This window comes from Zingiber officinale, chromosome 7A (assembly GCF_018446385.1).
Source record: "Zingiber officinale cultivar Zhangliang chromosome 7A, Zo_v1.1, whole genome shotgun sequence".
Taxonomy (NCBI): Eukaryota; Viridiplantae; Streptophyta; class Magnoliopsida; order Zingiberales; family Zingiberaceae; genus Zingiber; species Zingiber officinale.
In genome coordinates, this window is record NC_055998.1 from 71,004,026 (window position 1) to 71,076,114 (window position 72,089).

Genomic DNA, 72,089 nt, shown 5'->3' on the forward strand with positions numbered 1-72,089 from the left:
CGAAATTAGAGTTGGTTAAAGCCTACTTAGAGTCTCCAAGCCTACTAATAATCCGAGTGTTCTTGGTCGAGTTGTGACGAGGTTTCTCCACTGACAAGGAGGATTGTGCTAGCCGGAGTTTTTAAAGACTAATCCACCACGGATCAGGATAGTCCACCTTATGGACAGCCATGGAGTAGGAGGTTTATCTCTGAACCACGTTAAATAATGTGTTAGCAGTGTGCTTGTTTTCCTTATTGTCTTTACCTTTGTATTTGCATTAGTTTGTATTTCCGCTGCGCAAACTAACATTCTAGGAAGAATCAATCAGTTTGGAGGCACCGTGTATCCAACCTCTCTTCTAGCTGGGCATACGATCCCCAACAATGCACTGCACTGCACACTCAAACACAAATCAGAATGCACAATGGAAGATCATTGTAACGAATGAGTGATATAAAATCAGCAAACACCACAAAAATGGTTCCCGACAACGGTGTCAAAATTGACAATGCCCAATTTTGTCGTGAATGAGTGTCAATTAAAAAGTATAAACTGAACCCCCTTAACTTATGAAGTATAGGATAACTCGGATCGTCTCCCTAAGACCATAGTGATGTTCTAGTGATCATAAAATCAGATTGTTTTGGGGGTTTACTTTCCAAAGCTACTGCTAACAATTGGGAACATAGAGCTTTAATTCTATGCTAGGGACAAATCTAAATCAATGATGCTGTAAAGATCACTCAACTGCATTTAATTACAATGCAGAAAGCAATTGGAAACAACAAGCTAACTCTAGTAACGTCCATCAAAATCCTAGCACGAGCTACAGTTGCAATAGCACATATAGAAGTTGTATGAAGAGAATTAGACCCCAGTTTAAACACAGACCTCAGTAGATCAGCTCACACCAAAATCAGTGCATAAAGAGGTTCAATGAGGAAGAAATGCTCACTAAATAGTATAGACTCTTCTAGTGTGATGGATCTGATGAACAGGAAGTGATCTGTGTTGATGAAAGAAGTGATCAACCGGATCTGGAAGGCACCTGATATGTAGCTAAGAGATCACTAAGAACTCCCTTGATTTCTCCTAGCTACGAGACGGAAGCAGATTGGAACAGAAATTCAAAATAGGCAGAAATGTGTGGCGCCGACATAAATCAGCGGCAACGATGGATGGAATGATTGATGGGAGAATCTGTGGACTGGAAAGGTAGAAGGAACCCTTACCCCTCCAACAAATTCCACCATGGATGACAACAATAGCCGGCAAAATCCACCGCTTTGAATGCATGGTCTGAATTATAATCAAATTATTTAGATCAAGCCTCTTTTGAATTGAACGGCTAGGATTCGACAAATCTGACCCCTTTTGATTAGATTGTTCTTAATCAAGATTAAAGGCTCAGAACACACCAGAACTACGCTCTCCTTCATCCTAGCTTAGCTCAGACCGAACACCTACAAAATCAGATTCGTACCTGATCCCGTCCGAAGGCTGAGTCGGACGGAGGCTGATCGCGGTGGCCTGGTTGTTGATGGAAAGTCGTGGGTGATTCGACTCCCACGGGCGGCTGACGCTGCTGCAGGACCCTGCGCACACTCAGACAATCCCCCCTTCTCATGTTAGAGACCAGAACCCAGGGAAAAAGTCCCCGGATCAGGCCCTCCGACGCTCAAGTCAGGTCCCTTTTTCCCCAGAAGAAACAGAGAGAGTCGAAAAATGAAAAGTTGTGAAAGGAAAAAATGACGAGAGTGCGCGTACCCGCGTACGAGGAATCTCCTCCTTTTTATGCACCCGCCTTGCTTCCAGAACCTGCCAACCTGTCAGAAAACGTTAGACGCTGGGCTTTGTCGTATATCCCCGACACCTGTCGTGCTGCTATTGGTCCTGAAGGCATCTTCTTGTTTAGGAATCTTCGCCTTTACACAGGGATTTTGTCTCGTAGTGAAGGACATCTGTCAGGCTGCCATTGGTTATGAGAGCATCCTCTCGCTTAGGAACCTCCGCCTCCGCATATCTCCCTGGTATGCAATGATTACTCTTGACGAACAGTTGTGATCCTCCGACTCCTGCACCACTTAGCTCGTCCTATTTATCGCGGTCTGCATCTACCTCACACCCCTCGACCAGCTCTCGCCTCTATGCGTTACTTGTTAGTCGACCCTCGACTGTAAGCCCATAGATCGGGATGTCTTCACACAGCCCTGTCGCTTCCGACCTGTGACTGGTGACTTGCACTTCCGGATCTTCGAGTCGCAGACCTGCATACCGAGCCGTCTCTACACAGCCCTGCCGCTTCCGACCTTTGATTTGTGGCTTGCACTTCCGGGCCTTCGAGTCGCAGACCTGCAGACCGAGCCGTCTCTGCGCAGCCCTGCCGCTTCCGACCTTTGATTTGTTTCCTGTCCCTCGACCATAGGCCTGCAGCTTACGCTGCCTCTGCCCGGCTTTGGCGATCCCGACCTGTATCCCAGGTTCCGCTCGCCGACTTCGTTTGTTTTCCCACGGCCTCGCCTGCTTGAACAACCAGTCTTCCTAACCCCTGCCTGTTCCATAGGCTAGCCTTTTGACTGCCTAGTCAGTTTGACTATTGACCGCCACTTCCTCTTGACTGTTGACCGCTATATGGCCGTGACCTTTCTCACCCTTTCCTCTTGGGCCCCTCCAATGCTAACCATATCACCAGCCTCCCTCACAAGTCTAGTCGAAGGAGGACGAAAGTCTGACTAACTAGACCTCAGCACATCTTTAAGATCTCAGCATATCTTCGTGACCTCAGCCTATCTCTGTGTCCCTGCCTCAGCATATCTCTACGTGTTTTGCTTCCTGCCTCACGCATCAACCTTTGTGTCACGTCGTCTGGGATACCATAGCTCCTTAATTGCTTTGCCAGTCGCTTGGGGTACCGTGCCCACACAGTTACTTTGACTTGGCCACTCGCCTTCTTTATAAAGAGCCTCACGATCACTTCTTTATCCCATCCTTCCTCTTTCATGCCTTCCTACTTCCTTTTGCTAACCCGCGTTACACCACCTTCTTCCCCGCGATGCATTCTCCTTTTTCTGAGGAAGTTGATCAACCACCTTCCCAAACACGAATAGATCAGCTCACCTTACAACTTGCCGAGAAAGAACGTGAACTGGAACGCGTGTCCCAAGATCGAGCTCATCAGCTAGCTGCCCTGCACTCCATGGAAGCCCAGTATCGTGTCGCGAAGTCTTGCGTGCATTCTGAGAAGGCGAGGAAAGAGGAATGCCAGGCTAGCCTGCAGCGCCAACTCAGCCTTCAGGAACGCTTGAAACAAGAGCATGAAGCGGAGCTGTCTCTCCTCCGTCCACGCGCAGGTGACTCGAGCCTTGAACGCCCCAGAAGCTCCTGAGTCCCCAGACATTTCTTCACACGGCAATGCTCATTCTCCATGTCCAATCCTTTCCCCGAGTTAAGACTAGCTCAGGCCATAGTTGTCTCAGTGGCTCCTTTGCCGCCAAGCGTTCCCTCCTGTGGCCTTAGCTGTATCGCCTGCTAATTGAACTGTGCTGCTGTACTTGTATATCTGTCCTTTACCGGCATAGTCTTTCCTGCTCAATTTTCATCTAGCAAGTATTTTTAGAAACTGGCTCGTATGTAAGAGCTAAGAGTTGTATCATGACTCCTCTTTATGTATGAATTTTGGATAATAAAACCAACATAGTGCTTGAAAATTAAAACTGCAATAAACGTGCAAAACCTGATGCCGCAGTTAACATCGATGCTTTAGGGGTAGGGTGGATGGCCTCCCGTACTTCGTGCCTTGCTTGTTTGCTGCATATTTGCAATTTGTATAAAGGAGCTAAAATGAAGCCAAATGTAGCTGACCTGATTATTTAGAAACGCTCCGCACAATGTGAGGCATATCCCTCGAGAGTTAGTTAGGCGTGGGCGCCGAGTTCACTTATGATTCTCGCAGGGGGTTGATTTTTGATTCCCGCATGGGAGCCGACCTGAAAGGTCGTTGGGCGTGAGGACAGAGCTCACTTCTAACTTGCACTGGGAGACGACCTGAAAGGTCGTTGGGCGTGAACACAAGGCTCACTTTTAATTCTCGCATGGGAGCCGACCTGAAAGGTCGTTGGGCGTGAGAACAGAGCTCACTTATAACTCGCACTGGGGCGAGAGTCTGAAAAGGTCGTTGGGCGTGAGCACAAGGCTCACTTATAACTCGCCGAGGCGAGTCTGGGACTACCGACCTAAAGGTCGTTGGGCATGAGCACAGGGCTCACTTATAACGCTCGCATGGGAGCCGACCTGAAAGGTCGTTGGGCGTGAGCAGGCTCACTTATAATCTCGCAGTGGGAGTCTGACCTGAAAGGTCGTTGGGCGTGAGCACAGGGCTCACTTATAATTCTCGCATGGGAGCCGACCTGAAAGGTCGTTGGGCGTGAGAACAGGGCTCACTTATAACTCGCACTGGGGCGAGAGTCTGAGACTACCGACCTAAAAGGTCGTTGGGCGTGAGCACAAGGCTCACTTTTAATTCTCGCATGGGAGCCGACCTGAAAGGTCGTTGGGCGTGAGAATAGAGCTCACTTATAACTCGCACTGGGGCGAGTGTGGGACTGACCTAAATTGGGCGTGGCTCACTTATAACGTGACCGGGCAAGAGTTCTGAGATACCGACCTAAAGGTCGTTGGGCGTGAGCACAGGGCTCACTTATAACTCTCATGGGAGCCGACACGAAGGTCGTTGGGCGTGAGCAGAGCTCACTTATAACTCAGACCGAGGCGAGAGTCTGGGACTACCGACCTAAAGGTCGTTGGGCGTGAGCAGTGGCTCACTTATAACTCGTGACCGGGCGAGAGTGCGAGATACCGACCTAAAGGTCATTGTGCGTGAGCATAAGGCTCACTTTTAATTCTCGCATGGGAGCCGAAGGACTGGGGCGTGAGAGCTCACTTATAACTCGAGGCGAGAGTCTCGGACTACCGACCTAAAGGTCGTTGGGCCTGAGCACAGGGCTCACTTATAATTATCGGGAGCCGACCGAAGGTCGTTGGGCGTGAGAACAGAGCTCACTTATAACTCGCACTGAGGCGAGAGTCTGGGACTACCGACCTAAAAGGTCGTTGGGCGTGAGCACAGGGCTCACTTATAATTCTCGCATGGGAGCCGACCTGAAAGGTCGTTGGGCGTGAGAACAGAGCTCACTTATAACTCGCACTGAGGCAAGAGTCTGGGACCACCGACCTAAAAGGTTGTTGGGCGTGAGCACAGGGCTCACTTATAACTTGCACTGGGGCGAGAGTCTGGAGATACCGACCTAAAAGGTTGTTGGGCGTGAGCATAAGGCTCACTTTTAATTCTCGCATGGGAGCCGACCTGAAAGGTCGTTGGACGTGAGAACAGAGCTCACTTATAACTCGCACTGAGGCGAGAGTCTGGGACTACCGACCTAAAAGGTCGTTGGGCGTGAGAACAGAGCTCACTTATAACTTGCACTGAGGCGAGAGTCTGGGACTGCCGACCTAAAAGGTCGTTGGGCGTGAGCACAGGGCTCACTTATAACTCGCACTGGGGCGAGAGTCTGGAGATACCGACCTAAAAGGTCGTTGGGCGTGAGCATAAGGCTCGCTTTTAATTCTCGCATGGGAGCCGACCTGAAAGGTCGTTGGGCGTGAGAACAGAGCTCACTTATAACTCGCACTGAGGCGAGAGTCTGGGACTACCGACCTAAAAGGTCGTTGGGCGTGAGCATAGGGCTCACTTATAATTCTCGCATGGGAGCCGACCTGAAAGGTCGTTGGGCGTGAGAACAGAGCTCACTTATAACTCGCACTGAGGCGAGAGTCTGGGACTACCGACCTAAAAGGTCGTTGGGCGTGAGCACAGGGCTCACTTATAACTCGCACTGGGGCGAGAGTCTGGAGATACCGACCTAAAAGGTCGTTGGGCGTGAGCATAAGGCTCACTTTTAATTCTCGCATGGGAGCCGACCTGAAAGGTCGTTGGGCGTGAGAACAGAGCTCACTTATAACTCGCACTGAGGCGAGAGTCTGGGACTACCGACCTAAAAGGTCGTTGGGCGTGAGCACAGGGCTCACTTATAATTCTCGCATGGGAGCCGACCTGAAAGGTCGTTGGGCGTGAGAACAGAGCTCACTTATAACTCGCACTGAGGCGAGAGTCTGGGATACTCCGGTCCGAGACCGGTGGCGATGGCGCTGGTCCGAGACCAGTAATGATACTCCGGTCCGAGACCGGTGGCGATGGCGCTGGTCCGAGACCAGTAATGATACTCCGGTCCGAGACCGGTGGCGATGGTGCTGGTCCGAGACCAGTAAGAACTCCAAACGGCAAAGGCATAGATGCATTGCTCTTCTTCGCCTTCATTCGTCTCGCCCATGCCGACCTGATCGCTTTGGTTGATCTGGTCGTTATTGTTGGCTTTGCGCGTCGCATTTCTTCCTGCAATTGTGCTATGTACAATATAGAATTAAGAATAGCGGAGGGAGTGTAAAAACCTTACTCAACCCTTGGGCCACAGTGCCCTTGCAGCTTATGATCAGGGGCTGTCTAGGCAGGGCTACTTGCCCGGATGGTCCGAGCAAGCAACACCCCACAGGCCCGCCTGATACTCCTCTGATCTGACATTCACTTCTGCTGACTTGCTTTGTGTCATTCACGACCCTTTTGAATTGCATGGCGTCTGTAGCTTTATGAAACTTCCCGCCTAGCCTTGAGCCTTTCACGAAGAATGCTTATTTTTTGAGGCCACGCCCTTTCATGATTACCTTGCCTTGTCGATCTTTAATACGTTTCTGCTCGCGATGACACCTGTCCGACGCCTTTACTGCGCACGCTTCCTGACGCCAGCCTCTGACCAATTTTTTACACCCCTCGGTGCTTATTTCCCATCAGACGGCGCTGGGGCGTGTTACCCCAAAAGATACTCGGCTCGACTCTCGATGTTTCCTAGGAATGAATGGGCTTTATAAACCCTAAAGGCAGTCTGCTTTCCTTACTTCGACGCTTCGCTATCTTCCTCCCTTCGTTCGCAGCCGTTTCTGGCAGTGCAACTCCTCGTTCTCCTGCTTGCGCCCGACCTGTGACCTCTCTTGTCTTCATCCCCCTTGCCTGCTTGCTCCTCATAGTCATGGATGGTAAGGAACTCTTCTGGTATTCGTGTTACATCTCTGATTTAGACCATCACGACCTGTCTGCACTGCAATCCAACTTGGGGCTAGGCGCCGCATATGAGTTTCGTCTTCCCTCACCAGATGAACAACCTTCTTCTCCTCCCGAAGGGTTTATCACTGTTTTTAGGGATCAAATCTTAGGCGGTCTTCGCTTTCCTTTGCATCCTTTTTTCTCTGAGTTGAGCCAGTATTGCGGTATTGGTATCTCTCAGTTTGCCCCCAATGTATTCCGAGCGGTCTGCGGAACCATCATCTTGTGCCGCATTTATCAAATTCCCTTGACTGCTAGACTATTCCATCACTTCTATTCCTTCCGGCGAGCCGAGGCGGGGATATTCAATGTTCAGGCCAAGCCGGGCCATAAGTTTTTTGATGACCTTCCTTCTTCCAATAAAGGCTGGAGATCTCGCTTTTTCTTCCTCAAACCCCCCGTCCCCTTAGCCATGCCTTCCCAATGGCATCCCATCCTTGCTTCAGACTTCCCTTTGCATGTCCATGAACCTGCCTACTCCGCAGCTGCAGACAAGCTGAAAGGTGTTGTTGTTCGCCTGTCTGTGCTGATGCTAGAAGGCATTCTGCACGCTTTTGGTCTTAGCCCTGTTTCCACAGAAATCAGAGCTCCTTTTGGTAAGTTGTTATTTATTGTATACTGCTCTTCGCTAACTGAGGTGCTTTTTCCTCTTATATTTGTAGTGGCTGCCCTCCTTCGCTCGTTTGCCAGTCAGGAGACACCCTCAGTGGCTGTTCTACAAGCTCTGAATGAGGAGCTAACACAAGGCCTATCCTCTGACCCCGCTATTTCCGCCGGTCCACAGCCCTCGGGACACCAAACCTCCGAGACGGTAGCTGCCTCGGTGCTTATTGAGCCACCAGCCTCCAGCCCTGCAGACTCAGCCATACCCCGCCGCTCTGATCAACCCGCACCCGAGCCATCGCCAGCAGGGCAAGTGCCTCCGCTCCCTCCTACTATGAAGCTGCGCCTTACGCGTAAGGGCAAGAGAACGGCTCCAGTCACCGCAACTTCTCCTCCACCTCCTCGCCGTCAACGCGTAGTGAGCATCTCTTCCCCTACCAGGTCCTCGGACACGAGCTTGACCCAGGAGACAAGCTTGGCCCGGGAGAAGGCCTCTGATCTGGAGGTGGCAGACCCGCCATTGGACCTGACCGCTCCGATGCCCATCCAGAGTGTATTACCTGCCCCGCCTTCGTCCTCTGGTGATCAGCCCCCAGACTCGCTAGCTCCCTCCGCCTCTCCTGTTCTTGGGCCTCCGAGCTCGGCCCTGCCGTCTCTGAACCTGGCTTCTGCAGACCTGGCCTTTAAAGCTTCCTGGAGGCTCCCTTCAGAGACCGACCCGGCCTATCGCCTATCTTTGGTAGGGTCGACTTCTGTGGGGACTTGGCCATCTCCTGGCAATCAGCCAATCGGCAGTTCTGGGAGCACAATTCCCCTTTGGAGGAGTTTGATCAGATTGCTCGCTCCTTGGTAGCGGTAAGCTCCTTCTCTTCTTCTTCCTGGTATCCGTGTGTTTCTGTAACCCCCTTTCTCTTCTTCCGGCCACTTGCAGACCTGCTCCACGAGTCTGAGCGTCGTGCAATGAGCGGCTGAGCTTCAGCGAGAGAACGCGGCGCTCAAGGCACGTCTTCAGGAACTAGAGCACCCTGCGGCTCCCTCAGCTCCTCCTGAGCCTTCTCTTGGAAGCTTGGATGCTTATCTGCGTGCCGCCGGGGAGTCGGCGGCCTCTGCTCGGGCCATTTCCCATGCTGCCTTTGCTAAACTTCAACAGTTGGAGGCGGCTTTGAAGACGAGTGAGTCTTCCTTGGCTTCTGAAGCGGATCGTCATCAGGCGACAGTTTCTGAGCTGAAAGTCAGAGAGGCAGAGCTGCTCTCCCAATCAGAGGAGTTGACGCTGCTACGGCAAGGTCAGGAGCTCTTGCAAATAGGGTTGGCCGATGCCCAGGCCCTGGCTAGTGCTGCCGCTAGCCGGGAAGTAGCCATGCGGACTCAGTGGGAAGCGTGTCAAGCCACTCTCCAATCCTTGCAAGCGGAGTTATCGAAGGCCCAGGAAGCGGTGTCTCAAGGCCAGAGCGATTTGTCCGTGTAACGGGCTGACGAATCAGAGCGGCTAAAGGCGTACAGACTAGCCTACGTCCGCTCTTCCTTCTTCCTCCATAAGCTGGGACGCTGGATGGTCTTGTTGCTCTGTCACGGGGCCGCTGGTGGGGTCAGACAGGCCTTTGAGCAAGGTTTCCTACGCTCGGCACCTCCTGCCACCTTCTTGGACACAGCTCGCCTAACCAGGGAATTGCCGCAGGAAACCTTCCCTTCCTTCGAAGCGGATGAGGGACTTTTCCTCTTGGAGGCTCCTCCCCCTGCGGCCGATCCAGCTCCCGGGGATATTTCTGCCCAAGCCCCTCCTGTTGCTGCACCTGACGCGTCCGCTGATCCTGCGTCTCTCCCCATAGTGCTGACCGACCCCGTACTCCTTCCGTTGGCCTCTGTTGATTCTGCGCCTTCTTCCTCGGATGTCGTATGATTGGCGATATGTTGTATTGTTCACCTTTTATGTGTTGATATTGAACCTTCCGTGATTGTACTTATTCGCGTGGTCTTACTAAACTTTGGATGGTTGTACTTAGCTTGCCCTTGCTTATTTTGCCTTTGCTACGTTGCTCTCCCCCCAATAGTCGCTTTTATACCGAGCCTGGTGAGGGTCAGCTTTTACTTTTTGTCTTTGACGCATGTCCATGAAGCTTACTGATCTGCTCCACCTTTCTCTCTGACGGCCGCTTCCGCCCACCTTTGTCCTTACGAGGCAATCACCTGTTTGGCGAAAAGTTGGCTGAACTGAGTGTGCCCCTTTTCCCCCTTTTTTCTCTTTCCTCTTTTTTCGTACCTCATGAGGCACCTCGTACTTCAAGCCTTTGCCTTTCCTATAATGCCCTCTAGTTATATTCTCGAGGCTCATCGTAGAGCGCTCCTTGTCTATTTCCGCCCCTATATCCACCATCCGTTGTTAACGTACGAGAATATCCTTCCTCCACCATACCTATAAGTATCTTCTTCCTCTCTCCCTTCTGTTATGCTTCGTCATCACCACGAAGCACTCAAACGCCTCCGCCGACTAACCTTCTCCGAGATCACGCCGTGCTCCTTCCTTTTTTCCTAGCCCCCTCTCTTCGTTTGTTCCTTCTACCTCCTGAGGTAATCTCCCTTGCAATGGCCTCTCCTTCTTGGGTTTCCTTGTTGGCGGAGCACTTCCCCGGCGCTTCAACTTTCGCTGAGTTGGATTGGGATGACCTACGGTACACTTACGAAATCCCTACTAGCTTTCGCCCCATCATCCCTACTGGTGTGAACTTGTACTTCGATCCCCCGCCTGGTTTTTGTACTTTCTTTATTGAGCAATTTGTATCTGGTCTTCGTCTACCCCCGCATCCTTTTCTGTCTAGAGTGTGCCGCTACTTTAAGATCCCCTTAGGTCAGCTAACTCCCAATTCCATAAAGATTTTGTGTGGCCTTGTAATACTCTGCGAAGTTTGCGAGGTTTCCTGGTCCGCTCCCCTCTTTCACTGCTTCTTTGCTCTTGCTCGACACGCTGATGGTCTTTTTGACTTCCAAGCTTGCAGTCATACCGCTTTCTTCTCTCCTCTTCCTCCTCCCAGTGCTAACTGCAGGAAAAAATTCTTTTTTCTCCGATTTCCCAAAGAAGTAGACTGGCCTCTGCGATGGCAATCTGCGCTGCCTATGACTCCGGCGTTGCAAGACTTCCATATGGACCTCCCGTATACTGTGGCTGCGACCCGCATGGAGGATTGGCGCTTGAATCTGACGAGACTGTTGTCTGAAGACCTACTTTCCTTTTTCTGGCTGAGCTTCGTTTCCTCTGAAACATCGCACTCCTTGGGTAAGTTCACGCTGAGCTCCACCTCCCTTGCGATCATATTTTCCGCTAGAATAACCTTTCGTGTTGGTGCCTATAGCTGAGGTTCTGCATCGCGCCTCAGAGGTTATGCCTTTGCCCCTCGATGATCTGAAAATACTGCGACGTGGTCGGGCAATCTTGGAGAGGAGGCTACTCCCTCATCTTGGATCCGCCTCATTTAGGGCAGCGACCGAGCCTACTTCCAACCCCGCCTCACACAACGCTTCTCCTTCATCTGCCGCCCTGAGCCGAGATCGGGGTTGTGATCCAGCCAGCCGTCTGGCCAGACGCGTCTTCCGGGGAGCCCCCCGGGCCTCCAGGCGTGGTCGCGCAGCCCTTCATCGCGCAGGTCGAAGCTCATCCGGTCGGGGCGCCATAGACAGGGGTGCTGCAGCCTCTTCACAGGGTCAGCCTCGCTCTGATGACTCTGACTCTGATAACCAGCCTCTGCTTCACAGGCGTCGCCGAAGACCAGGTCTGACTTCACAAACGCTTGATTCTATTTCTTCTACTACCCAATTGTCCCCCGCTGCCACCGTGGCTAGCTCCGACACCATTCCCCTTGTCATTCTTGCTTTGTTTATCTGGCAGCCTCCCCCAACCCTTATAGGGGAAGACCAGCTGCATTCCGCTCTGCCCCCACTCTTGCTAAGGAAGATAGCCCAGGGAATCGTCATGACCCCGTGCCAACTGAACCCGTTCCCGAGCCACCTCCCGCTCCTCCTGGTGCTGATGCCGGCCCTTCTCAACCTTCCTCCTCCACCCGCCATCGTTACAGGACCACCATCCCCTCTGAAGCTGCTCTAGCTCGGCGGTCTGACTCCCCTACGAGCCTTCTGATGATGAAAGGCTGCCTCGGCAATTTATGGGCAGAGAGCATGGATCAAATGGGTAACGCGCCGCCATTAGTCCAGATGGATAGGTTCTCGAAGTCCTGGGCCAAAGTACGTACTCCTCACCTTACCCTTGCTATTGTATTACCTTAACTGAAGGTTATATCTTCCGCCCAGACTCACGCCGAATCTTTGGTGCTGAACCAATCCTTCCACACCCTTCATCATGAAAGCAAAGAACTCCGGGAGAGAGTCTCCGAATTAGAGCTGCAGCTGAACGACCCTGCCCAAGCCGGCTATGCTTTGCGGGCGGAGATTCAAGCCCTAACCAATCAGACCGACCGTCAGAAACGATCCCTGATACAGGTGAAAGATGAGCTCCAAGCTATGAGGGAGGAGAGAGCTGCATCTGAGGCAGGGTATCAGCAACAGCTAGCCCATCAGGCTCAGGAAATACAGTCCAAGGATACTCTTCTGCAGGAAAAGAACAATAAACTGGAGGTTCAGGCGGCATAGTTGGAGACTCAATGGGCTAAGCTGGAGGCCCTGAGGGCGGAACTATCCCAGTCTCGGGCGGCTTTAATAGGAGTATCCGCGGCCCTGGCGGTCTGCAGGAAAAGAACAATAAACTGGAGGTTCAGGCGGCATAGTTGGAGACTCAAGGGGCTGAGCTGGAGGCCCTGAGGGTGGAACTATCCCAGTCTCGGGCGGCTTTAACAGGAGTATCCACGACCCTGGCGGTCTATCAAGAAGGAGAGGATGATCGTTGCCTGCGAAGTCGAAGGTCCTATTTGAGCTCTCCTGAATTTTTATCCCAGGCCGGGGCACGCTTTGCTGCGACCGTACCATACACGGTGGCTGGAGTTATCAGACAATTGCATGCACAGGACTTCTTGAACTCCATCCCTCCCGCAAACTTCTTAGATCAGGGCCAGATCATTCAAGGCTTTCCGGATGAGATCTTTGCTCCTTTCAAATGATTTGTTCCAACTGCTTAAAACTGATGAAATTTTTACATGTACATACGTATCTTTGAGTTTTTGCTTGACTATCCTACCGTCTCCGGAACCCTCGACCGACCTGGCTTACAGCAACAGGGTTGGCATCCCTCACACCCGATAGGGCTGAAGGTAGTTAGCACTCCAAGGTCGGTCTAGCTTCCTTCCTTGAGCGTCTTGCAAATAATAGGCCCCCGATGCCAATTTCTTGATAACTTTGTATGGTCCGTCCCATTGAGGAGTCAACTTCGTCACTTCCCCTAAGGGCTTCATATGCTTCCAGATGAGATCTCCTTCTCCGAAGAATCGGGGGATTACCCTTCTATTATAGTTTTGCCTCATTCTCTGTCTATAGGCCTCCAACCTGGCAGCTGTTTGTTCACGGATTTCACTGACGAAATCTAGCTCAGCCAGCCGTCGCTCTGTGTTCCCTTCATCATACATCATTCTTCTCATGGACGGTATCCCGACCTCCAGAGGTACCACTGCTTCATTGCCATATACTAAATGGAAAGGTGTCAGACCTGTACTTTCTCGGGGTGTCGTGCGATAAGCCCACAAAATGCTCGGCAGTTCGTCCACCCAACTGCCCCCCGTATGATCCAGCTTGACCTTGAGCCCTCGCACTATTTCCCGATTGACCACCTTTGTCTAACCGTTGCTCTGAGGATGCGCCACCGAAGTAAAGGCCTGCGTTATGCCGAACCCCTTACACCAATTTTATATTTTGCGTCCTTGAAATTGTCTGCCATTGTCCGACACCAATTTGTGAGGCAAGCCGAATCTGCAAAAGATATTTTTCCATAAGAACTGGATCACTGCATCTTCAATGATTTTGGCCAGGGCTTCCGCTTCCACCCACTTGGAGAAGTAATCCACTGCTACCAGCAAGAAACGTCTCTGCCCCGTAGCCATCAGGAAAGGTCCTACGATATCCATACCCCACAGGTCAAACAGGCAAGACACTATAGAAGTTCTCAGCATCTCTGTAGGTCGGTGCGTCAAGTTCTGATACCTTTGACATGACAGACAAATATTCACCAGCTTCTGTGCGTCCTTCTGCAGGGTAGGCCAGAAATACCCGGCCAATAGCACTTTCCGGGCCAGCGTTCTTCCACCTGCGTGGTTGCCACAGCATCCCAAATGTATCTCCCGCAAGGCCTGATCCGCTTCTTCCATATTCAAGCACTTGAGCAAAGGTCTGGAGAAAGACTTTTTGTACAGCTGATCTCCGATCATAACATAAGAATGGGTCTGTCTCCTGAGCATGCGTGCCTCTTCTAAGTTGGTAGGTACAATTCCTTGCTGGAGGAAACTTATAATGGGTGCCCTCCAATCAATTACTTCTTCCAGGTTATTTTGTAGATCTATCTGAGCTACAAGGAAGGTCTGCGCTATAGGTCTGTCAAGTACCCAAGTAGTCAGGGAGCTGGCCATTTTAGCTTACTTATCCGCTCTTTCATTTTCAGCCCTGAGAATCTTAGTGACTGTAACCTCTTTAAAATCTTTCCTCGTCTTCTCATAGGCTTCCTTGTAAACTTGCATCTTTTCGTTGTTCGCTTCAAAATGTCCGGTCACCTGCTGAGTTACTAGCTGCGAATCCGAGTATATTACGACTCGGCTTGCCCCCACATGCCGAGCTGCTTGCAAACCTGCTAATAGGGCTTCATATTCTGCCTCATTGTTGGTAGCTCTGAAATTTAGCCGTACAGCCAGCTGCATAATGTCTCCCTGCGAAGATATTAGAAGTGCACCTACACCACTTCCCTACTGGGTAGCTGATCCATCTACATAAATTTTCCAGACCTCCTCCGAGTCTGCTTGATAAACTTCTGTCAAGAAATCCGCCAAAGCCTGTGCTTTGATCGCGGTTCGGGGCTGATACTGTATATCGTATTCCCCTAGCTCGGTCACCCATTTAATAAGCCTACCCGCTACCTCCACCTTGGTGAGAGCTCGGCCCATTGTACTGTTTGTCAGGACAGTGATGGGATGTGCCAAAAAATACAGTCGGAGGCGCCGAGCCATTAGAACAAGTCCGTAAACCAACTTTTCCAGGGCCGTGTACCGAGACTCAGCCCCCTTCAATAGATGACTGAAAAAATACACTGGCCGTTGTACACTGTCCTGTTCTTTAACCAGCACGACCCCCACAGCCTCGGGGGTGGCTGACAAGTAGACCCAAAGGGGCTCTCCCACAACAGGCTTGAACAGTGATGGCAAGGACTCCAGGTACTGCTTCAGCTCTTCAAAGGCCTGTGTGCATTCTTTCGTCCACTGAAACTTGGCCGCTTTCCTGAGCACTTTGAAGAAGGGCGCCGCTCTATCTGCAGATCTGGAGATGAATCGACAGTGCTGTTATCCCGCCGACCACTTCTGTGTTTCCTTCAGATTCATGTTCAGTGGAACCTCTAGGTTTTTCGAGTAGCCACCCAGAAACTTCCCTCCTTTGGCCCCGAACAGACATTTCAGGGGATTCAGCTTCACCCCATATTGCCTCAGAGTCCCACAGGTTTCTTCTACATCTTTTATTAGACTAGACGCCAGAGGGGACTTGATCAGGATGTCATCAACATAGACCTCTACGTTCCGCCCGATCTGACTCCGAAAGACTTTGTCCATCATCCTTTGGTAGGTAGCCCCAGCGTTCCTGAGTCCAAATGGCATGACCGTATAGCAAAAAGTACCGTCGGCTGTTATGAAGCTGACTTTCTCCTGATCCTCCCTAGCCAAGGGTATCTGATGATATCCTTGATAAGCGTCCATCATGCATATCCTCTCACAGCCAGCTGTTGAATCCACCACCTGATCGATCCGCGGGAGAGGATAACAGTCTTTGGGGGTGGCCCTATTGAGGTCGCGAAAGTCTATGCACACCCTTCACTTGTTGTTAGGCTTCTTTACCAATACAACGTTAGAAAGCCAGGACGGGAATTGCACCTCTCGAACATGTCCTTCCTTCCTGAGCTGATCCACTTCATAATCTTATCACAGAGAAGTCTTCTTCCGCTTGATTGGCTTGGCCTATAATATACATGCTTACTGGTTTGACCCAAGCAAAACGTCCTATTGTGGATCGTAATCGCCCAACTTAAGCTCGGTGGTAAGTCACACCGCAATGCGAGTGATGTTTCTACTTTATCCGCATGCACTAATCTCTTCCTGTGATAGGCTCCTGGCAATATGCGAGGCTCCTCTTGGATAGCGTGTACTGCCCCACGCCCCGGCCTTGCGCGCCCACACGACCATGTCAACCACGGGACACCTTCTCCCTTGACTTCCCGACCGTCCGACCGAAACTTGATCTTTTGGTGAAAAGTGGAGACGACAGCCCGGAACTCATGCAGAGTTGGCCTTCCCAGGATGACGTTGTAGGAGGAAGGCGAATCCACCACTATAAAGGTACTCCTTCGGGTGCACGCCAGTGGCTCAGTGCCCATGGAGATGGCCAACTTCATCTGACCCATGGGCTTGACTTCATTGCTTGTGAACCCGTACAAAGAAGTGGTTACGGGTTGGAGCTCAGCGGCGTCAATCTACATCTCCTCGAACGCAGCTCTGAATAAAATGTTGACCGAGCTCCCGGTATCCACAAAGACCCGAGCCACTCGATAACGGCCTTGATTATGAGGGCGTCATCGTGCTCCAGACCCTCCAAATCTTGTGGCCCAAAGCTAATGGCAAGATGCTGCCATGGTCGCACCCCACGCACATACAATTGCCAACGTGTGACTTACGGCTCTACCGAGTCCCGCAGGGCCCTCCGAAATCATACCGATCTCAGACAATGCTTGGGCCTCCCAGATCTCTTCGATCTTCCCGAGGCCGGGATTATCGGCTATTAGGTCGGGCCGGGTCTGCCGAGCATGCCCAGCTGCAGCCCGTTCTTCTTCCATTCTCTGTATTTGGGGCGCCAACTCCGGGGGAGGCAAGCCCTGCTCTGCAGCTCACCTGGAGTCACGGGCGAATTAGAAGCAGTTACTGAGATCGTGCGTCCTGGACCGATGATATGTGCAATATGGTGCTCCCCTTGGTCCAGGCCTGGACCGATGATTAGTGGACATTCGATATCTTAAACACAGGGAGACTAACACACTCATGATAAGAAGGAGACCAAAATGTAATTTGGGATTGGTGCGGTAGTTCAATAATAGTTCTCTAGTGGAATGAATTATTATTGATAAAATTAAGTTGTGTGTTCGGGGCGAGCACGGGATGCTTAATTTTATCGGGAGACCAAAACCAATTCCTCCTCTCGGTCCCTATCGTAGCCTCTTAATTATAGAGTACTATACCCACCTATACCCACCTTCTTACCCATCCTATAGGGGCCGGCCAAGCTAGCTTGGAGACCAAGCTAGGGTCGGCCATGGGTATGTTCATGGGTGAATTCATGTGGTCGTCCTATTAAAAAAGGAATTTTAAAATTTAAAATTTTCTTATGTGGATAATATAATTTAAAAGAGAGTTTAAAAATTTAAATCCTTCCTTTTATAAGATTCTACAAAGATTAAGAGAAGAGTTAAAATCTCTTTCCTTATTTGTAGATTAAAAGGTTGATTTTAATTTTGGTAAAAACTTTCCTTTTAATTATATTCATGATTTAAAAGAAAGTTTAAAAATTAAAAATTCTCTTTTATTAGTTTCTACAAAAGATTAAGAAAAGATTTAATATCTTTCCTTATTTGTAGATTGAAAGGAGATTTTAATTTTTAGAGATAACTTTTCTTTTTGGAAATTATCCACATGTTTAAAAGAAAGATTTTAATTTATAAAATTTCTTTTTATTAACCAATCATAAAGGGATTAAAATTATTGGAGAAATTTTTATAAATTTCTAGAAACAAATTAGGAAGTTTTAATTTTTGTTTTAATTAAAACTCTCCTTGTTTTGGGGAGAAGAGTGGCCGGCCATTATAATTTGAAAAGAGAAAATTATTTTAATTAAATAAATTTTCCTTTTCAATGGCAAAAGAATTAAGGAAGTTTTTATTAAATTTTTCTTATTTGCCAAGACCAAGGATTATAAAAGAGGGGGTAGAGGAGGCTTCAAGGCTAACGACTCTATTCTATTTTTCCTCTCTTTTCTCCTTGGGTGTGGCTGGCCCTTTCTTTCCTCTCCTCTCCTTTGTGTGGCCGAAACCTTCTCATGGTGGAGATAGCTTTGGTGGCCGGATCTAAGAAGGAGAAGAAGGAGAGAAAAGAAGCCTCTTTTCTAGCATCCCTTGGAGCATGGTGGTGGTGGCCGAACCTCTTCATCCTAGGAGAAGTTTTGATGGCCGAAACTTGTAAGGAAGAAGAAGGTGCTTGGTGGTTCTCATCTCGGAAGATCGTTGCCCACACAACGTCCGAGGTTAGAAGAGGAATACGGTAGAAGATCAAGAGATCTTTCTAAAAGGTATAACTAGTAATTTTTCTTTCCGCATCATACTAGTTATTTTTGGAAATAATACCAAATACAAGAGGCATACGATTCTAGAGTTTCGAATTTGTTTTCGATATAGTGTTCTTTTGTTTTTCTTTTCCTTGTGATTTGATTGTTCTTTTCGGTTAACCTAAAGTTATTTTAGGAAATTAAATATTAGCTTTCTATAAAAGGTTTTGTCTAGTCGGTGGTGGTTGCTCCCATATCCAAGAAGGTCATGTGCCTCGCCACGTCATCGGGAACCAATTATGGAAATTAATATTTAATGGAATTAATAACTTAAGGTGATTTGGGTCGAACGTGTTAAGTTCCGCAGGAGACCCAAGTCAAAACCTAAAAGAACGAATAGATTAAGTTTTGGATCAAACGTGTTAAGTTCCGCAGGCGATCCAAAATTTAATTTAAAAGAACACATGGTAGCTAGGAAAAGGTTCAGACCTTTGTACAAAATTTTTGTACAGTGGAACCTCTAGGTTTTCCGAGTAGCAACCAACAATTGGTATCAGAGCTAGGGTTTTGCCTCTGTGTATTTGGTATTAGTTTAATTATGCACATGTCATACATAATTTAGGCAGGATAATAGTAGGATGTGCTAACTTTGTGGATGCAGGATCCAACTATTATGGCTTATAATTTTATGTGTGTGATTGGACCCTTGGACATGTCAAGGGCATTTATATGTGTGTGCATGATTGTATTATAAAATACAGCAGGAGCTGTATTTAGTTTTATTAGGATTTTATTTTTGATCTAGATACATGTACATTCCTTTTATGGAATATAGGATCAAAATTATAAAATTCTATTTATGTCGCGGATCGAATCTTGCAAAGCGTAGAACCTTCTGAGGACCAGAGGCGCAGCGGAACAAGGAGCAAGATGGATGCGACAGCTAGACCCGGTGGCGGTGGCCAAATATGGCAGCAGCTTGGGATGACAACACACGGAGGACAACCATAGATAAAAGCCATAATAGTTGAAAATTAGATTTTCTATTTATTGCTTTTATATTGTGTTGTGTGTGCATGTTAGTATACATGACTAGTAGGCTAGCATAGTTAAAATTTCTCGTTTATAAATAACTAAGTGGGAGAGGGATTTTTAAATAAATCCCATGGTCTCCATTACTGGTTTGTAAGTGATGCAAACAAGCTTGCGCGTTGGCTCTGAGTGCCTTCCTCCATAACGGATGAGCTTGTTTGTGGATCACTAGAACAGACTTCTATTTTTGGATGACTATAGGAAGTTAATTAAGAGCGTGTGATCTTCCCCAACGGAAGGGGCATAATCTTATTAATGGACTTAGTGTCAAGTAATGGTATACACTTAGACACATCTAATAGTATCCTCCCCATCGGAGTCACTGCTATTATTTATGTGACCAAAAGACACCAACTATTAATTTTATTTGTCAAAAAGTTAGGTTGACAAGATAATAAAATTAATGGGTTAAAACCCTCCTTTTACAAAGGTTGAATTTGTATACGTCCACAGTAACGTGGCATACAAAATTCACGGTGTTTGAGGTGTTGGTGAATTTAAATAATATTGTTTGAGGAATCAATGTTATTTTAAATTCAAAAAGTTTTGACCAAATATTTGATCAAAGACAGATCAACTATTAATTTTATTCATCATAAAGTAAAGTTGACGAGATAATAAAATTAATGAATAAAATCTCCTCTTCGATTTTGTATACGTTCACACTATCGTGGCATACAAAATTCATGGGGATTTTTAAGGAGTTGATCTTGACCAAATATTTTTGTGATTCTTAGGATTTAAAATGTTTGTCAATTCCCTAGTAGTCATACTATAGAAAAGACTTAGTAATCTCAATTGTAATGATTGGAAATAGGACTTGGACATTAAGGTAGACTGTCTTCTTAGATCTAAGAACAATATAGGTGTATTTAATTTATTAGTTGAAACATGTTTAGTGGTGTTATCTACCAGAACCTGGAGTGTAGATACAGATGCCATTAATCATGTCCGCAATTCATTGCAGGGTTCCAGGAAACCATGCAACTAAATGAAAATTAAAACATCGTCTACATGGGCACTACTGTAAAAATGGTAGCTGTGGCAGTGGGAGATGTTTATCTTTTGATAAGAATAAAACATGGATTTTTGATTAATTGTCTTTACGCATCAAGTTTAGAAAGAACTAGTTTTCAGTTTCTAAACTATTCAAAGAACTTGATATTCTGCCTCTTTTTAAATAACAAAGTTGTTATTAAGAAAAAGAGGGAAGTTATCTGTTCTGGTACGTTGGTTGGCAATTTATAACCAATTATATCTTTGGCTTCTAAGGCTAGGTTATATTAACTTGAGTAGGATTCATTGGTAGCTGATGAACTTTTGGGTTCATTAGTAGTGGAAATCTTTCCAACCTACGAGTCTTACTTGGAAGGAAAAATAACCAAGAAGCTTTTAAGTCTAAGGGGTATGGAGTCAAAGATATATTGGAATTGGTTCATTCTGATTTGTGTGATCCTATGAGCATCCAGGCAAGAGGTTGTTTCAAATATTTCATCTATTTTATAGACAACTATTTGAGATACGGATATATTTACTTGATGTGCCGCAAGTCTAAGTGCTTTGATTAGTTCAAAGAGTACGAGGCTGATGTGGAGAAACGACAAAGTAAAAATATCAAGACACTACGGTAAGATCGTAGTGGCAAGTACCTCTTGGGAGAATTTAGGAGTCATTTATCAGAAGTAGGGATTCAATCCCAACTAACTGCACCTTGGTACACCCCAACAGAATGGTATAGGAAAAGGAAGGTATAGGACTCTTATGGAAATAAGTAGATTGATGAGTTATTAAGAATATTATCAAAATTATTTTAAGGATATACTCTGCAAACGAGAGTGAATATAGTACCTTCTAAAGTCAGAACTCTCTACTCATATAGAATTGCTGAATAGGCGTAAGCCTATTTCGAAGCATATTCGGATTCGGGTAGTCCAGCACATATGCAGAAGAGAGACAATGATAAGTTGGATAGGAATTCACTTGTTTGTGGGTTATCCTAGTGAAATGAAAGTAGGTTTATAGTCTTAAAAATCAGAAGGTCATTGTTAGCATCAATGACCGATTTTTAGAAAAGGACTATGTAATAAACCATGTGCCCATAAGAAAATTTGTTCTTAAGGAAATAATAAAAGGCATGTCTAATCTAGTACCAACTGTACAAGATGAGATACCACAAGAAAACTGCAACACGTATCACAAATGATACACAATTGCAGAAAGTGTCTTGTCGTAGTGGGAGGGTTGTTAGGCAACCTAAAAAGATTCATGTTTTGGGAGAGTTTTTGGACTCGATCCCTGGAGGACATGAACCTGATCTCCGGACATATGACGAAACACTCCAAGATAAAGATGTAATATCTTGGCAAAGAGTAATGAATAACAGAATTAGAATATATGTATTCTAATAAAATCTGGAAGCTTATAGAACCACCAAATGGTATAAAAGCCTTTGGGTGTAAAAAGGTCTATATTAGGAAAAGAGGGATAGACAGGAAGGTAGAAACTTTCAAAGCAAGGCTAGATGAAAAAGGAAACTTTTTCACTGGTAGACATGCTTAAGTCTATCCGGATTCTTTTATCTATTTGGCAAGTGTATGTCAAGACAGCATTCCTTAATGGAAGTCTTGAAGAAAACATCCATATAAAGCAACTAGAAGGGTTCATTGCAAAGGGCTAAGAGCATCTTGTGTGCAAGCTCAATCAATCTATGGACTGAGGCAAAGCTTCAAGGTCTTGGAACATCCGGTTTATCAAAGTAATCCATATCTATGGATTTAGTAACCGGATAAGTCTTGTGTATACAAAAGATGCGATGGAAACGTGGTGGTATTTCTTGTACTATACTTAGATAACATTTTTGGTAGTTGGAAACAATATCAAAATGTTGTCAGAAGTAAGGGTATGGTTGTCCAAACAATTCGATATAAAGGACTTGGGAGCATGTATATATTCTTGAGATCAAAGTAATAAGGGATCGCAAGAAAAGAATATTTTACTTATCCCAAGCTTCATACATCGGAAAAATCCTTGCTCGTTTTAAGCATACAAAACTCCAAGAAAGGTTTCTTACCTTTTCAGGATGGAGTAACTTTATCTAAAGATATGTCTCTGTAGACATCAAAGGAGATAAAGGAAATAAAGGCAGTTCTTTATGCTACGGCTGTTGGAAGCCTAATGTATGCTATGCACGAGATCGAATTGCCAAGGGCATAGTTAGCAGATATCAAAGTAACCCTGGACAAGGACAGTGGACTGCAGTAAAGCATATATTGTAGTACCTTAGAGGCACTAGAGATTATATGCTAGCTTACAAGGCAGTTAATTTAGTCCTTGAGGGTTGCATGGATTTTGACTTCCAATCAGATAGGGACAATAATAAGTCAACCTCGGGGTTTTGTGTTTACTTTAGAGAGGTAAAGTCATAACTATGGAAGAGTGATAAGCATAAGTGTTTTTCTGGACTCCACCATAGAAGCTTAGTATATGGCAAGCCTCTGAGGTAGCCATAAAAGCTGAATGACTCAATAACCTCAAGATAGACTTAGGTATGATTTCTGGTTTGTCCAAAAATTATTACAATTTATTGTAATAATGTTGGTGCAGTAGCAAACTAGAAGAAACCATAAGTCTATAAGGCAAGTAAACACAATAGAGTGCAAGTACCACCCAATACGAGGAATCGTATAAACGAGGAGAAGTTGTTGCCGCCTAGATTGCATCAGGTGATGACCTATAGATCCTTTCACTAAGGTCCTTAAGGCAAGAGCTTTTGATGGGCATGTTAAAGGGATGGGAATCAGATGTATGGCAGCAGATATGGCAGCTTAGTCTTTTAGTATAAGTGGGAGATTGTTAGAGTGTATACTAAAAGCCTAGCTTTTGGTATAAACATTTATCTAGAAATAAAAATCACATTGGTCAAATGACTACATTTATGATAAATGTAGTTGTTCAATTAATTTATATTGTAGATAACATGGTGTGTGGTGTCACACACAGAAGATCATGTTATCAGTACCTTATAAATTATAAACAGTAGCTCACGACCAAGATGGAAAGGAACAAACCATAGGAAGGTCGTAGTGTAATTAGGTATTAGTTTATCTTAACTATATAATTACACTAGTACACTTAAAGTGTATTGAGTAGGACCATTTGAGGTCGTTCCTTTTATACTGACTTAATAAAGGAACAAAGACCTCAGTTATTATGGAAGCGTGTGCTCTTAATCCTAATATAATAACAAGCACATATATTTGATATTTATTTCTTTAATTTATCAATGGGTGAGATTTAGTTTGATAAATCAATAAGCCCGATAAGTTGGGAAATGATATCACTTATAGTGTGTGTTGTTGATTATAGAAGGAAACTGTGTCCTAGTGATCTAGGTTGAGAATGTCCCCAAGAGAAGCTCATAAGGATTGTCATGTTAAACCCTGCAGGTGGACTTAGTCCGACATGACGATGAAGTTGAGTGGTACTACTCTTGGAGCTAGATATTAATTAAGCAAGTTGTCAGTAACTTACTTAATTAGTGGACATTTGTTATCTTAAACACAGGGAGACTAACACACTCATGATAAGAAGGAGCCCAAAATGTAATTTGGGATTGGTGCGGTAGTTCAATAATAGTTCTCTAGTGGAATGAATTATTATTGATAAAATTAAGTTGTGTGTTCGGGGCGAGCACGGGATGCTTAATTTTATCGGGAGACCAAAACCAATTCCTCCTCTCGGTCCCTATCGTAGCCTCTTAATTATAGAGTACTATACCCACCTATACCCACCTTCTTACCCATCCTATAGGGGCCGGCCAAGCTAGCTTGGAGACCAAGCTAGGGTCGGCCATGGGTATGTTCATGGGTGAATTCATGTGGCCTGCCCTATTAAATAAAAAGGAATTTTAAATTTTAAAATTTTTCTTATGTGGATAATATAATTTAAAAGAGAGTTTAAAAATTTAAATCCTTCCTTTTATAAGATTCTACAAAAGATTAAGAGAAGAGTTAAAATCTCTTTCCTTATTTGTAGATTAAAAGGTTGATTTTAATTTTGGTAAAAACTTTCCTTTTAATTATATTCATGATTTAAAAGAAAGTTTAAAAATTAAAAATTCTCTTTTATTAGTTTCTACAAAAGATTAAGAAAAGATTTAATATCTTTCCTTATTTGTAGATTGAAAGGAAATTTTAATTTTAGAGATAACTTTTCTTTTGGAAATTATCCACATGTTTAAAAGAAAGATTTTAATTTATAAAATTTCTTTTATTAACCAATCATGAAGGATTAAAATTATTGGAGAAATTTTTATAAATTTCTAAAACAAATTAGGAAGTTTTAATTTTGTTTTAATTAAAACTCTCCTTGTTTTGGGGTGAAGAGTGGTCACCATTATAATTTGAAAAGAGAAAATTATTTTAATTAAATAAATTTTCCTTTTCAATGGCAAAAGAATTAAGAAAGTTTTTATTAAATTTTTCTTATTTGCCAAGACCAAGGATTATAAAAGAGGGGGTAGAGGAGGCTTCAAGGTGAACGACTCTATTCTATTTTTCCTCTCTTTTCTCCTTGGGTGTGGCCGGCCCTTTCTTTCCTCTCCTCTCCTTTGTGTGGCCGAAACCTTCTCATGGTGGAGATAGCTTTGGTGGCCGGATCTAAGAAGGAGAAGAAGGAGAGAAAAGAAGCCTCTTTTCTAGCATCCCTTGGAGCATGGTAGTGGTGGCCGAACCTCTTCATCCTAGGAGAAGTTTTGATGGCCGAAACTTGTAAGGAAGAAGAAGGTGCTTGGTGGTTCTCATCTCGGAAGATCGTTGCCCACACAACGTCCGAAGTTAGAAGAGGAATACGGTAGAAGATCAAGAGGTCTTTCTAAAAGGTATAACTAGTAATTTTTCTTTCCGCATCATACTAGTTATTTTTGGAAATAATACCAAATACAAGAGGCATACGATTTTAGAGTTTCGAATTTGTTTTCGATATAGTGTTCTTTTGTTTTTCTTTTCCTTGTGATTTGATTGTTCTTTTCGGTTAACCTAAAGTTATTTTAGGAAATTAAATATTAGCTTTCCATAAAAGGTTTTGTCTAGTCGGTGGTGGTTGCTCCCATATCCAAGAAGGCCATGTGTCTCGCCACGTCAGTACTGGGAACCAATTATGGAAATTAATATTTAATGGAATTAATAACTTAAGGTGATTTGGGTCGAACGTGTTAAGTTCCGCAGGAGACCCAAGTCAAAACCTAAAAGAACGAATAGATTAAGTTTTGGATCAAACGTGTTAAGTTCCGCAGGCGATCCAAAATTTAATTTAAAAGAACACATGGTAGCTAGGAAAAGGTTCAGACCTTTGTACAAAATTTTTGTACAGTGGAACCTCTAGGTTTTCCGAGTAGCAACCAACACTCCCCTTCTCGCAATCCGTGGGAGAATGCACTCATCAATATTTCTGAGGTGGCGGAGGGGACGTCATTGGCCACCTGACTGAACTGGTTGATGTAGCTTCGCAAGGGCTCGGTCGAATCCTGCTTGAGAGCAAAAAGACAGTGGTCGGTTTTTTGATACTTGCGGCTACTGGCGAAACGACGTAGGAAGACCGTTTTGAAATCCATGAAGCGATTGATGGACTCTGGGGGCAACCCATCGAACCACTTCTGCGCCGACCCGGACAGGGTGTGTAGGAATACTCAGCATTTGACAGCATCGCTGTATTGATACAAGATAGCCGCGTTCTTGAACTTCCACAGGTGCTCTTCCGGGTCCTTGCTCCCATCATATTCTCCAATGTTCGGGGCTCGGTAACCCCTAGGCAGGCTTTCCCTCAGGATCTGAGCCGAGAAAGGTACCTTGTCGTCCGGATCTTCAGGCAGATCTCTGGCAGAGGCTATAGCTTTTCCCTTCCCTGCATCCGGGGTGGATGTAGAGAGCTCTTTGCCACCGACGCCTGTGGCTCTTCTTTCTTCGGACTATGCTCGCGAGGTCCAGGCTGATGATAGTTGCGGCGAGGCTCTCGGAATGAAGTACGAGGGAGTTCTTCCTGCTGCTTTCTCTTTGAGCCCCTGTCAGAGGCAGGAGCTGGTTCTTTAGACGCTTCGGGCGTCAAGCGAGGTCGTGAAACCGTTCCTTGTTTTTCAGAGGCGTCTTGCTTCCTGACCTCCTTGAAGAGCTCGTACTCCCCCGCAGTCATGGTGACATTAATCCTTCTGCTGGAACTTCGGCCAGAGTCCTTCATCTTTACGCTTCGAATCAGGCTATTGTGTTTCCCACAGACAACGCCAAATTTGATCCCGTCCGAAGGCTGAGTCGGACGGAGGCTGGTCGCGGTGGCCTGGTTGTTGACGGAAAGTCGTGGGCGATTCGGATCCCACGGGCGGCTGACGCTGCTGCAGGACCCTGCGCACACTCAGACAATCCCCCCTTCTCACGTTAGAGACCAGAAACCAGGGAAAAAGTCTCCGAATCATGCCCTCCGACGCTCAAGTCAGGTCCCTTTTTCCCCAGAAGAAACAGAGAGAGTCGAAAAATGAAAAGTTGTGAAAGGAAAAAATGACGAGAGTGCGCGTACCCGCGTACGAGGAATCTCCTCCTTTTTATGCACCCGCCTTGCTTCCAGAACCTGCCATCCTGTCAGAAAACGTTAGACGCTGGGCTTTATCGTATATCCCCGACACCTGTCGTGCTGCTATTGGTCCTGAAGGCATCTTCTTGTTTAGGAACCTTCGCTTTTACACAGGGGTTTTGTCTCGTAGTGAAGGACATCTGTCAGGCTGCCATTGGTTATGAGAGCATCCTCTCGCTTAGGAACCTCTGCCTCCGCACATCTCCCTGGTATGCAATGATTACTCTTGACGAACAGTTGTGATCCTCCGACTCCTGCACCGCTTAGCTCGTCCTATTTATCGCGGTCTGCATCTACCTCACACCCCTCGACTAGCTCTCGCCTCTATGCGTTACTTGTTAGTCGGGCTAACCCTGAACAGCCCTATCGATCACGGTCTGTATTCTGTACCCTGTATTTGCCGACCCTCGACTGTAAGCCCGTAGATCGGGCTGTCTTCACACAGCCCTATCGCTTCCGACCTGTGACTGGTGACTTGTACTTCCGGATCTTTGAGTCGCAGACCTGCATACCGAGCCATCTCTACACAGCCCTGCCGCTTCCGACCTTTGATTTGTGGCTTGCACTTCCGGGCCTTCGAGTCGTAGACCTGCAGACCGAGCCGTCTCTGCACAGCCCTGCCGCTTCTGACCGAGCTGTCTCTGCGCAGCCCTGCCGCTTCCGACCTTTGATTTGTTTCCTGTCCCTCGACCATAGGCCTGCAGCTTGCGCTGCCTCTGCCTGGCTTTGGCGATCCCGGCCTGTATCCCAGGTTCCGCTCGCCGACTTCCTTTGTTTTCCCACGGCCTCGCCTGCTTGAACAACCAGTCTGCTTAACCCCTGCCTGTTCCATAGGCTAACCTTTTGACTGCCTAGTCAGCTTGACTATTGACCGCCACTTCCTCTTGACTGTTGACCACTATATGGTCGTGACCTTTCTCACCCTTTCCTCTTGGGCCCCTCCAATGCTAACCGTATCAGTACCAATTTAATATAAATCCATAAATATAGAAAGAATTCAATTCTAGTCCAAAAATTAAGTCTCACTTGTAAAACATATTAATACCCATGATTTAGTCCATTAAAAGAATTAAAATTTGTAAGTTGAAGTCTAAACACTACATCAACATGAGGATTTATCAGTAGATGACTGAGCGGAAAATAGAGAAGAACTACAGTAGAAAATGAGTGAGCGTAGTAAAGAATGATGCGTAATAATCTGTCAAGCGTACTTAATCAACGAAAAGAAGCCCCCTTTATATATCATCCCTCGTAACCTCCATAATCATGATGTGATAGAAAATGTCGAATGTTAGTATTTGTCAAGTAAATTAAGGCATACAACCTGTGAGATGTACAGTCACCGTCTAAGGAATCTTCTGTTACACATGTGCACCTCTTTTGTAACTTACACTATTATTGAGACGGTTAAGAGAATATTCCGTCAATTGATGGAAGATGTATAATCACCTTCGAAGAAGATTCCATTGACTGCATCTATTATAATAGACAAATATCTTTGACAAATAGTTATTACTCTCTGACAAGTTGTTGTAATTCTCTGAAAATGTCGTCTCCTGAAAATATCTCGACCGGATATTTAGCTGACTGGTTGTATATTGGCAAAGTTTTACATAAATAGAGTACCCAGTATAGTAGGGCCGCTAGGCCTATTGGCTACTTAGTTATATATTATGTAATGTTGGAGCTTTGATATTGAAGCAATATAGAACTAAGTCCCCTAAGTCCAGTCGATTCTATGACTGACTGGTCATATGCTGGGATACTTGCCTGAAGAATGGGGAGCCTAGTCCCGAGAGACCCGATCGTCCATACGTTGGGAGGTTCGCCTCTGAGAAAATAACCTGAAATCTAGAAATCCGACCGAGTCTATAATGAGAATTATCTTGTGCATTTATCTTCTATACATATAAGAAATGGTTGTGTTGAGTTGTGTAAACTTGGCTGACTTTGTTACCAACCAGATTCATAGTAAGCTGACTATCTCTTACACTCGATCGACTATTGGTTGATCAGGTATATAATAGGTGTCTTCTCATAGAAATGAAGCACTAGGTCCCTTGGGTCCAACTGGCCTTTTAGACCGGTTGTTCTCATATTGAAGGTCTTAACGCTAGATGGGGAGTAAAGTTCTGTTGAGAGTGACTCATTGGTTGTCACATCTTCTTGACTTTGACCGCTACTTCATGTTGACTTTTACTATCACATGATATCTAGGTCCGCCCATAACATTGCAACGTAGTTTATAAATTTTTTATATTAAAAAATTAAGAGTGCGTTTAGTTTGTACATTTTTTTTATTTTTTAGAAAACGCGTGTTTCTGGAAAATAGTGTTTGATTTGTATTTTTTATTTCTGGTTTCTAAAAAAAATAGATATTATTTTTTAAAAAATCAAAAATGTCTAAATTTTATTTTTTATTTTTTAGAAAATACATATTTTTTAAAAAATAAAAAATAAAAACACATGTAAATTAAACACATCCTAAAATTTTATTGATGAACTATGGCTAATTTGCTAGCCATTTCAATTTTATTTTTTATACAAATATCTTTTAAAAAATCATTTTAATTTTTTTAAAAAATAGAATTAGAGTTCTCTTCCTATGGTGAATTGCTTCTCCCACCCCTCTAACACATTCACTTCCCTGGCCCCACCATAAATTTAATGATATTTATAGTTATATCCTTTTATGCTTTATTTGTTGTTTGTTATTTTTTAAATTGGTTTTATTTTTTTTTTATAACAATAAAAAAGCAAACATTTTTTTTATTTTCGCACCCCAATATACAATTTCTTTTGACCGGCCCCAATATTATTTTTATTATTTTTGTTTTTTTGGTTAAAAAAACAAAACTAATAAAAAATAAATAAAACTAAAATAAACTTTTTATGTTAACAATATTATTTTTTTAATTGGCTTTATTTTTTTTTTGATAAAAAATCAAATATCTTTTTATTTTCGCACCCCAATATACAATTTTTTTTACCAGCCCCAATAATTTTTTATTAGTTTTGTTTGTTTTTTTAAAACAAAATTAATAAAAAAAATAAACAAAACTAAAATAAATTTTCGCCCGCACCAAAATTTTTTTTATTAGTTTTGATTTAAAAAAACAAAATCAATAAAAATTAAAAAAAAAAATTTGGCCGGCCCCACCAACTTTTTTACTAAAAAAAATGACAAAGGGTATAAATGTAATTTTAGAAATGAAGGCTGGGAAGAGGATGTGGGAAAAGCAGATCTCCTTCCTATGTCGAGTTGGACGCTCGGATGCCGTTTTGTTGTAGACATGTGAATAGGATACTCTTTGCTGGAAAAAGATAGGACATGTCACGTGTTATCTGCTTCTGCCCGTGTCTTACGCGGGAAGACAAACCACGTGCAGAAAAAACAAAAGGCATAAGATAGGACGTGCTGATTTAATTCGTGAATTCCTCTCCCTTCCTTAATCCGTGTCCCTTCCCCTCCTTTAGTTTAGCTCGTGTGGCAAAATCGCGTCCCTTCCCCTCTTTACTTTAGCTCGTGTGGCAAAACATTAATACATTCATCTCAAATATTTTCATCAATTTATCCGGATAAATTCAATACAAATAAATAAATCATAATGACTGAAAAGATAAATGATAGATGAGATAAATTTACATATGTTGTAGGAATTTACATCCCATCAGTTCCGAGATTCAATCCTAAGATCTCATATAACAATCAACTTATCATTTATCAACTCAGCTAAGTTCGTGAGAGAATCGGCTATGAATTTCTCTTGCATCTTTTATCAATGTCATTTTCCTTTTTTTTCTCTCTATTTTGTTTTTTCAAAGTTTGATCCATCTATATAAAAAAAAAAATTAGCAAGAAATAAATCACTTATAATTACAATTGAATCATAATCACGATCTAATTATAATTAACTGTGATTATTTCCTAAGTTCATTATCCCACATATTATAGTTTGGATCGGAAAGGATGGTCGAAAGTCATCCCAGCTTAGCATTTGATAGCTTGGTCATTTATCCACTGTTGACGATCTCTGATCATCCGTACTAATTCAAACTATAATATAAAAAGAATGATAAATAAAAAAAAATCATAATTAATTATCACAATCTTATTATAATATAATAGTATATTTCTTAATCCACCTTTGCATACCGACGGATTTGTTTTTTTCTCCATTTTTCGATGACTTATCTTTTTTTCACCCTTTCCTTTCCCTCTATATCAATCCTGCAGGTTTGACTCATGAGGAGGAATTGGCAAAATGCATGTATGCTGATTCAGGTGGCGTCTAGCGTGGCGATGCAAGGTGGATTGGCCGCTTCCACCAACCGCACCTGTTGCCACGGCTCACTTTAAAGTTTTAATCATATGTACTTTTGGCTACTATATAACGCTCACTGAAGCCCCGGTCGCTTCGCCGATCGAGCTCTTGTAACCAGTTCGTGCTTTGGAGGGGTACCGCTCTTTCTTAGCCTTTTATCCTTCAATTTGTAGATTCCTGCTTAATTTATGGAAAAGTGATATAATGTTTGCCTCTACGGAGTTCTACCTCCTGTTGCTTACATAGCGTTTGGCTTTGGGAGTAAATGTTTCTGTTTTCCGGTAGATTTCAAGTTAACGTAATTTGGAATTTTCAAGTTAAATAGTATTATTAGGTCATGTTTAAAAACAATTAGCAACGAACTAGTACATGCCAGCGCGTTTATTTGTTTTTAGTGGTGACGACTGAACCACTGCACGAACGCTGTCATTAGGGAGCTATGGTTGTGATCAACGTGCTGCGGTCGACGATTGTGCAGCCGGCGGAAGTGACCCCGAAGAGACGGCTGTGGCTCTCCAACCTGGATCTGGTGACGCCGCATCACCACACGCTGTTCGTCTTCTTTTACCGTCCGGATGGGTCGGCCAACTTCTTTGACGCGGCGGTGCTGCGCGACGCGCTGTCCCAGGTGCTGGTGCCCTTCTATCCCATGGCCGGGCGTTTGACTCGCGGCCAGGACGGTCGGATCGCGATTGATTGCAACGGTGAAGGGGTACTGTTTGTGGAGGCGGATGCGGAGACGACGGTGGACGACTTCGGCGACTTCGCACCCACCAGCGAGCTGGAGCAGCTGATCCCAAAACCAAATGCAGACTACACCAACGGCATCTCCGCTTTCCCGCTTTTACTCCTCCAGGTAATTACCGCTTTCAGTCTACGGCAACTTGAGACTAAAAAAAAAAAGAAAAAAAAAAGCGTAAATCTTACCTGGATTTATTAGTTGACGTAATCAGAGTGCTTTAGAGCCGAAAATATTTTTGGTCACTGGATGCAAAAGCATTTTAACCGTGAAAAATATAAATTATTCCAATTATTTTTAAAATAATATTTTAAATAATTAACTTTGCATAATTAACAATGATTTGGCGATCAAACAATTTAATTAATGGGTCTTTCATTAAATTATTAAATTAGAAATTTAATTATATTCATAATTAATTAACTAGCAAGTTCTAATAAGCCGATAAAGGGTAACATACAATTACAAATTATAATTAATTTAAAATGTTCTTAAGGAATATCCCATTGGAAATGTGAATGGAATAAAGAGGTGGAAACGAAAAGACTCTATTGTGCATGGGTTTACTCCCACATTAGAAGTCTCTTAGCTTTATTGTTGGTTTAAATTATGACACATGCATTAACATTGTAAACATATGCATGGGGAGAGACTCTCTTACGCGTGAGTACATAGGGGTGAGTGCAAATCCAGGGCTCGGATTGTACTGAACCAAAGTTGACTCGTGTGCGAGCACGACTTGCGCATGTCGAATGTCAGACCGGTTGAGGTAAAATTTACCCAAAAGAATGAACTAACATATTGCCACTTGAATCACTTTTTGCTACATGCTCAAGGGTGTAACGGAAACATTAATGTGAAATTAATGGTGATTCCGTAACGTCTCGACATTAATGGCGACATTAAACTCATTAATGGTGATTTCGTAACGTCTCAGTATTAATGACGATATTAAAACTCATTAATATTGATTCTGTAACATCTCGACATTAATGAAGACATTAAATCCATTAATGACGAAATTAAACTCAGCATTAAATGGTCATAATTTGATCATTTATTACAGGCAAGATGAGAGCTCTTATATAAGGAGGCTGGATCTTGAGCAAAGTGAAAGAGAACAAGCGGAAGCGAAAGCAAAGCAAAAGCAAGAGAATTCCTCCACCTTCGTCCCCCGATTATTTTCTCTCAGTCGTGCATCCGCTCGGTTAAACTACTTGTGATAGCACTCAGGTGCATTCTCAGTTCGCCACGAACAACCAGTGCTTGGTTGCGTTCGTGGTTTTGCCGTTGTATCCTGGAAAATAGACGATCCGATGAAACCTCGAAGCACAGCCGGAGGTGGGACGAATCTGTTTCAAGGTAACTGCGTCGTTCGCAGGCCTCGGTCCGCTGCTCTGTTTGTTCGCTCGGTTGGACTCTTCATCTGCCGGGTCGGCCACTCGCCCTTCTGATCCGCCCGATCAGTCTCCTGCTCGGTCTGTCTATCCTTCAGTCTGCTCGGGGAGCTTTGATTGCTCAGACTCTGAGGTAAAAAAACCAGCCCTGCTGCTAGCCTGAGATTATCTATTCAGGTTATCTTAACTGTGAGTTGAATTTAATTCGAGTATTTAGATTCAGCTAATTTCCTATAAATCTCCAGCTACAGATTGTTTCTGTCCAACAATCTTGAAACAGATTCGATTCTGTTGAGATGGCCACGAAACGAAATGTTAAGGTGTAACAGACTCAACACGTGCAGGTCCCCTCCGCCCCGATTGGAACTGTGCCAATCAGTTATGGGGAAAAGCCAAAGAAGTTCAGTGGACTGAACTTTAAGAGATGGCAGCAAAAGATGCTCTTATACCTGACCACGCTCAATCTGGCTCGGTTCTTGACCGAGGACCCTCCCAAGCGCACTGAGGATGCTGATGCGCAAACCATCAGTACAGTGGAGGCATGGACTCATTCTGAGTTCCTTTGTCGAAACTATATCCTTAACTGCCTTACCGACTCGTTGTACGCTGTGTATAACATGAAGAGAATGACTAAGGAGTTGTGGGAGTCCCTGGACAAGAAATACAAGACGGAAGATGCAGGGGCAAAGAAGTTCATCGTGGGTCGATTCCTGGACTACGAGATGGTTGACTCCAAGACGGTGATCAGCCAAGTCCAGGAGTTTCAGGTGAGCAAAGAAGCCATGGGAGAAGGGGAAACACCGAAAAACTCTTCGGAGAGTTGAGCTTGATCAGGGGATGTCGTCATCGTCGCTTGCAGCCGCCAGCACCGCTGTCATTCGTCACTGCTTGAAGAAGATTGGGAAGAAGAGGAATTGGGTGCGTTGGGGGAGAAAACGTGAGGAAAGGGAAACATTAAGGGTGCGTTTGGTTCAAGTAATCACGTATAACCTTGGTTATGTGGAATAAAACATAACCAAATATTGTTTGGTTCAACCTAGGTAATGCAACAAAAACTTATTTGTTTGAAGGTTTTAATGAATAACCTAATTTAATATTTTACTATATTACCCTTAGTTACAAAACCTACCATATATATCTTCTAAACTCTATGTTTTTTTATTTTTTATTTTTCACGTTTTTCTTTATTTTTATGTGTTTTTTATTTTTTTTTATTTCTGTTTTCCCCATTTTTTATTTTTTATTTTTTTTTAAAAAATTTTTATATATTTTTTTACATTTTTAATGCTTTTTTAATTTTTTTTAATGCTTTTTTTTTTATTTTTAAAAAAAAATTTACATTTTTTATTATTTTTTACGTTTCTTAATTTTTTTTTAAATTTTAAAAATTTTTATATTTTTTCTATTTTTATTTTTATGTTTTTATCTTTTTCCCTTTTTTTATTATTTTTTAATTTTTTTAATGTTTTCCTAATTTTTAAATTTTTTTTAATGTTTTTTACATTTTCTTTTTACATTTTTATTTTTTTAAAATTTTTTATTTTATTTTTTATATATTTTTTTATATTTTTCTTTTTTATCACATTTTTCTCTTATTCAAGGGTATTTTGGATAAAAAATTTTTGTTAACTCCAGAATCAAGAAAACCTCAGTTTTTCTAAGTTTTTCGATTTCGGATTGCATGCCCCTTTTGCTGACGTGTCGGGCGTGGAACATTACTCGAGAATCATCGATTATCTAAACAAAACAGAGTTTTTGTTGATAACCTTGGATGGATAACTAAGGTTATCAAGGATAACCCCCAACCAAATGCACCCTAAAGTGAATGAGAAATGGTCGAGCCACTGTACCAAACCTAGAATTTTCCCTTTTAAGTTTCCACTTGAATCGGGCCCAATTGAACCAAACTAGAAATTGAACCGGACCAAGGAAGAGATTTTAAGGTTTTTTCTCATTTGAAACTTTGGATTTGAGCTATTGAAATTGGGTTTTGGATGAGGCTTTAGATTTGAGCTCCTTTGTCTCCTCTAAACCTTTGGCAAGTGAACCAAATAATCGCTTGGTCCAAACCGGTGTTCTTATTACGCAACCGTAAGTGTACGGTTTCGTCGTCAGTAATAAAAATATCGAATCCACAGAGACTGTTGATTAAGCACTAGAGATGTCACAAGTAGGTTATCTAGACGGTCGAAAATTAGCTTTGGCGCTTGCAAACTAACAAGGGTGATTGAAGAGAGAAAGAAGGTTGAGAGAGAGAGAAGAGATCTTGGAGGGAATGAGCTTCGGGAGATGGATTCTAGGATTTCGGTTTCATTGTAGTGCTAGGAGATACTACATAGATTACTTAGTTTCTACCCTCTATATCCATGCTCTTGTAGGAAGTTAGATTGATCAATATCCCTAAGTATCGAATAGAGACGATCCCTGTGAAATCCTGTAACGGTTAACCCCTGTCACTAGGGCGCCTCGGTAGATCACAGGAATTCGTGTCTAGTAAATAGCAATAAGGATAAAGGTAGATGGTACGGATTCCTACTTCCTTATGGAGGAATTGTCTCTCCTTTCAAGAGAATGTCCTAGACGTCCGTGAACGGGTTACCCTTGTCACTAGGGTCCCTCGGGTGTACGATCTAGAGCACTCTCTCTACGAGAGCAACAATTTCTATGGGATTATTTCTCCTTTTAAGGGAACGTCTTAGACGTCCGGAAAGGGTTACCCCTGTCACGAGGGTACCTTGGTCAATACGCTCTAGGGCATCCCCTTGCGTGATCAACAATCCTCCACATTAATCAACAAAGCGTGCAAGAAACATAACTACGTCACACACACAACTTCATCAAGTATGAACAAGGCATAAACAATTCATTGAATAGAAATAAGGCGAATCAACATAGTTCTACATCTCCATCGTATTACAAATACTTCCTAATTCTAGAAGAGGATGTCTATTCAATTATGGGGGAAGAACAACCCCAGAATATAAAGAAAAACATACTTACAACCCTAGAAGGAAAGGAAGAAGAGATGCTTGATGATTCCGATGTCTTGGGGATGCTTCTTTGCTCCAGAGATGGACGGATCGTGAAGAGACGGCGGTGGATGAAGATCGACAGCTTTCCCCGAGGGGAGGGACGAAGTCCCAAATCAAAGATCCCCAAAGAATAGGGTTCTTGACACTTTTATACCTCCTCCAAGCCGCCCAGGAAAACCAGGATTACGGGGCATCTGATAAACCGAGTTTTTCACCCATTAAACCAGGTTTTCTCGTGATCTCCACTGAACCAAAGTTGTAGCTCTTGAAGTTATCTTCAATCTGATACTTGGATTGAGCCCTGGCTCCAACCGAGCCAAAAGTTATGGTGGTTCGAAGTTTGGTCTGCGGTCTGGGCGGTGGTCCAGTTGAACCCGCGGTTGGGAGACACGGCCATGCCATTTAGCATGGGAAAACAATTCTTTATCTCTATTTGATCTGAAGAAAAGTTGTAAATCTTGAAGTCAGCTACGTTTCGGTATAAAGAACATCCCGAAACTCCAATGGAGCGCAAAGTAATGGCCAAATTACGAACGGTCTGCAATCTGCCCAGAATTCAGCACAACCCTGTTTTGGCGTGGCACGACCCGTGTTCTTCGTCGCACGGCCGTGTGGAATCCACACGGCCTCACACGGCTCCTTCTCGGGTTGAGTCACACGTCTGTGCGAGGTTGCACGGCCGTGGCCTTCTTCATCTCGGCCGAGGTCACACAGGCGTGTGGATTCACTCGGCCGTGACCTTTCCATCCACTAGAATGTTGGCATGGCCGTGCCATTTGGCACGGCCATGTGCTGCTTGGCCACTCTCATGGGGGCACGCCCGTGCATGGTTGCACGACCGTTCTCTGATCCCTCTCTGGATTGGCCACACGGTCGTGCTCTCTGCTTTGTCCTGGTGCCTCGACAATCACCGTTTTCGCTCCAAAAGTTATCCCTGTCAACACAAAACCAAACAAAGAGCAGATATCTGAACAAAAGAGTATATATGGTGAATACATGCTAAAAGAGGCGATCATGCAAGGAATATATACATGTAAAGTAAGTGAATGTGCATCAAAACATGCATAAACGATCATACTATTTATACACATCAGTTCTTCTCCTCAATTATTTTCTCCATCAATTCCTACAAAACACAATATAATCAAATAATATTCAAAATACACATAAATGTACAAGAATTAAAATAACAAATATCCACTCTCATGAAACACACTAAAAAATATATAATTGGGCACATAAAAAGATAGAAATACCGAGTTATAACAATAAAATAAAATGTTCAAATATCGGTTATCAATGTTCCAAGGTAGTCCTAGTTGATTTCCCTTAGAGTTTTGCATATCATAAGCTCCCGAACTCAGCTTGTGACTAACCCGATAAGGCCCTCCTCACTGGGGCTTCATCTTACCCATGTCTCCCACAAGCTTGAATTTCTTATAGATAAAGTCATTGACTTGAAAGGTGCAGGAGATGACCCTTTTGTTATAGGTCTGACACATTCGTTATCGGTAGGTCGTGAGCCAAGTGACTGTCTTTTCTCTTGTTTCACTTATTAGGTCAAGCTCAAGTAGTTGTTTGTCAGGATTGTTGTGGTCCTAGGTGCTTACTCGAGCAGACTCCATGCCGATCTCAACAGGAATGACTACTTCCCCACCATAGACCGGATGAATGGGTGTCACCCGGTGCTCCCCTGAGGAGTTGTTGGGTAGGACTAGAAGATGCTCAACAACTAGCTCTTTAACCCAATTGCCTCTTACACGGTCTAGCTTGACCTTAAGCCCTTAGACAATCCCCTGATTAACCAATTAAGTTTGCCCATTGCTCTCACGAAAGGCAAAAGAGGAGAAGGCATGTTGAAAACCTCGCACCACTTCTTGAGCTTGCCCCCCTGAAACTGATAACCATTGTCAGAGACAAATCTAGAGGGAAGGTCACACCAATAGATGATGTTTTCCAAAGGAACTTGAGCGCTACATCTTCTGTGATCTGAACCAAGGGCTCAACATCCACCTATTTGGAGAAATAGTCGACCACCATCAGGAGGAACTTTTTTTTGGTTCGGTCATAATGAAAAGGGCCAATAATGTCTATTATTCACTGATCGAAGGTGAAAGAGGCAGTAGATGCCTTTAGAAATTCTATGAAATGTCGAGGGTGACCTTAATTCTTCTGTCATTTGATGCAGGTGTTGATGAGTCGTGCTGTGTCATTCTATAGGGTTGGTCAGAAGTAATCTGCCAGTAGAATCTTCACATAGATGGTTTGACCACCCACATGATTTCCATAGTAGTATTGATGAATCTCCCGCGTGTAGTAGTCGACATCCTAGTAGCCATTTGATCTTCTTTGAACTCGCCTACTAGTTCGTTCACTAGGAACTTGACCTTTTGATGGTAGGTGGACACCATAGTTCGGAACGAACTCAAGATGGATCACCCCAAGATAATGTTATAGGTGGAAGGAGATTCTACCACTACCTCCTAAGATCATGTTGATAGTATGTCGGCGAGGGGAACCCTCCCTGGCGAGTTCAGGATAGGTATCTTGCTGAAGTCGTGCTATCTCTTGAGACCTCCTTGATGACGAGTTCGTTCGAGGGCCTATCTGGCGGTTAGAGTTGTCGGCCAGGTATATTTAACTGAAGATTGCTGAGAGGGTACTGGGGTAATCTTCTGTCATGCAGTCGAGACTAGGTGGCTCAACAAAGGTCTCTGGCGTATTGATGGCATTCATGAGTGAAATGCCCATGCGACCGATGGTAGGCGCAGAAATGACCAGATTTCTCTGGGAGTGGTCAGCCTGACTCGACAGCTGAGGTTGGGACTATGCCCACAGCCTGTACTACTTTCTCCACCATTCGAGCTGGCGCATACCGGTGACTCAGGTGTGGCTTCCTGATTCAAAGAGGTGCTATGGGAGCCTTGTGCTCAGATCAGGCAACTACCGGTGTTTGTACCAACCTCTTTCCTTCCACAAATTGAGTTTTTTCCATATTAATGTACTTCTTGGCTCGCCCTATGAGAAGATCAAAATATGTTGGGCGCTTCTTCACTAGAGATCGAAAGAAATTCCTTCCACCAGTCCCTGGGAGAAGGTGCTCACCAGCACCTCCGAGGTGGTAAAGGGGACATGTAGGGCGATTTGACTGAACCGCTAGATATATTCTCTCAAGGTTTCTTGATTCTTCTACTTCAAGGTGAACAGATTGAAGGGAGTTTATGGTACCACTTGCTACTACAAAGTGATGTAGGAAGACAACTTTAAAATCTTAAAAAGATAGGATGGAAGAGGGCAGGAGTCAGCTGAACCATCACTGAGCCAAGCCAGAAAGGGTCGCTAGAAAGACTTTGTACTTGATGCCATCAGTGCATTGATACAACATAATGGAGTTTTAAAACCAACCTAGGTGGTTTTTGGGATTTGATGATCACGTATACTCTTCGAGCTGAGGTGATCGAAAGTGATGAGACAATTCATCTTCTAAGACATTCCTTGAAAAAAAGTGTTTCACGGGAGTTCCGATCTTCAACGAGTAAGGAACCTTTGCCTTTGTTATGTTTTCAAGGAGGCGCCCATCAAGCCATTGATTCATGCGAGTGTTCCTCTGGTGGAATTATCATCCTAAGTTGGGGGTCTGGACCTAAGGTAGGTGAAGTGTTAATCGGAACTGGCGACACCAGACTAGGGGGAGGAGGCACCTCAGTCGAGGAGGAGGGGGCTCCAACAGGTGCCTGATTCAATGTAGGGTGTATCTTCAGTATTTCTTGCATTGTGTGACCGATTAGTCAGTTGAAATCTTCCATCGTCATGGTTATAGTATCATCACGACCTTTGACGCTAGTGGAGTTATGGTTCTTAGTAGTTTTCTTGATGTCCATCATGTCAACGTATCAATTTAAGTTTTCCACAGATGACGCCAATTTGTTTCTATATGAGATTGCGAATAGATAAGTCACATGAGTGTAACTATTGTGAGGAGGATTCCTAATAGACCGGCGACAAAACAAGCTCCTGGGGTGTTTGAAACACTCATCAAGAGGTTCGAATGGTCACCAAGACAGATCTTGGTACAGTCACTCCGATACTTAAGTTAGAAATGAGTTGAATAGAGGAGAACTCTCGAAAGTAAGAGTTTGAAATGCATAATGTTCACATACTCGCGCCCGGCCAACTGAACTTCCTTTTATACCTTCTCCTAGGAGGCCCAAACCTTATGCACGTTCAGGTTGTGGGGCTGCCATGTGGGCGCACATACCCTCTCATTCAAACTCTCAGTTGTTCCATGTCCTCTGCTTATCATAGTACGCACATTCTCTACAATTGGAAGAAGGGGGGGGGGGGGGGGGGGGGAGATCGACAACATCTGGAGATATGGAAAGGGCCGAACTGAAGAAGTCGGGTGTTGCCGAGCTAAAGGAGTCGAGCATAGCGAGATTGAGGGAGTCGACTGTATGTGGTCGAGCTGATTAGCTAAGGGAGTCTGGAGTGGTCGGGGTGAGAGAGTTTGATCTATCTTGGATCTGTCTTAACTAAAGCTGATTTTTTATTTAACTGACAACTCAACTTAACTTCTTGACTTCTGATCAATCTAATGGCGCCACATATAAGCTATCTATACCTGCCACATCACTAGACTTTCGAAGTTATAATTTAAGCAGTTTTATGATGTCTCTTCTTTCACTATCCTAATTTTGGCATCATTTTGGATTTAATTTAGTGGGTTTGATCTAATCGACGCATGCATGCACACAGGTCACTCACTTCAAGTGCGGTGGTGCAGCCTTGGGCGTCGGCACGCAGCATCACGTCGTCGACGGCTCCTCTGCCATTCACTTGATGAACTCCTGGACCGACGTTGCCAGGGGCGTCGGCATCGCAGTCCAGCCAGTCATTGATCGAACCCTCCTCCGCGCTCGCGACCCACCCAACCCCTCTTTTACTCACATCGAATACCAACCCCCTCCTTCCATGAACACCTCTGCTGCCCAAGTCGCAAGCCCCGCAGCTGTCCGAATCTTCAAGCTCACCCGGGAGCAACTTAACCTCCTCAAAGCCAAGGCTCCCCCGGGTGACAGCTACAGCACGTACGTCCTCCTTGCGACACACGTATGGCGATGCGTGTGCATAGCGCGCGACCTCCCGCCCGACCAGATGACCAAGATGTACATTGCCACTGACGGTCGACAGAGAGTGCAGCCACCACTTCCGCAAGGCTACTTCGGGAACGCGATCTTCACAACCACGCCCATTGCAGCAGCAGGGGAGGTGACCTCTCCGGAAGGTGGTCCTTCCCCAGCGGCCAAGACTATCAAGGAGGGTTTGGTGAGGATGGACGCCAACTACTTGCAGTCGGCATTGGACTACCTGGAGATGCAGCCAAATCTGGAGGCATTGGTGAGGGGCGCTCGCACATACAGATGCCCAACCCTTGGGCTCACCAGCTGGACGCATATGCCAATCTACGACATAGACTTCGGGTGGGGCCGACCAATTTTCATGGGTCCGGCCCGCATCGGCTACGAGGGTCTGGCATTCGTCCTGCCAAGCGCCGCCGGGGATGGTGGCCTCTCGGTGGCCATCTCCTTACAACCTGATCACATGTTGAAGTTCCAGAAGCTCATCTATGATATCTACTTTGAAGTTAGATTATCTATGTTATAATTGGTTATGATTTGATATTGTCATGTCTAATGATATTAAATGAATTATTTAAATTTCTGTTATGTATCCATGCAAACATTAATTTGGAGTATGTGTTATAATATTACGTCTTAATGCAACGGTGTAACTGTGTATGCTATGAGATTACATAGGAATTTATTTTTATCTATCATATCGTCAGCTTTGCATTGTATATATAACACTTCCCTACACTTGTATTATAATAACAAAGATGTTACCACGCGTCAAGTTTTACTATATGGGATATATATAAGATTTTACATCTTGTGCTGCTGTCATTTTTTTTTTTTGATATTAAATCTTAAAGACATGGACGATCATGCATGCATAATAGAGGAGGAAGCTGCTTCCCTCAATGGAGACAGCTTTAGGTTACTACTGTGCTTTTAGATTCAGAGAGAGGTTGCAGATGAAATGAGCCTCATAAGATGGAAGGTGCTTGCCAATTTTTCAGAAATAATTAATAACTTAAAATAAGAATGATTTTCTGTCCTTTAATTTGTTATATTGTGAATTTCCTAAAATTATTTGGCCCGGGTTATGGGAAAGCGGTAGGATATTCAGATTATCATCCAGATATTTACGGTTCGAGCCCTAGCTATGATGAATTTGTAAGAATTTTTTCTTTAAATGAGACGTGCAACTAAAGGATGTTGGGCTTCTTGGTTGTTCGTTGCAAGCGCTTTCTGATTTATCCTGATGGCTGGTGGGGAAATTCCGTAGGGTCGGGCTGTCCTGATTTACTTTGGTGGCCGTGAAAAAATTTAGTAGGACGTGGCACCTATGATTCAATCTCTAGCTATGACAAATTTATAAGAAATTTTTCTCCAAATGGGGTCACAACCAAAAGATGCTAGGTTTCTCGGCCACGTGCCGCAAGCGCTTCCTAATTTATCCCGGTGACCGGTAGAAAATTTTCGTGGGACTGGGCCGATTACCCTAGGGCTAGCGGGGTATCATTTACCTCTGGGGTTATGGTGCAGCAGCAGGATTACCACAGTTCGATCCCTAGCTATGACGAATTTGTTAAAAATTTTCCTCTAAATGAGACGTGAAACCAAAAGATACTAAGTTTTTTTTGACCGCCTTCCACTAGCACTTTCTGATTTATCCGATGCTGGTGAAAATTTTTTAATTTATACTAGGCCGAAGGAAAATTTTTACAAGGACTGGACTCATCATCCCAAAGGATAACTGGGTTTTACTAGAAGGATTCATATTGCTGCAATATCAATAAGTTGGGAAAACACAAACAAAGTAAAAGAAAAACCTCAAGAACGCTCTATTTACAAAATAAAATAAAATTACACCTCATTTTATTTCATTTTTCAAAAATATATCATCATTTTTGCTCGTGCTCGATAGGCGGTATTGACAGAGCACAAATCCTCTTAGCCGCAATTTGAGGATTAGAAGATGGTCCATTTTATAGACTGATCTATTTTAATAGACTCCATCACTTAAACAGATGGGGTTCATCATAGTCCATCAATCATGATCAATGGATCATCCTCTGGTCCATAATTTATGGACCAGAGGATCCTGTCTGGTATTGACGGAACACATAAGGGTAGCCAGCTCAATTTTTATTATTATCTATATAAGTTTTATTAAGTATTAATTTTTTTTAATAAAATAAATAAACAAATCGACGATGTAAGATGATGATTCCAACATATGGGGTAGGCTCTCTTCAAACAACACACTATATTTTTTTTCTTTCATGTTTTAGTCTATTTAAATTTCTCCATTTTCGACGGTGTACGTTTTGTTTTTTTTTAATGGAAGGTAAAATATATTATCATCAAAGAAAAATACAACAAGACATTCAACCAAAGATAGCCAATTGTTTATGATGATGAAGTATCAAATCCGAGTAGCTGTATAAGGTATGAGATCATATATACGATCATAATACCATGTGTAGTAGATTAAATGATCTGGAGCATCTGATCAATCTCAAGTATCCACTCTGCTATGCATCGAGCATGCACCTCATCTCGTCCCCCACAACCAAAAGACAAGATAGTGTGGGTCTCTGGACTAATCACTATGTATTGATAATCACTGTACTCACCAATACCATGCATATGACTCAGATCTCCACAAGTAATACAAGCAAACTACCTGTCTATCCTTCTGTAGTGATACTGTGCACATAGTAGTAGCCCATAGTCTCTGTTGTCCTCGACATCCCTACCCCCAGTCTGCTCATCCTCAGCTAACTGTGTCATGACAACACCTAGCAAATTGTTAGTTTTCGTCTCATTAGGGGACCAATATAAAAAAACATCTTCCTCTTCTGTTTCTATAAGGTGATGATTCCAACATATGGGGTAGGCTCTCTTCAAACAACACACTACATTTTTTTCTTTCATGTTTTAGTCTATTTTAATTTCTCCATTTTCGACGGTGTACGTTTTGTTTTTTTTTTAATGGAAGGTAAAATATATTATCATCAAAGAAAAGTACAACAAGACATTCAACTAAAGATAGTCAATTGTTTATGATGATGAAGTATCAAATCCGAGCAGCTGTATAAGGTATGAGATCATATATACGATCATAATACCATGTGTAGTAGATTAAATGATCTGGAGCATCTGATCAATCTCAAGTATCCACTCTGCCATGCATCGAGCATGCACCTCATCTTGTCCCCCACGACCAAAAGCCAAGATAGTGCAGGTCTCTGGACTAATCACTATGTATTGATAATCACTGTACTCACCAATACCATGCATATGACTCAGATCTCCACAAGTAATACAAGCAAACTACCTGTCTATCCTTCTGTAGTGATACTGTGCACATAGCAGCAACCCATAGTCTCGGTTGTCCTCGACATCCCTACCCCCAGTCTGCTCATCCTCAACTAACTGTGTCATGACAACACCTAGCAGATTGTTAGTCTTCGTCTCATCAGGGCATACCGATCAGTGTATCCAGGAGGGTACATAGTATCCTCAAGGTACCCCTCCTCCTGTCCTCCAAACTCCCAACCATGTCATACCATCCACCTGCCTCTCCCCTCTGCCAGCCATCACAGCCTCATCCAGTAGTGAATGCCTCCAATCACCTCTGCATGTCACTGATCAATCTATTTGCCACGATGCCCACCATCCTCATCTGTCCATCCTCTATTGGCCCATCATCTCCACTGCATTAGTAATTCTTCGTGAATTTTCCATTGTTCCTAACTTGAGGATAAGAGGGGCCAAGTCGAGTTCCGTCTGTCAAGTCTCTAACCCTTTTGTCCAAGATTGTTTCATATAGTTGCTTGCAGCGGACCTATACATTCTCACTTCCAGCATGATCAATTTGACAAGAAGCCAACCCGGGAGAAAAGAGAACTCTAAAGCTGCCTCCATGGAATCAAGTACCCCAATCTTTCTTTAATCATGCTCTTGAGCATTCATGCAGTAGTGGAGATTTCTGCCCTTGGGCCGGTGCCACTAAAATCGAGCTCTCCTCCACAAGGGATGAGACCTTTCTACGTCTTTCATCAGCGTATGGTCATTCTACTAGAGCTTGTCATGGGCTTTTAGAAGAGATTAACAAATTTGTACATTATCGGCAACACGCCCAATCTTCTCCAAGTCATAACCCAAGGTCTCCTACTAGATGACCGCCTCTAGTTGAACATTATAACAGTCCTAGATGACAAGAGGATGGTCAAAATTAACAAGGATCTCATGAACCTAACCAAGACATGGTAAAAAGCTCCTCGAGATAACACTTCTTGTAGGAGAGTAGTTGTAAGTACCTCGGGTTGATTTTGATGTGATCAACCAAGTTAAGTTGGGCCAAGTTTATTTTTGATGCCTTGTGTCTAAGTGTGCAAGAGCTTAGGAACACAGGAAGTTGAGCAGAAGACGCAGCTAGCGAAAAGGATAACATGGGAAGCGAGTCGACGAGCTTGGTGCATCCGAGGGACGAGGTAATGTAAAAGAATACACTGACGGACGAGAATGAGACGCACGGTACTTCCGAGGAAATGAGAAAATGGGGAGAAAGTCTGCTCGAGGAGACGAGAGCATCATCTGCCAACTGCCAGGATGGAGGCGCCTCCAAGGAGTTGGAAGTGCCCTCGCGCCTTGATTGGAGGCACCCTTGCTCCTGGGTTGAGGCACCCTCGTGCTTGGTTGGAGGCACTACTAGTAATCATTAAGCTACCATTGGGAAGGATAAAACTCTATCATGTATAGGATAAACTCTATCCTCTTGGACCTTTTTGGAGGCGCCTCCAACCAATGAAAACTAATGGTAACTTCTTTCCAGGAGGCTATAAAAAGCCTCTTGGAGTTAGGAATTCATAAACAACTCTTGTACTCAATTCCTAACTACTTTTAAGCATTCAATGATTATAAGAAGTTTCTCTGCCTTCAATGAAGGAGATTTTTTTTGAACTTTTCATTTACTTGGATTAATTGTTGGTGCAGTTGGCACTAATGATCAAACCCGAGTTTTGATGAATGACAAGTAGATTAAAGTTAGATGTGTTGTTGATATAATCTTATTACCAAGTGTGGAGAGTTGACTAACTTGAAGGGTCAAGAGGACCAGACACCAGGCAGGAAGTCGAGTTAGGATGTGTTAATTCTTGATTGGCGAAGTTCAGATGTAGGATTTTGGTAGGAGGTAGGGATGTTTGATTCTCGATGGGTGGAAGTCAGGATGTGTGATTCCGGCAGGAGGTTGGGATGTTCAATTCTCAATTGGCGAAGTCTGGATGCGCAATTCCGATAAAAAGACTTGGTGGGTCAGATTAGATGTCAAGGAGCTAACTTGACATTTGGTAAGTGGAGGTAAGTTACTAGAGGGGAGTAACTAAGTGAGGACGCATCCCGTTTGAGGGGACAGTAGGCGTCGGTCTAATTTAGGTCCATTTAGAAAACCTAAACTGAGACCATAACTAAATCAGGGTCAAACAGAATCTAATTAATACTATTTTTATTGTGCTAACTCTATTTTATAAGTTATTATTTATTTTGTGCTAACATTAAATTGTAGGATTGAATTGCACAAAATAATGTCTTGAGTGAATAATATTCGAGACACCTTCCATGCGAAGGAAGGCGCCTTGAGCTGGGCGATGGAAGGCCCATTCGACGGTTTGGAAGGCGCTTTTAGTTGGATAATTCAGAAGACCTCGATAATGATAAGACACTGGTTTTGCAGGATAAACTTTGCCTATGGAAGGCGCCTCCAGTGCTATGGAAGGCACCTTCAATACTCAATAAAAGGAGGTTTTCGTCTAAGGCTTCTTCACAACTCCTTCACAACTCTTCTATAAGCCTTTGTGCATCCGTTCGACGCTCCGTTTGCTTCAACTTCATGCTGCTTCTCTACTACGACAATGCTGCTCCTGACTACTACTGAGGAGCCAACCAACATCGAGTCTAATCTGATCATCTAAAAATGTTAGGTAACGAAAGTTTAATTTTGTACTTAAAAATTGTTTAAAAGGAAAGTATAGCATGTTATGCTTATCCTCATCTTTTTGTACTTGATAACCCTCTTCCAGTAGTTATGGAAGAGGACATTAGTAGATTATCCATTGATATATCTATGAGACTTGAGTCTTGAAGTAGGAGTTGCCAAAGGCTCCAAACCAAATAAAACCGCTTGTGTTCTTATGTTTTTTTGTTTCTATTTTTTTCGTTGTACATACTTAATTTTCAAAAGAAGAAAAAGAAAAGTTTTAAAACCATGTGATTAACCCCCACCCTCTCACGTGTGAAATGATCCAACATTAACAACCACCTAAGTGTTGGTGCAAGGAGTACCAGATGATCAGATCTAAGTTTTGATAATGGAAAAAAGTTTAAAGTTAAGGCTTCTTATTGTTCTAACTAAGTCAAACTAAGTGTGTAAGAAAGTCCTAAGTGATCTTAGGTAAAAGAAAGTCCTAGCTACGGTTAGGCAAACGAAGTCCTGATCCGGGGGATTGGGCAAAGTCTTGGTGGGTCAAGGACGTTGGGTGAAATCCTAGGGTCAAGGACGCTAGGAGAAAGTCCTGGTAGTCACGGATACCAGGTGGAAGACTAGACGGGTCAAGGATCAGACGTCCAGTGGAAAGTCCTGATGTCTTGGACGCTGAGCAAAAGTCCAAACGGTCTGGAGGATCGATCTAGCAAAAGGTAAATTCTCTTGAGAAGAGTAGGTGAGGACGAATTCCCCATTGAGGGAACAGTAGACATTGGTTCAATCTAGGGGTTCTGAAAAATTTGAAAGTCAGAACCAGACAGTTCAGAGACTGTTAAACATTTTATTACCATATTATTTGTTGTATTAATTCTGTGTTACAGGGTATCTTTATGTATTTGAACTAATGTATGTGCAGAAGGTGAAACACACAAGTTGATCTCGGATGAACAGTGCTCAAGGCGCCTCCTATGGCGCTGGAGGTGCCTCGAATACCCTGGTCGAAGGCACCTTGCACCTTAGAGTGCCTTGAAGGTGTCTTTAGATGGATAAATAACACAAGTTATGGAGGTTATTAAGTCCAAGGATAAGGGGATAACTTCTATAGCTGGAGCTGCCTTCCATGGTGTTGAAGGCGCCTTCAACAATCTATAAAAGACTGGTTGAGTAGCTCTTTAATTACAACTCATTTTTTACGATCCTTCACTTGCACACTTCTTCAAGGACGATCCTGTGACTTCGTGATGCGACTCCAACAACCAAAAGCACGACTCTCCGAATTCCAAAGTCGTCGGTATAATTCTTTTATAGCATTCAAATTACATTGTACTCATCTTTATTGTAATTTATGAATCGATAGTGAATTTTCCAATGAAAGTGATCATTGATCACAGACCTTGGAATAGGAGTCATCACATACTCTGAACTAAGTAAAACCAACACTTGTTAGCATTGTTTATACTTCTGCTCTTTATTTCTTTCCGCTGTGTTATTCTGTATTTTTTTGAAAAACGTGAAAAATCCACGAGTGCTATTCACCCCTCTCTCTAGCGCTTTCGATTCTACAATTGGTATCAGAGTGGGGTCACTTTGAATCAGTGAAACCACCGTTCAAACACTTTTTCGTGATATTTTTTTGAGTTTGTCGAAGTCAATCAGAATGGATTCTATCACCCCTTCTGATAATGTTTCTCGATCAAATTTATTATTTCTCGAAGTTGGTACAACACCACTTGAGTTCTTTAGTTTTTTCCCACACTACTAAACCAAGACCCAGTCTTGGAACATTCATTATTTTTTTGTGTGTGAGGTTTTCAATCAATGGCCCTCCAAGAAGGGTATAATACCTCTCACCACCTATTTTTTCCGGCAAGGACTTCGATTACTGGAAAGGCTGGATCGAGTACCACTTGAAGACGTAAGTCAAAATGTAGATCATCATCCAAATAGACTTCTCACTACCACTTGGCGGCACTAGAAAATTGGTAACATGTGAAAATTGGGACTAGCACATAATGAAGAAAATCAAGGCCGATGAGAAAGCTACTCTGACTCTACAATGCAGACTAACCAAAGAAAAGCTACACTGAGTCGGTCCATTCTCAAGCGTAAAAGACTTATGGGAGAAACTAATCGAACTACAAGAAGGGGCCTTTGATACTAAGGTAAGTAAAAGAGACCTAATTTTAAGCAAATTATATAATATAGAAATGTAGGTGGGTGAGACAGTGAGTCAGTTACATGCACGCATCCAAGATCTTCTCAACGACCTTCGCACAATCGGACAGAAAGTGGAGAACCACGATGCCATCAGGTATGCACTAAATGTCTTTCCGAGGAACACTTTGTGTGCATCAATGATAGATGCTTACAAAGTTTCTAAGGATCTTTCACTAAATAGATTAGACAAGTTGTTTTTTGAATTTGAATTTCATGAATAGACTAATTCATTATCAGTTGAGAAAAGTATTGCTTTGGTTGTAGGTACAAGCAAAACTCGAAAACCAAAAACCAAGTACCAGACCAAACCTGAGTCTGAAGGTCAATCAAACTCAAAAGATGACAATGAAATCACCACCGAGATTGTGAACTTAGTACGAAAACTATACAAGAAGAAGAAGGGTTTCACAAAATGAGAGATCAAGAAGGTAATTCAATCAAAGACAAAATAACCAAGGAGTTCGAACTAGATCATCCTATAGAAATTTAAGTCAAATAGTCATTATCTCCAAAATTGAATCCAAGGCTATAAAAGAAGCCCTACGTGACTAATAATGTGTTTTTGTGACTATCACTCACTCACATCAAATTAATTCATTTCTAATCTACCAAACCCCTTAACCTACACTAAGCTAGTATAGTAGAGGACCAGATCGTCTCTCTCGTGGAACCAATAGTAGGACGTTTGTTTTCAGACATAATTGAACAATGGGGTTATTTTGAGGTTTTCTAAACCTAATACAATAAATGAAATCCTAACTACTAGCAAAGATGAAATTATAGCGCAGTGTCACTCTAGGCTATAATGATCTGTTCTACAGAAGAAACATGTGTAAAGAAATTAACTAACTATCCTATCTGACTATTAAAGATTTTTCTACACCGCATTGTCACGCTACGATACAAGGACATCTATCAATGGGCATAACATGAAACATAACAAAAAAACTCAAACATGCATAAAAAAAGCAATAGTTAAACAAAAGCAAATAAACCAAACAATCTTAACAATGATTTACCAAAACCTAGCTATGCATAAAAGCTAAACTTGTACCACATTGTCAAGCTATGATAAAAAGATCAACAATCATACATAATTGAAACTAAATAAAGTACGAAGCTAAACAATTAAACATGCATCATAATGTAAACATAAGATCAAACATGCAAATAAGCTACAACTAAACAGTAAAGTAACTACGCTATCCAAACCACTATTCCAAGATCAAACACCAATCGACTACCCCCATCGTCACATGGAGATCTGAATTTGAAATGCCAGTTTCGATGAACAACAACACAACGACTGCCCCTAATCACGAATAGCTTGCTTGAGTAATCTGCTGGAATTGTGATGAAGGAACAGTGAGCTAGTGAAACTTCTACCAAAATTGGTACACAAGCTGAGAATGAGAAGTCTTCTGCTTTCGCAACACCATCCACAGAAGAACAACCACAGCAGCACAGTGATGGATTCAGAAGGCGCTCACCAGAGAAGAAGATGCATAGTCAACTTCCTCAGCTGGATGCACCCTACGTTCGCAACACTGTCAGTGTTACGAATCACAAGTGCACGGTTACATCGTCAGTAATACAAAGATATCAATCCCAGAATGACTGTTGATTAAGCACTAATTAACTTCACATGGAAAATTATCTAAACTAATGAAGGTGTTTTCACAAATGGTTGAAAGAAAGAGATTGAGAAGAGAGAGAAAAGGAAAGAGAGAATGTAAAGAGTAGAGGAGGGAGAGTTGGATTTGGGGATGAATAGATACTAGGATTTTGGTTTCATTATGATGCTAGTTAATGTCCATATGCATTGCTCATCTACCTAACTCCATGCTTACACTCGTATAGGGATTCTAACCAAAGCCTAGCGCAACCCCCATGTAGGTTGCACTAGAGAATCTACCCAAGTTCTATCGCCATTAAGTAAAGAAGTAGCTCTAGAAAGTTCGTTAATGGGATACTCCTATCACTAGGGTCCCTTGATAGATCGGATGCGAGCGATAGAGGGGGGGGGGTGAATATCGCTTGTTTTAAAACTCTTCTTTATTCTTTAAGATCAGAATTGAGTAGCGGAAAATAAAGAGAGACAAATTCATTACTTCGTTCGGAGCCTAGCTCGACTCCTACTCGAAGGCCCGTGGTCCTTGACCGCACGATGGGCAATCATTATAACTCTTCTTTCCGAAATCCTTCGGAAAGAAGCAAATCATACAATTACAAGGATATAAGATAGTAACAACCCTACTATCTTATTTAAATTTAAGTGCAATACAAAAACTTATACCGACAGTAGTATGCGTAGATTGAAGCTCGATCGGTACTTTCGGACGGAGTAGCTTGCAGAGCTGATGAAGACTTGTAGCACAATCTGTATGCAGAGAAGAGATTTTTAGATGATCAGAAGTGTTAACTTTGGCCTCAGACTTCGAGCCTTCTTTTATAGGTGAACTGGACATTCGGTCGACCGATCCTCCTGTTCGGTTGACTGAACACGCCCCCCTCCTTTCTGGCTAGAGTCTGACACTGACTCGATCTCCGGCAATCAATGCTTTTTAAGGGTTCGATCGACCGATCCCTTTTTTCGGTCGACCGAACGGCTTCCTTCCCTGTTCGTTGTGATTTGCCGAGATCAATAGTTAATGCAACTTTAATACTGATTGGTTCGGTCGACCGATCCATGGGTTCAGTCGACCAATCAATGTACTTTCCTTCTACTCTAATTGTTGCTGTCTGTGCTGAGTCATCTGGGTTCGGTCGACCGATCATAAGGTTCGGTCGACCGATCCATATTTGATCAGACTTGGACTCTGTTCTGGTCTGGTCTGAATACTGCACTGATTTTGCCTTGTTCGGTAGACCAATCTGTTAGTTAGAGCCCTAGGCCAATCATTTGATGATTGTATGGACTCATTGTATCATATTCTTGTATATTAATAAAGGCATTTGTTTGGTTATTATACTTATTTATATTAGTGCCAAATAGACTAAGTATAATAGCGTCCTTGAGTAGAAGGTTCTTACCTATATCAATCGATTGGTTGAATCGATAGTGAGATGATATAGGGAACACTACTCTAAATCATTCCTAGTCGAGTATTAACATTCAGGGACAATGTTAATACAATAAGACTAGCATGTAGGTCAGCTCGATGACTTGATCTCACAAGTCATGGATATAGAGATATCAAGCTGACACATGGGTATGCATTAGAGAATGTATACTGAATGACCCGCCATGAGAAAGTATCATGGATCGTTATATGAGTGTCATATACTTTCTCATGTGGCTATTAGTATGACTATTAGTCCTTAGACCTGAAGTCACCATGGATCCCTACATAAGGAGTTATGTACTTTGGTTTCGTCAAACGTCACCCGTAACTGGGTGGACTATAAAGGCGATTACTGGGTATATAACGAATTATGTAGAGGGATGTTGTTGGTTGCTAGTCGGAAAACCTAGAGGTTCCACTGTACAAAAATTTTGTACAAAGGTCTGAACCTTTTACTAGCTACCATGTGTTCTTTTAAATTAAATTTTGGATCGCCTGCGGAACTTAACACGTTTGATCCAAAACTTAATCTATTCGTTCTTTTAGGTTTTGACTTGGGTCTCCTGCGGAACTTAACACGTTCGACCCAAATCACCTTAAGTTATTAATTCCATTAAATATTAATTTCCATAATTGGTTCCCAGTACTGACGTGGCGAGGCACATGACCTTCTTGGATATGGGAGCAACCACCACCGACTAGACAAAACCTTTTATAGAAAGGTAATATTTAATTTCCTAAAATAACTTTAGGTTAACCGAAAAGAACAATCAAATCACAAGGAAAAGAAAAAATAAAAGAACACAACATCGAAAAACATATTCGAAATTCTAGAATCGTAAGCCTCTTGTATTTGGTATTATTTCCATAAATAACTAGCATGATGCGGAAAGGAAAAATTACTAGTTATACATTCTAAAAGACCTCTTGATCTTCTACCGTATTCCTCTTCTAACCTCGGACGTTGTGTGGTCAACGATCTTCCGAGATGAGAACCACCAAGCACCTTCTTCTTCCTTACAAGTTTCGGCCACCACAATTCTCCAAGAGAAGTAGAGGTCCGACCACCACCACCAAGCTCCAAGGGATGCAAGAAACAAAACCCCCTTTCTCTCCTTCTTCTCCTAGCTAGAACCGGCCACCATCAAGAGCTCCAAGAGAGGTTGCCGCCGACCATAAGAAGAAGAGAAGAGGAAGAAGCTAGGGCCGGCCACCAAGGAGGAAAAGAGAGGAGAAGAATAATAGAGTTGATCACCCATGAAGGCACCTCTACCCCCTCTTTTATAATCCTTGGTCTTGGCAAATAAGGAAATTTAATTAAAAACTTCCTTAATTCTTTTGCCATGAAAAAGAAAAATTTATTTAATTAAAAACAATTTTCCTATTCTCAATTTACATGGCCGGCCACCATCAAGCTATAAACAAGGAGAGTTTTAATTAATTAAAACTTCCTAATTTGTCTCCAGAAATTTATAAAAATTTCTCCAATAATTTTCCTTCATGGTTGTTAATAAAAGGAAATTTTATAAATTAAAATTCTTCTTTTAAACATGTGGATAATTTCCAAAAGGAAAGTTATCTCTAAAAATTAAAATCTCTTTTCAATCTACAAATAAGGAAAGATATCAAATCTTTTCTTAATCTTTTGTAGAAACTAATAAAAGAGAATATTTAATTTTTAAACTTCTCTTTTAAATTATTATCATGGTTAAAAGGAAAGTTTTTCTTAAAAATAAAATCTCCTTTCAATCTACAAATAAGGAAAGATTTCAAATCTTTTCTTAATCTTTTGTAGAAAGCTTTAAAAGGAAAGATTTAATTTTTAAACTCTCTTTTAAAACTATGATATCCACATAAGAAATAATTTTAATAAAAAATCCTTTTTAATATGATGTGGCCGGCCACCTAAGCTTGGGCTCCAAGCTATTGGCCGGCCACCTTAAGGCCAACCTTTAGGCTTGGCCGGCCCTAAGCTTGAGCTTCAAGCTTAGCTTGGCCGACCCCTATTGGTTGGGTAAGAAGGTGGGTATGTGGTGGGTATAAATCTCTATATACAAGAGGCTACGATAGGGACCGAGAGGAGGAATTGGTTTTGGTCTCCCGATGAAATTAAGCATCCCGTGTTCGCCCCGAACACACAACTTAATTTTATCAATAATAATTCATTCCACTAAAGAACTATTATTGAACTACCGCACCAATCCCAAATTACATTTTGGGCTCCTTCTTATCATGAGTGTGTTAGTCTCCCTGTGTTTAAGATATCGAATGTCCACTAATTAAGTGAGTTACTGACAACTCATTTAATTAATATCTTAGTCCAAGAGTAGTACCACTCAACCTTATCATCATGTCGGACTAGGTCCACTGAAGGTTTAACATGACAATCCTTATGAGCTCCTCTTGAGGACATTATCAACCTAGTATCTCTAGGACACAGTTTCCTTCTATAATCAACAACACACACTATAAGTGATACCATTTCCCAACTTATCGGGCTTATTGATTCATCGAACTAAATCTCACCCATTGATAAATTAAAGAAATAAATATCAAATATATGTGCTTGTTATTATATTAGGATTAAGAGCACACACTTCCATAATAACCGAGGTCTTTGTTTCTTTATAAAATCAGTATAAAAGAAACGACCTCAAATGGTCCTACTCAATACACTCTAAATGTACTAGTGTAACTATACAGTCAAGATAAACTGATACCTAATTACACTACGACCTTCTAATGGTTTGTTCCTTTCCATTTTGGTCGTGAGCTACTGTTTATAATTTATAAGGTACTGATAACATGATCCTCTGTGTGTGACACCACACACCATGTTATCTACAATATAAATTAATTGAACAACTACATTTATCATAAATGTAGACATTTGGCCAATGTGATTCTTATTACTAGATAAATGTTTATACCAAAAGCTAGGCTTTTAGTATACACCCTAACAGATGTGAGTGATGTAGATGGGATCTATCCCTCCCATATGACGGGAGCGACATCGGTATTCTTGATAGAGTGAGACCACTAAGTGCATGGCCATGCCCAAATGAGTCAACATTAGATATTGAGCTCATTTGATCGAGTGAGTCTACTTGGAGTTCAAGATTTAGATTGATTAGAGGATGACACGGTCTATGCCTCATATTGATCAATCTAGATGTCTAGGATAGAAGGACAATGTCTCATATATTGTGAAGAGTCACAATTAGTAGTCACAAGGTGATGTCGGATCTCGACATTCTTGTAACTTGGGTAGTAATGATGTGTTGCTAGATACCGCTCATTACTTATGCTCCTAAATGGGTTTAGGGCATTGCCAACATTACAAGAACCTATAGGGTCACACACTTAGGACAATTAGATGGAGATTAGGTTCATATGATGAACCAAGAGGATTAGATTCATTTGATGAATCAAATTGGATTAAGAGTAATCCTAATTGGGCTAACTTGAGTTCGACTCAAGTTGATTCATGTGTTCAATGAGTCTAATTTAGATTATGACTTATTAAATCAATTTAATTTAATGAATTAGATTCATTATATTAAGTTGGCTTGAATCAAATGGTTGGATTAGATCAACCATGGTAGAGATTGGGTCAAGTTTGACTTGACTTGAGAAGGAAGACCAAAGGTCAATTTTGACTTGACCTTTTGCCACCTCATTGGTGAGTTGGCATTAGGTGGACCAATGATGATGTTCCACATCATCATGGTGTGCCACCTCATGGGAGTTACAACTCTTTAATGACTCCACATTAATTGCACTTAATGTGGAAATGGGAGTTACTCATGAGAAGGTGGCCGGCCACTTGAATGAGTAGAATAATTTTCATTTTGAAAATTATTCCATTATTCATTCCTTCTTCTTCCTCCTAGAGAGTTCTTCTTGCTCTCTCCCTCTCCTCCTTCCTTGGCCGAACCACATAGGTGCTAGCACACCTTGGTTTTTGGTCACCTCCATCTAGTGTGTCCGTGTGGATACTTCTAGAGGACCGTACACTTGACGGTCTTGAGATCCGGCACCATTTGGACGAGCGGGATTCGCGTGGGGCGCGCATCAAGGGTAATGATCTTAACTTTAGTGTAGATCTAAAGTTTTTACAAACTCGTACAAGAAAAAGGTTTTTCGAAAAGTTTTGTTTCCGAATCTTTGCACGAGATCCATGGCTTTGGGTGACTCGGGGTTTCCGCGACGCGAAAAAGCGGTTTTCGCGGCCCGACGAACCCAACACAATCCAGTTGTACCTACAAAATAGTGTTAAGCAAAAATTTCCTGGAAAATAGATGTTAGAACAATAATATTATAATGTAGGAGTAATATGAAAGACAGTAGAACTGTCTTGATCTCAATTTTGAAATCTTCCCATTTTTTTCAGTTGGATCAGGGACCTTAGATTGTTTCCTTCAGGAACACGACCTCACTGTTGCTCCTCCAGTTTGTTTACCTCAACCTACCTGCCAAACTTTGATCCTCCTGATCTAGTTTAGACTTTTCACTCAGCCTTGATCGGCTCCCCAGGACTTTTCTCTTGATCTTCGGTCCTTCAGACCTCTTGATCACATTTCCAAGCTTCAGGTCCCCTCGACCTACTTAGACTTGCACCTGGGTTCCACGATCTGCTAAGATTTCTCCTGCCTAGCCTCCAACTAGGTCTTTCCCGGTTGAGTAAACATCCTGCATACTCAGTCAACTTGTTAGATCATAACAAGACTTAACTTGAACCTTTGACAACATTAAAACTTAGGTTTGATTCTGGTGCAACTTGCACCAACAGTCTCCCCCTTTTTGATGTTTGGCAATCAAGGTTCAAAGTTAAGTTAAAATATGCAATAATTAAATAAACAAGCCATTTTAAATTTTAACTCTTCCCCTGAGTTAAATAACTCCCCCTGAATTCACTATCTCTCCCCCTTTGACATACATTAAAAATAGGGGAAGACTCAAAAACCGAGTATAAGAAAGATAAAACCTTAAAGTTTGAAAAAATTTAACACTTTAAAAAGTTTAGCTAGGTTTATAAAGAAAGTTAATCTTTTATTTGTAAAAGAACACTAACAATCCAGTATAATTAAAATTCTCAAGGTATAGTAATTTCGAAAGGAAAAAGTAATTTTGATTTTTGAAAATAAATTTTTAAAAAAGTTTTACTGAGTTAAAAGAATAAATTTGAAAATTTTAAAAAATTGGACTAAGTTAAAAGGCTATATGAAAAAAATTTACCAAGCTATAAAAATTGAAAAAAAATATTACTAAGTTAAAATTGAAAATGATTTTATGAAAAAAAATTATAAGTGAAATATTTAGAGCAAAAGTTTGAAAATGATAAAAAAAATGTTTTTTTAATGATTTTACCACTAAATAATTTTGAAAAAATAATATAAAATTTGTAAAAAATTTTAGAGTATTTTAAAGAAATATAGAGGTAAAAAGTATTTGAATAATTTTGAACATTTTTTTTATTTTTAATTTACTAATTTTTTAATTTTTTTTTAAAAATAGTTTTTAAAGAAATTTTTATGAAAATATGTAAAGATAAAAGTCAAAGCTCCCCCTAAAATTGATATTAATCCTAAAAGTCCAAGCATGGTTAGAAAAACTAAGGAAAAAGTGCTCTTATGATGAAATGTCCAACTTTTGTTCAAGGCTAACTACTATAAGATAATAGCTAATGACCCTAAGTTTTTGAATTCAATGTTGGTAAATTTGTGCTGATCCCCAGTCATGTGTCTGGTGCAGCCGCTGTCCAAGATCCATTTATCCAGAGCTTTGGATTCCTACAAAACGTAGGATTTAAACCAAAGTTTGGTTAAAGGATGAAATTTAGTGGGTAAGTATTTTTGATTTAAGTTAGTTGAGTTGCATTTAATTTTTAATGTTTAATGAGTCTTTGATTAAGTTTAATAATTTTAATTAAGTTTTAAAATAATTTTTCATTAAGGTTTAAAATAATTTTTAAATAAGTTTTAAAATAATTTTGAATTAAGTTTTAAAATAATTTTTAAAATAATTTTTTAAATAAGTTTAAAAATATTTTTTTAAGTTAAAAAATAATTTTTAATTAAGTTTAAAAATAATTTTTAATTAAGTTTAAAACTAATTTTTAATTAAGTTTAAAAATAATTTTTAATTTTAAAATAATTTTTAATTGAGTTTTAAAATAATTTTTTAATTAAGTTTTAAAATAATTTTTTAAATAAGTTTTAAAATAATTTTTAATTAAGTTTTAAAATAATTTTTAATTAATTTTTTTTTAAAAAAAATTAATTAACTTTTAAAATAATTTTTAAAATAATTTTTTATGTTTAAAATAATTTTTAATTAAGTTTTAAATAATTTTTAATTAAGTTTTAAAATAAGTTTTAAATAAGTTTTAAATGATTTTTAAATAATTTTTAAAATAAATTAATTAAGTTTTAAAATTATTTTTAAATAAGTTTAAAAATAATTTTTAATTAAGTTTTAAATAATTTTTTAAATTAGGTTTTAAAATAATTTTTAAATAAGTTTTAAAATAATTTAATTAAATTTTAAATAATTTTTAATTAAGTTTTAAAATAATTTTTAATTAACTTTTAAATAATTTAATTAAGTTTTAAATAATTTTTAAATAAGTTTTAAAATAATTTTTAAATAAGTTTTAAAATAATTTTTTAAGTTTAAGAATAATCTTTAATTAAGTTTTAAAATAATTTTTAATTAAGTTTTAAAATAATTTAATTATGTTTTAAATAATTTTAAAATAAGTTTTAAAATAATTTTTAAATAACTTTTAAAATGAAGTTTTAAAATAATATAATTAAGTTTTAAATAATTTAATTAAGTTTTAAAGTTTTTAAAATAATTTTATTAAGTTTTATATAATTTTATTTAAGTTTTAAAATAATTTAATTAAGTTTTAAGTAATTTAATTAAGTTTTAAATAATTTTTAAGTTTAAAAATAATTTTTAATTAAGTTTTAAAATAATTTTTATTTAATTTTAAAATAATTTTTAATTAAGTTTTAATATAATTTTTAAGTTTAAAAATAATTTTTAATTAAGTTTTAAAATATTTTTTTTAAGTTTTAATTAATATAATTAAGTTTTAAATAATTTTTAAGTTTAAAAATAATTTTTAATGAAGTTTTAAAATAATTTAGTTAAGTTTTAAAAAATTTTTAAGTTTAAAATTAATTTTTAATTATGTTTTAAAATTAATTAGATTTGAAAAAGGTTATTAAACCCATGTTAGATTCAAACTTAACTTTGGGTTAATCAAGCAAGCTTCCTAAGGATAAGCTTTCAGTTCAGTGGCGAGCCTTATGACCTTCTTGTGTATCAACGGTGGACCACTTGCTGAAGACTTTCCAAACTGTTCCCGCTCAAAGAACTTAATACTTGATTTTGGTCTAATTAGCCCATGTTTGACTGGGGTTGCTTTGGTCAGATCCACTAAGTCTAGTGCACCAGGTAGAATTCCATATTCAGCCTAGACATGCCTTCGACAAAGTTTCCTTGACGTACTATCATCCCAATCCATTCCTATGCTATGTTGTAGGGTTTGGTAAACCTTTTTCATCTAACCATTCTAAGCAGAAAATAAACCTAATCCTAAGTGTTGAGTTTGGTTAATCAAGTTGGTTGTATTATTTTTCTATTTGCTCCCCCTGAGTCATAGATTAGATAAGGTCTATCTAAGTAATGAATCTGACTCTTAGGGATTAAGTATAGGTTTGGTTCAATTGGTTTGGTTAAAAGTTTTGTTTGAACCCATGCTTGGACTTGACTTCTAACTTTTTGACTAATTAAAGACAAATATGATTTGTTTGTTTGTTTAGGGTTGTAGCCAAGTCCTGATTTGTTGTACATGGCTCGTTGCGACCCAAGTATCGTATTTAGACACTTGGATCCCAATTCGAACCTTTCCAACATTTTCTTGAGTCGCTCGACTTGACCTTTCAAGTTGGAATTCTCTTCCTCAAGTTTTTCAACTTGAGTTGAGGTTCCGACTTGAACTTGGTTAGTCGAATTACTCAAGTTAACTTGTTGCTTAAGGTGGTCTATTTCCTTAAGTAACAAGTTATTTTGTTTTTCCGATTTTGATAATTTTTTAAACAAACACATAACTACTTTAAGTAGATTAAACTTAGAATAAATCGTTACCATATTTGGATCTTCCGATCCGCGGCTTTTGTTGGACTCGATATCGATCTCGAACTCGTACTCGTCATCGGACTCGGATTCGGAATCTTCGTTTCTTGCCATAAATGCAAGATGGCTTGAATGTTTCGTTCGCTCCGTGTCGGATTCGTCGGAAGAAGTTTTGTCCCATGTCGCTTGAAGAGCCTTCTTTCATCTTGTCGATTTAGACCTTTCTTCCTTCTGATTCGGGCAATCGATTTTGAAATATCCCTTTTTGTTGCATCCGTAACAAATCACTTCTGATTTGTTTTGGGTCGGGTTGAATGGTGTCTTTTTGGCATTTCTTCTGAACTTCTTCTTCGTCAAAAGTCTCCAGACCATGTTGACTAACTCTTCTTCATTTGTTGAGTCAGAGTCTGTCTCGCTTTCAGACTCAATCTTGGTTTTTGATTTTGTCTCCTTGCTTTGACCTGCATACAAAGCAACTCCTTTCTCGACATGACTTATGTTAGATTGTTCATGTAATTCCAACTCGTAAAATAATTCATCTAACTTAAGTATTGAAAGGTCCTTAGAAACTTTGTACGCATCTACAATTGATGCCCACAAAGCAATCCTCAGAAAAGCGTTCAGAGCGTACCTTATCGTGTCGCAGTTTTCAAGATTATGCCCGATCAGGTGGAGGCCATTTAGGATGTCCTATAGTTGAGCGTGTAGTTGCGAGGTCATCTCTCTGGGAAATATTTTTATGTTAAATATATTATTTAAAAGTAAATCTTGTTTGTTTACCTTGGACTCATCGGTCCCTTCGTGTAGTTTGACTAGCGAGTCCCATAGTTCTTTGGCATTGTTGTAGGGGTCAACTCGGTTCAACTCCTCCATTGTGAGCCAACACTGAATGGTGTTAATCGCCTTGTAGTTCAGTTGTGCCTTTTTGATCATTTGGGGAGTCCATTCTTCTGGTTCTAATGTTGTTCCGTATTTCATTAGGAGAGTGTAGCCTTTCAAGATTATGAACCAGAGCTCGATGTTGGACTTCAAATAGCACTCCATTCTATTCTTTCAATAACTGAAATTCTCTCCTTTGAATAGTGGAGGTCAGACCGTACTGTAACCTTCTTGATACGAGTTCGACATCCATGCAAGAAAAAAATTAAAAGAGAAAATATTTCCAAGACTTTTGTCTTGGGATTAGTAGTGCTTGAAAAATAGAAATGAGAAAAGAATTATTCTACAAGAAAAGAGAATAGTTTTAAAAAATTCTTTGAAAATCAGTTAAGAACTTTCAGAGCTAACGAGACTCTGATACCAATTGATAGATTGGATGCGAGCGATAGAGGGGCGGGGGTGAATATCGCTTGTTTTAAAACTCTTCTTTATTCTTTAAAATCAGAATTGAGTAGCGAAAAATAAAGAGAGAGACAAATTCATTTACTTCGTTCGGAGCCTAGCTCGATTCCTACTCGAAGGCCCGCGGTCCTTGACCGCACCGATGGGCAATCACTATAATTCTTCTTTCCGAAATCCTTCGGAAAGAAGCAGATCGTACAATTACAAGGATATAAGATAGTAACAACCCTACTATATTATTTAAATTTAAGTGCAATACAAAAACTTATACCGACAGTAGTATCCGTAGATTGAAGCTCGATTGGTACTTTCGGACGGAGTAGCTTGCAGAGCTGATGAAGACTTGTAGCACAATTCGTACGCAGAGAAGAGATTTTTAGATGATCAGAAGTGTTAACTTTGGCCTCAGACTTCGAGCCTTCTTTTATAGGTGTGCTGGATATTCGGTCGACTAAACACGCTCCCCTCCTTTTTGGCTGGAGTGTGACGCTGACTCGATCTTTGACAATCAATGCTCTTTAAGGGTTCGGTCGACCGATCCCTTTTTTCGATCGACCGGATAGCTTCCTTCCCTGTTCGTCGTGATTTTCCTTGATCAATAGTTAATGCAACTTTAATGCTGATTGGTTCGGTTCACCAATCAGTGTGCTTTCCTTCTGCTCTGATCGTTGCTGTCTGTTCTGAGTCATCTGGGTTCGGTCGACCGATCATAAGGTTCGGTCGACCGATGCGTATTTGATCAGACTTGGACTCTGTTCTGGTTTGGTCGGAATACTGCACTAATTTTGCCTTGTTCGATCGACCGATACAGTGGTTCGGTCGACCGATCCAGTGGTTTGGTCGACCGATCCAGTTGTACCTACAAAACAATGTTAAGCAAAAATCTCCTGCAAAACAAATGTTAGAACAATAATATTATAATGTAGGAGTAATATGAAAGACAGTAGAACTATCTTGATCTCAACTTTGAAATCTTCCTGGTTTATTCAGTTGGATCAGGGACCTTAGGTTGTTCCCTTTGGGAACACAACTTCACTTTTGCTCCTCCAGTTTGTTTACATCAACCTACCTGCCAAACTTTGATCCTCCAGATCTAGTTTGGACTTTTCACTCAGCCTTGATCGGCTCCCCAAGACTTTTCTCTTGATCTTCGGTCCTTCAAACCTCTTGATCACATTGCCAAGCTTCAGGTCCCCTTGACCTACTTGGGCTTGCACCTGGGTTCCATGATCTGCTAAGATTTTGTTAGGACCTTTGTGCCCACTAGAAGGGGGGGGGGGGTGAATAGCATTTCGTCGTGCACTTGTGCTCGCTTCGTCTTGATATGCAGCAGAGAATAAAAACAAACAAACACAATGCTAACACCTAGGGTTTACTTGATATCCACCTCAAGATGAGGTGACTAATCCAAGGATCCACACCCACGACGCTATCTCCACTAAGAACAACTCCTTCTTGGTCACAGTCGGAGGCGGAGAAGCCTCGTACAAACTCACACACAACACAACACACACAAGAAGAAAATACAAGATACAAATGAAATACTCTCTTCTTCTTGCTTACTTGTTGCTTGTTGTTGCCTCTTGAACCTTGGGAATGCACCCTAAGAGCCTTCAAGAACTGGCGGAGAAGCTCAGAGAAAATCGCTAGAGAAATCGCTGTGAACTCGCAGGAAAAGATCGCAAGAATCTCGCGAAGAAAACGCTCCGCCCAGGCTATATACAGTGCTCCCAATTGATTGAGATCAACCCCAATCGATTGCCACATCACATCTGCATAATCATAGCCGTCCATTTCCTGCATCCCGTGTAACGGTCGAATCCCAATCGATCGACCGATTGATTGGGAACATCTGGATCAATAGGTGAATCGATCCAGAAGCATTCTGTGCTTCTCGCGATCGCGCGAGAACACCCTTGCTCAATCGATTGATCGATCGATTGGTAGCTCCCAATCAATCGCCCGATCAATTGGGAAGGGCTCTGTGCTCATGAAATATGGTGCCAATCGATTGACCAATCGATTGGGTCATTCCTTCCTTCGCAGCACACTCTAATCGATCCACTGATTGATTGGTCACTGGTTCAATCGATCACCCGATCGATTGACCAACCTGGACTTAACTAAAACTCAAGTCCAAACACCCTAACCCAACTTCCGGTCAACTGTGACCTATTGGGTCTCCATGCCTAGCATTCGGTCACTCCCGACCAACCTTGAACTAGCCTTCTAGCTTCCTCCATCAGCCTTGTGTCCCTCGGATATCTCCCCATCCTTCACGCCTTGCCTTCTGGAGCTTCCATCGACCTCATCCTAGTGGTCGGGTTCTCCTAGCCAAATCACCCTAGGACTTGTTTTGCCAAGATCACACTTGGACTTTCCAATTGCCTGGCTCCTCACCAGAACTTTCCCTTTACCAAGATCACACTTGGACTTTCTAGTTGCCTGTCTCCTCACCAGGACTTTCCCTTTGCCTAGCTATACTAGGACTTTCCAATTGCCTGATCTCACTTATCAAGACTTTCACCACCAAGTCTGGTCAACACTGACCTACTTGGATTTTCACTCTTGCCAACCTTCCTGTTGGACTTACCTTTGCCTAATCTCCAATTAGGACTTTCCTAGTCAAGTCTCCTGTCAACCTTGACATACTTGACTTCTCTCTTTCCTAACATCCAGATAGGACTTTTCCAGATGCCTAAACTCCAGTTAGGACTTACCCGGTCAAGTCTTCGGTCAACACTGACCCACTTGACTTGTCTTCTCATCAATTTGGTCAATCCCTTGACCATCTCCACAATCGAACGATTGCTCCAGCAATCTCCATATATTGTCAAACGGACGATTGCCCTAGAAATCTCCATATATTATCAAACATCAAAACTCAAACCCCGACTGAAGCTTGACTCAACTCAAGCTTAGTCAAACTGGTCAAACTTGACCTAGGGAAATTTCCCCAACAATCTCCCCCTTTTTGATGTTTGACAATACCTCTAAGTTAGGCTAAATCCCATAGCCTTAACTCTCTCCTTTACACCAAGGCTAAATCTCATAGCCTTAACCTTCTCCTCTACACCAAGGCTAAATCTCATAGCCTTAATCTTTTCATAATCACAAGGCTAAATCCCATAGCCTTAACCTAACTTAATGAAAAGACTTTAACCTTTTCATAATCACAAGGCTAAATTCCACAGCCTTAACCTAACTTAATGACAAGGTGTGAATGAAGGTTTCCTTCATTCTCTCCCTTTCCTAGAGGGCAAACTCCCTCTACTTGGGATGAATGTCTAACTTAACCTTTCATTCTTCCCCTTTGTCACACATCAAAAACTGCAAACAAACTCTTCTCCATAAGAGTTAACCCCACAATGAAGATCTCATATTCTTTATTGCAGCCAAATCTCCCCCTTGAGCTCTAATTCACTTCACACTGCTCATCCTAGAGCATGCATCAACTTCCCAATGAACTCCTATTCATTGTATTCAATGCTCCCCCTTGAGCAGTAATCTTCTTCTCAATGCTCATCTAAGAGCAATTTTTATTTTACCAATGAAGGTCCGATCCCCTTCATTAACCCAATTCTCCCCCTTGAGCATTAATCTACTTCACAATGCTCATCCAAGAACATTTTTCATCCTAGCAATGAAGATAACCAATCTTCAATTGCTTCCCAATACTCGACCCTGAGTATTAATTCATCACGAAGGTTTAACCCACCTTCCAAGGTCTTTGAAAATATTGTTATGTTTTCAAAGAGTAACTCCCCCTAAAAACATGGTCAAACTTCTATCATTGCTCCAAAAATGACTTGGGGTTCATAAATAATTAGGAAAACCAAAATTTGAAGTTTTGAGGTTCAAAATTTAATAATGAAACTAAACCCTAACCTAAACTTCACCTAAGTCTACCTTAACCAATCCATACTTGTTTTCAACATGAAAACTCCCCCTAAATATATACAAGTGTATACCAAAGGGCTAGAAATGGTTAATGACCCTTGAAAATCAAAACTTGAAGTTTTAAGGTTCTAAAATTCAGAATTGAAACTAAACCTTATCCTAAACTTCACTTTGGTTTCTCTTAACCAATCCATACTTGTTTTCATCATGAAAACTCCCCCTAAATGTATACAAATATATTCCAAGGGGTTTGGAATGGTTAACGGGACTCGAAGTGACTTGAAGTGCTAAAATCAGACTTTTCAGGCTAAAATCAGACTTCCTAATGGATTGATGTTGGGACTCAATTGATTGAAATCACTTAAATCGATCCATTGATTGATTTTGCAAGCTACTGCTAGCAGAAATGCCCTTTGAATCGATCCATTGATCGATCCAGCCTGGGTCAATCGATCGGCTGATCGATTCACTACCCTTCTGTTTGCGGGGAATGACTTCCCAATCGATCGGCTAATCGATCGAACCCATCCCAATCAATCGGCTGATCGATTGGGTTTTTGATTTCCTAAAATTCAATTTTAGCGAAATTCAGAAACTCCCCAATAATTCTATAAAATTCTAAAAATCATGAAAATTCATGTAGACATTATTTAGGGTATACTTTATCAAGAAAAAATAGTTTTCTATGAAAATAGTTCTTATTTTCAATGATTGACATAAATTTGAAAACTTGTAAAAACTTTAGTGTTTTCTTCAAGTTTGTGTTTAACAATTCAATGATGATCACTATCAAAAGATAGTCTTCACCAAGGTTTTCCAAAAGCATTTTAAAATTATTTTCAAAACCAATATCCAACCATGTTTTTTGGGCTCAATGCACATGACTTGTACATTATCTTTCCCAATGATTGGAAGACACATAACTATGTGTTTTGATGAACCTAAAACTCAACAAGATGCACTAAATTAATATCTTGAGTTTTGTTCACCATCCTAACATCTCACTTGTATCTAACGTGTATTAAAACACATACAAGTCACCTTATGATTCTTTGTGAGATGTACATTTGGTTTTGCCCTAATCTAAGGGATCATGCATAGCTATCTAAGCATTGTGAGAACCATGATCATCCACCAAGGATGCCACTTGGCATAAGCCCACAATTGTTGACATTTGTCCTTAATTACAAGGAAATTAACATAATGCATGATATGTTATGACATACATCAAAAAGAAAGAATTTTTAAAAGAAAATTTCCTATAGCTACATGATGTATGTATGACATGACATGATATTTTTGATATTTTTCATAATAACCATGAATGCAAAAATAAATATGATGTCATGACATACGATGGGCAAACAATCATGGCATTTTAGCATAAACAAAATATACCTAGATAATCTATCTAAGCATCCTTAATTCTTAGCTAAACCTTAAAATTAAATCCTAGATTGCCCAATTTCATCAAGAAGGTGCCAAACCCAATTTTGACATTTCTTTTTTCCTTTCTAAATTTGTGCCATTTTAAATTAAAAAAATTCCTCAAAGTATGGCACATTTTACTCTTTTAAAGAGTAAATGAAATCAAATTATGGCTTAGATTCGCCTTTAACCTTCTAAGAAAATGCCAAAACCCCAACTTGTCATTTCTTATTCTTTCCTAAATGTGTCAACTTAAATCAAGTTCAAATCCTCAAAGTTTGGCGTAAATTACTCCTCTTAAGGATTAACTGTTGAGACTTAAGATTCAGATTTGCTCTTAGTTCCTTAAAAACATACTAAGATCTCAACTAGCCATTTCGTATCCTTTTTCCAAGTGTACTAACTTACATTAAGTGTGATTCCTCAAAGTTTGGAACAACTTACTCTTCCAAGGAGTAATTATCTTACATTAGGACCTAGTTTTTTTTCCTTTAATTACCCTAAGAAAAGATCAACACCCAAATTTGGTATTTCTTATGTTTTCCCAATTGTGCCAATTTAATTCAACCATAATCCCTTAAGATTGACACATGTTACTCTTTCCAAGAGTGACCATTTTGATTAAGGTTTATATTTCTCTTAATTCTATAAGAAAATGTCAAATTCTAAATTTAGCATTACTTTTGCTTCTCAAGTGTGCCAATTTAACCTAATTTTAAATCCTCACACTTGGCACCTTTTTGCCCTTCAAGGCTTAATTACCTTTGATTAAAACATGGGGTTTCTCTTAATTTCTTAAGAAAGTATCAAAATTCTAACTCAATTTTTATTATACTTTTCTTAAGTTTGTCAATTTAGATAGAGTTCAACTCTTCAAATTTTGCCACATATATCACTCTTTCAAAGAGTAACCCTATAATCCTCTTTATTTTCAAAGGTTAACAATAACCTTGAAAATGCTCTCAAGTGTCAACTTTCCCAAGGTTGGGTTAACTACCTTTCTAAATGGAGTTGACACTCTCTAAACCCATCTAGGGTGTAGAAAATATGCTCCTAGGAACCCAAAACCTATTGGTGCTCCTTGGATGCTCTAGGTACTCACTAGGGATGACTTCCCTAGATACCTTCCTAAGAACCTTTCTAGGCTTCTTAGAAGCCTTGGTCACTTCTACTAGGTCAACTCTAGGGATGACCTCCCTTGTGATCTTTTTTGTGACTTTGTTAGACTTTTTATCTTAGCCACATTTGTCTTGCCAAAAGAACCTTTAGGGATTCCTTCCCTAGTATCTTTGACTTGACCTCTAAACCTAGGGTTGGTCCCATAGCTATATGGAACTCTATGAAAGGAAGTCACATCCTTCTTGACTTTAGATTTGTATCCCAAACCTCTATAGCTATTAGATGGCTCTTGTCTAGACTTTCCTAGGTTAAGCTCATTTTGATCCTTAAGCAAGTTTTCCATTCTTGATAAGGTTCTCTCTAAGTTATCAAGTCTTGACCTTAAGACTTGGTTTTCCCTTACTAAGTCCATAGATTTGGATTTTTATTGATTCCTATGAGCATTGCTAGCCTTAGACTTATATCTAAAATCCTTAGAATTGTTGCCTAAGTAGTTATCTACCTTCCTAACCTTAGGTATGGTAGATCTAGCATGAGGAGGTATGTATTTTCCCTTAAGGCTATCATGCTTTCTATTTTTATGATAATTTGCATTAAAATGATAAGAATTATTTCAAACATGCATTTTATTATAACTCAAAGGAATTACACTATTAAAAGTTACCTTGGGTTTGCTCTTAGAAGCTCCCCCTTGATTTGTGCTTCCTTCTTTGACTTTAACTGACTTCTTCCTCTTTGGACATTGACTTCGATAATGTCCATTTTGGTTGCACAAGAAACACACAATGTGTTCCTTGTTTCTCTTTGTTGTGGGGATTGCCTCCTTGAGATTTTCTTTTCCCTTTGTTGCTACTTGACCCTTCTTCTTGGCTAATTTGGGGCATTTGCTCTTGTAGTGCCCATGCTTCCTACACTCAAAGAAAATGATATGATTTTTATCTTTAATAATTGAAATCTTTATACCTTTGCTTGTAGGGTTGATGCTTGACCCTCCATTTGATTTTTCTTGCAATGTAGAGATGACATCATCTTCTATTTCTTCCTCTTCACTTGAGGATGTGGAAGATCTCTCCTCTTCCACCTCTTCCTTCTCTTTCTCTTCCTCCTCTTCCTTTTCCTCCTTGAATGTTGACCTCTTGTCAACATCGGATTGCATCTTTTCTTCCTCCTCTTCTTTAGATGTTGACCTTGTGTCGGATTGGTCCTTCTCTTCTTGGACCAATGAGCCCTTCTCCTTGAGCTCTTCCACTCCTTGGACTTGTGTAGGGTCTTCAGGATAGACAATGATCTTTTTCCAAAGATCACTTGCATTTGTGGTTTTATCTACACTCAACAAAATATTAGAAGGTAGTAAATTATGCAAAATTCTCGTTACCTCCTTGTCCGCCTCCAATTACTCTCATTGCTCTTCGGTCGAATGCCGAGGTCAGAGGTGTTAACCCTTCTTGTCCGTAGGAGCTTCAAGTAGGTCACTCAAGACAACCCATTAGTTCCAATCCATTTGGAACCATGTCTCCAGCCGATTCCTCCAAAAGGTGAAGTCTTCATTGTCGTATGGCGGAGGAATCCGGATGTCCCATCCAAGTGGACCTCCCAAGTCCATCTTCTTCTTCCTCTAGCTTCTTGCTCTCTTGGCGGTTAGTCTGTAGAAGAGCGACCTTGATCTGATACCAATTGTTAAGACCTTTGTGGCCTCTAGAGGGGGGGGGGGGGGGGGAATAGAGTTTCATCGCACACTTGTGCTCGCTTCGTCTTGATATGCAGCGGAAAATAAAAATAAACAAACACAATGCTAACACCTAGGGTTTACTTGGTATCCACCTCAAGATGAGGTGACTAATCCAAGGATCCACACCCACGATGCTATCTCCACTAAGAACAACACCTTCTCGATTGCAGCCGGAGGCAGAGAAGCCTCGTACAAACTCACACACAACACAACAACACACACAAGAAGAAAATATAAGATACAAATGAAATACTCTCTTCTTCTTGCTTACTTGTTGCTTGTTGTTGCCTCTTGAACCTTGGGAATGCACCCCAAGAGCCTTCAAGAACTGGCGGAGAAGTTCGGAGAAAATCGCCGGAGAAATCGCTGTGAGCTCACAGGAAAAGATCGCTAGAATCTCGCAAAGAAAATGCTCCGCCCAGGCTATATATAGTGCTCCCAATCGATTGAGATCAACCCCAATTGATTGCCAAGTCACATCCGCAAAATCCTAGCCATCCATCACCTGAATCCTGTGCAATGGTTGAATCCCAATCGATTGATCGATCGATTGGGACCATCTAGATCAATCGGTGGATCGATCCAGAAGCATTCTGTGCTTCTCGCGATCGCATGAGAGCACCCCTGCCCAATTGATCGACCGATAGATTGGCAGCTCCCAATCGATCGCTCAATCGATTGGGAAGGGCTCTGTGCTCATGAAATATGGTCCCAATCGATTGACCAATCAATTGGGCCATCCCTTCCTTCGCAGCACACTCCAATTGATCCACTGATCGATTGGTCACTGGTTCAATCGATCACCCGATCGATTTACCAACCTAAACTTGACTCAAACTCAAGTCCAAACTCCCTAACCCAACTCCCGGTCAACCGTGACCTGTTGGGTCTCCATGCCTAGCCTTCTAGCCTCCTCCATCAGCCTTGCGTCCCTCGGATATCTCCCCATCCTTCACACCTTGCCTTCTGGAGCTTCCATCGGCCTCATCCCAGTTGTCGGGTTCTCCTAGCCAAATCACCCTAGGACTTGATTTGCCAAGATCACACATGGACTTTCCAATTGACTGGCTCCTCACCAGGACTTTCCCTTTGCCAAAATCACACTTGGACTTTCCAATTGCTTGGCTCCTCACCAGGACTTTCCTTTTGCCAAGATCACACTTGGACTTTCCAATTGCCTGGCTCCTCACTAGGACTTTCCCTTTACCTAGCTATACTAGGACTTTCCAATTACCTGATCTCATTTATCAGGACTTTCACCACCAAGTCTGGTCAACACTAACCTACTTAGATTTTCACTCTTGCCAACCTTCCTGTTGGGCTTACCTTTGCCTAATCTCCAATTAGGACTTTCCCAGTCAAGTCTCCTGTCAACCTTGACCCACTTGACTTCTCTCTTTCCTAACCTCCGGTTAGGACTTTCCCAGATGCCTAAACTCCAGTTAGGACTTACCCGGTCAAGTCTCCGGTCAACACTGATCCACTTGACTTGTCTTCTCATCAACTTGGTCAATCCCTTGACCATCTCCAGAATCG

The 72,089-nt window shown here is 41.6% G+C and overlaps 3 protein-coding genes across 3 annotated transcripts; all 3 read left to right on the forward strand.

The window, feature by feature from the left end:
- Nucleotides 1-3,034: 3,034 nt before the first annotated feature.
- Nucleotides 3,035-9,263, forward strand: LOC121999420 (helicase SRCAP-like). The gene is made up of 4 exons (XM_042554106.1): nt 3,035-3,332; nt 7,639-7,731; nt 7,855-8,534; nt 8,775-9,263. The coding sequence occupies exons 1-4, from the start codon at nt 3,035-3,037 to the stop codon at nt 9,261-9,263; spliced, it is 1,560 nt and encodes a 519-aa protein (XP_042410040.1).
- A 1,643-nt stretch (nt 9,264-10,906) lies between these two features.
- LOC121999421 lies at nt 10,907-12,433 on the forward strand. Its single transcript, XM_042554107.1, has 4 exons — nt 10,907-11,066; nt 11,143-11,559; nt 11,676-12,006; nt 12,151-12,433. Exons 1-4 carry the CDS (start codon nt 10,907-10,909, stop codon nt 12,431-12,433), a joined length of 1,191 nt encoding a protein of 396 aa, XP_042410041.1.
- Nucleotides 12,434-31,281: 18,848 nt separating this feature from the next.
- Nucleotides 31,282-42,289, forward strand: LOC122001509 (hydroxycinnamoyltransferase-like). The gene is made up of 3 exons (XM_042556282.1): nt 31,282-31,457; nt 31,757-32,179; nt 41,247-42,289. The coding sequence occupies exons 2-3, from the start codon at nt 31,763-31,765 to the stop codon at nt 42,153-42,155; spliced, it is 1,326 nt and encodes a 441-aa protein (XP_042412216.1). The 5' UTR covers nt 31,282-31,457; nt 31,757-31,762; the 3' UTR covers nt 42,156-42,289.
- The last annotated feature ends 29,800 nt before the right edge of the window (nt 42,290-72,089 follow it).

Bases quoted from the DNA above. Each gene is read 5' to 3' on its own strand.
- LOC121999420 (XM_042554106.1), top strand. From the start codon at position 3,035: ATGCATTCTCCTTTTTCTGAGGAAGTTGATCAACCACCTTCCCAAACA. The intron at 3,333-7,638 runs GTGACTCGAGCC...TCCTTGCTTCAG, and splicing joins TCTCCTCCGTCCACGCGCAG to ACTTCCCTTTGCATGTCCAT. The intron at 8,535-8,774 runs GTAGGGTCGACT...GCTGAGCTTCAG, and splicing joins CGGCCTATCGCCTATCTTTG to CGAGAGAACGCGGCGCTCAA.
- LOC121999421 (XM_042554107.1), top strand. From the start codon at position 10,907: ATGACTCCGGCGTTGCAAGACTTCCATATGGACCTCCCGTATACTGTG. The intron at 11,067-11,142 runs GTAAGTTCACGC...TGGTGCCTATAG, and splicing joins TGAAACATCGCACTCCTTGG to CTGAGGTTCTGCATCGCGCC. The intron at 11,560-11,675 runs GTCTGACTTCAC...TTTATCTGGCAG, and splicing joins CAGGCGTCGCCGAAGACCAG to CCTCCCCCAACCCTTATAGG.
- LOC122001509 (XM_042556282.1), top strand. From the start codon at position 31,763: ATGGTTGTGATCAACGTGCTGCGGTCGACGATTGTGCAGCCGGCGGAA. The intron at 32,180-41,246 runs GTAATTACCGCT...GCATGCACACAG, and splicing joins TCCCGCTTTTACTCCTCCAG to GTCACTCACTTCAAGTGCGG.